General features: G+C 40.1%; 2 protein-coding genes and 1 long non-coding RNA gene across 5 annotated transcripts in view; all 3 read left to right on the top strand.

Annotated features, from left to right (window-relative positions):
- Positions 1-3,808, top strand: part of LRRC14B (leucine rich repeat containing 14B) — a 6,310-nt gene extending 2,502 nt beyond the window's left edge. The window contains exons 2-3 of one of the 2 annotated variants that reach the window (XR_003533053.1): positions 1-1,286; positions 3,575-3,808. The exon at positions 1-1,286 is cut by the window's left edge and continues 115 nt beyond it. Coding sequence is in view for 1 of the 2 variants with exons in the window: in XM_027675973.1 (XP_027531774.1) it covers positions 1-531 (531 nt within the window). In the remaining variant the exon portion in view is untranslated. Of the gene's footprint in view, positions 1,819-3,574 lie in introns of those variants that run through there. The other variant, XM_027675973.1, reaches the window with a different exon arrangement.
- A 10,882-nt stretch (positions 3,809-14,690) lies between these two features.
- LOC113964101 lies at positions 14,691-21,858 on the top strand. The gene is made up of 5 exons (XR_003533051.1): positions 14,691-18,684; positions 19,320-19,432; positions 20,584-20,658; positions 21,492-21,619; positions 21,726-21,858. It is a non-coding gene; the product is annotated as an uncharacterized LOC113964101 (long non-coding RNA).
- A 4,248-nt stretch (positions 21,859-26,106) lies between these two features.
- On the top strand, positions 26,107-68,302 carry RAMP3 (receptor activity modifying protein 3). 2 transcript variants are annotated; one of them, XM_027675967.1, is made up of 5 exons: positions 26,233-26,272; positions 28,071-28,192; positions 44,150-44,179; positions 47,180-47,312; positions 66,914-68,302. In XM_027675967.1, exons 3-5 carry the CDS (start codon positions 44,161-44,163, stop codon positions 67,167-67,169), a joined length of 408 nt encoding a protein of 135 aa, XP_027531768.1. In that variant the 5' UTR covers positions 26,233-26,272; positions 28,071-28,192; positions 44,150-44,160; the 3' UTR covers positions 67,170-68,302. The 2 variants fall into 2 exon arrangements, with proteins under 2 accessions (XP_027531767.1, XP_027531768.1); XM_027675966.1 differs by lacking the exon at positions 28,071-28,192 and having other exon boundaries at positions 26,107-26,272.
- Positions 68,303-71,904: the final 3,602 nt, after the last annotated feature.

Below are 71,904 nucleotides of genomic sequence, written 5' to 3'. Positions count from 1 at the left end.
AGCGGTCATGATATACCTGAACTTTACCCATCAACATTCTTTAAGCTGCTCAGCCATTCCTCTTCAGTGCTCAGGAGTCTTACCCTGGAGGACTGTAACATCCAAGATACTCATGTCAACATGTTGATTTTAGGTTTAAGCCCTTGCCAGAAATTACATGAGTTTAAGTTTGTGGGAAACCCACTGTCATCCCAAGCACTTAAACACCTTTTCACATTTCTCTGTGAATTGCCAATGCTGAAAAATGTGGAGTTCCCAGTTCCAAGGGACTGCTACCCTATTGGCATCACCTACCCCATTGATGATGCCAGTGTTTGCAGATTTGATCACCAAAAATATGAAAGTGTAGCAGAGGAGCTTAACCTCATTTTACTCCAAGCAAATAGGGAGGATGTGAAGGCTTCAACGCCACTCTTTGGAAGTTATGACGCAGCTGTTCAGGAGACGAACAACGAACTGGGAGCTTACTTGATCAAGTCCTTCAAAGAGACTTTAGAAAAGTTCACTACTTCTTTTAACAAAATGAGTTGAAGTTGTAACATAGTGGTGATGATAATACTCTGTCAAATCAGAAGTTAATTTAGTCTTTCCTAGAACTGCACCTTCAATCATCAGTTGTGAATTTTCTTTAATTTTTCAGCTGAATTTATTATTGTTTGAATAGCCTCTGATCACCTGAGGTATTGTAACTCATGATATATTTATTGCATGCACCTTACAAAGCACTACATGCTCACAAGAGGGAAGGACACTTAATAGCTTATTATTTTATACAAAAGAACTTTGTTTCTCAGTATAGCAATAAGTATTTAAGCTTGACTGATTTCTTACACAGGTTCCTCTGGATTTGGCAGTGAGGCTTGCAGCCCTGCAGAAAAGACAGGAATGTCCTTTCTCAAGTCCAGCAGGATGTCCCAGAGGTTGTGCACATATCCTCACCTGTGGCTCCCAAAATTAATTTTTTTTTGCCCTGGGCCTTCTGAATTCACCAATCTGTGTTTTATCCAGTACACTCCCAATAGCGGGGACATGTCCCTGTGCCTCTCTTTCTTGGGCAGAGGCAAGAACAATAAACACAATTTGTCTAATATATTGTGCTGGTAAGGAGTAAAATTCCTTTCCAAGTAGGTAGCAAACCAAGCAGTTGGCTGACAGGAGAGGATCCCACCCCACCTACCCCAGAAATATAAAGCAGCCTATGAGGACTCTCATGGTGCTCTTGCAATGTGTATTTTAGAATGGTAGACCAGGACAGTGCTGCACAGCCACGCTTGTCATGTTAGCTGGTAAGTGCCTCAAGCCACTCCCTTCATGGAATCAGCTTCTTGGCTGGTAGAATGTACCCTGCTGCTTTCAGGTGCTTTAAAGAAAGTCTAGGACAGCGGTAATGCTGAAAAAAGAAGAGTGTTGAAAACATACGTAAAAAAAAAAGAATCTAATGTCAGTTTAAAAAATGTGGAAAAGGGACAAGGCTGGTTGCTCGGTAACTAGAAGTTCATCTGTGTACAACACTGCCTTCTTCTGTCAGGACTGTGTGTTCTGCTACAGACTTGCAACCAGTGTCAGGAAGAATCACATTTATTTGTCAAGCTCCAGTGTATAAGAGTGACAGAGTAAACAGAATCCCATACTTCACATATGCTGTGTTGGAGCATAGGTGAAGGGGTTAACAGGATGTCGGGATACAGCAGTAGGGCCAAAAACACACATCTGAAGAGTACTATAATGGGGGATGAATGGCAAAGAACTGTCATAGTCTACTCAGCTTCTCACCAGTAAAACTAGAGACTTGGTTAGCTTCTAGGTAATCAAAAAAAAGAAAAAAAAAAAGCTCAGGTTAATACCCACTACTCTGCCATTAAATACAATTTACCAGTTCATGAAAACTTGATCAAACAGCACTGAAAGTGAATGTTGTAGCAGTAGTTGAGGTGTCATTGTAGTATTAAAGATCATTATTAAGATAAGAAGGACAATTTATTTGAAATAATACTGGACTTCATCATCTGAGGGTAAGGAAAATTTCTTCATTTAGGCAGTGCTGGTTTGTCAAGCTTTCTGTTTATCCACAATAAGAATATGCAAGCAACCTAATTTACAAAAAAAGAAACCCAAACCAAACCAAAACAAAATAAAAAATTAATGGACTGAGTACCAAGCCAAGCTTGAAGGTTCCAGAGTGCATTTAAATGATTTTTTTGATGTTTTCTTATGTTTGTCCTTCTAACATGTTTTATTGATTAAACATATGATGGTAAAATTGAAAGTGAATGGACATGACCTGTTTATGTTTACAGAGGACTAAAAAAAAAACTAAAATAGTAATCTAAGTTGTCAAGCAGCTGTGATTCAGAAAATGCCAGAGTTGGGTTCCACATGGCCTTGCGTATTTTTGGACAGAATTCCACATGCTCCTTTGTTCTTGCCTCTACACTACCTTTTCCTCCCTCTGACCTTGCCATTCTTTTCATCCTAGAGTTGACCCATGACTTCTCAGCCAGACCTAAGTAATTTGAATTTTGCTATGCAAATGATCTACTCCTTTGGGATGAGTAGTGGCACTTCCTCTTGCTGGGAGAGGACACTCTTTGTATTGTAGCTGCAAATGTGTAGTGATTCCTCCAACTCCACCCTAACAGGTTGTACCTGGAGGTGAAGGTTGGCCATTTTGGAACGTACTGTGTTACAACAGCCATTCCCTGCCTTTTTCAGTATACACAAAACAGACAGCTCTTATTTCAGAATATTTAGATACCTTACAACGTCTGCTGTCTATGCAGCTCTCCCTCTGGTTTCTCCTTGCTTAAGGCCAGTCATTTTATTTTATTTCCTCCTTTTTCTGCACCCCACAAACTCTTGCCCATCTTCCATTTTCCGTCTCCCATCTATATGCAGTGTCCTGGACCAGGAGAAGTATGTAGAGACCATAGCTTTTGTTTTAGTGCCAAGTTAGAGGATCACCACTATATCTATTTCAAATATTCCCTTTGAGCCTGCAGTATGGAGTGCACTGCATTACAGAAGTGGTGTCCATGCAACACTTCATGCAGCGTAGCAGTGAATGACTAACAAGCAGTTGGAGCACATGAATCCACGTGCAGAAAGGTTTTGGATCCTCTTCCTGGGAAATCAGCTGTTCTGCAGAAACATGCACACGTTCAAAGTTTTGTGATCTTCTAAAATGCATTTTGCTGGGATTGAAGCAGAAGTCTTATTGTCTACATTTGCATGTTAGAATTTTATTGCAAGAAATATAGTATATAGAATGTATAACCTATGTACCAGTACTTTGAATACTGTTGAATCCAAAAGGCCAAACTGCAGTGAAACACTGCTAATACATGAGAACTATTTTGTTGACACCAAACTCTATTTCCCTTAGAAATTCTTAAGATAAATGCCACATTTTGGGCAAGGAGGGATTTGTACACTTTTGGAATGGAATCAGGTATTCTTTAAGTCACAAAGTTGCCAACTCTAGAGCTAACTTCAGTGCTTTAGCTCTTAGATATCCCATCTTTGTCTCTTTGGTTTCTTTCTTAATTATGGTTGTAATTGTTGGTTTTAAATGCAGGTCAAACTAGCATTTTGGTGTTGGCTTGACTTCCTCCAACAAGGATTTGTGCCATCTCTCAGAAGAGTTCCTGCATGTCTTTTGCCCTAGCAATTCTGATTATGGTTTGGGCCTACTCTTTCTTCCTTTTTCCAATGTGTAGAACTGTGGGACTTGGAATTCTGCTATTAGAGAAGAAGGACTAATGCTACAATGACCTAAGCATATAAAGTTACCTTCTACTTTGCAAATGCAGACAGATACTGACAGAATCCTGCCTTGCGTCCCCTGTCTTCCTGCATGTGACTACTGTCAGCTTCACTGGGTTCAGAACTGAGTGGATTCAAGTCCATTTGTCCTGTCTGTCCAGAAAACTGTCTAAAGCCTTAACTACATACCACCTTGGGGTAGACAGTCTTCTAGGCTCCAGTTAAGTCTGCCCAGCAGGACAGGAGTTGCCACAACATCAAAACCACACAGATGTCAATGGAGTGGAGATGTCTGTATTGTGAACAAAGGTGTATTCAATACCCTGCTACAACCTCTGCTCATGGTGTTCCTTTAAGTGTCTGAAAATGAATACTTGAAATCCCTTGAGGTTTATTTGCAAAAGACTCAGAAGAGATGCATGTAGAAAAAATACATTAAAAAAACCAGGATAAAACACACACCATTCTCACCATATTCCAGCAAATGTTCTAAACACAAAATGCAATAGTGGGTATCATAAAGAAGCTAAAGGCTGACTTTTATGTTTGAATAAAAAGAACTGCTAAATTTGTATTTATTCACCATACTTAATTTGATCCACATTTTATTCACCAAATTGGTTTTTTTTATTTATTAGCATGTTTTCATTTCCTTAATTGAGACATACATTATTCAGCAGCAGTTGCTTCTAAATCTTTCTCTGTTGCAGGATAAGAATTGCCAGAAGAGCTTTCTGCTGTTGCAATTACTAAGCTCCCCTATTCAGTAACTGTGCCTAGACTGACTTCAGTTAAATACCTAGTACATTGGATATAATTATTCTACTTTGACAAACTTTATGAAACTGAAGAACAGGTAAGAAATCTCTATATACTGCACCAGTTATTTTCTTGATTTGGTCTACCAATTTGTGACCACAGAATTTGAAATTGAAGGACAGACCTTTGCTACTTCTGATCTATTCATAATTTAAGTCATATTATGTTTTGGTCACACAAAGAGCAGTTGAAACATGCAGCGGGAAAAAAAGATGACAGTCAGATTTTTACTGTATGATAATAATTTATAATGGAAATACAAAACCTCTTTCAATGAAAGCGTGGCCAAATGTCCCGATCTGCCTCTGTTTAATCCCAAAAGCCACAATTGTAAGCATTATTTTCTAATTCTTTTTTTTTAATAGTCTTATACCTAGACAAAGCAGCTTTAGTTTTGAAGAAAACAAACACTTCCTATTGAATTAGTCCAGAAAATTTTGCAAAGTGATTATATAGAGCTTTTAATGGATAAAGGTCTAGTTACAAAGGCCTTGGCAGATGTTACTTTTGTCTTTCTGCAGTAGAGGAACATAATCAGTGTTATGGAAATATTTTCCACCCCTGGAGATGGACTTATTAACCTTGAGCAGCTTAACTTTGAACTAACAAAACCTCTGTCAATTTTTATGGGCTACATATGTGCTATGCCTGAGCTTAGCACCTTACTTCTAATATATACTCAATTACACACAGGAAATGAGTCTGAACCTGTAGTATCTCCCCAGAGAAAGCTGTTAGTGGCTGCCACTTTTAATGTAAAATGACAAAGAAAAATAATATTGACGGGTTTTTTAAGTTTTTCAACAATTTCACAGCATTCATTTCAGAAAAAGCCACAGAAATTGTTGCATGAAATGAGCAATAAAAAGCTCAATGCAGGTGGATGCACCATTCCATGCAGATCCGTGACGTTACTGACAAAACCACACCAAATGTTTCGACTCCTTATGGTAACAGAAACAACTTTCAAACACGCTCTAAATGTGAACTCAAGTATTTTTTAATCTTTTGCTGGCTTCCTGTCAGCCACGGGAGTCCTGGTTTGCAGTTCGCAATGCAAACAACAAAAATTGGATCAATTTGCTGCTGGGGAAGGTGAGGAGCACGGGCTGGGGCAGGGGAAAAAGGGGAATAAGAGCTCAAAGGAAAGACATTGAGGAGTTCACAGCAGGAGAAAGCCAGCCCAACAACGTGTCCCACATCATTTTGTGTTTATCTGCAGCCAGCAACATACCGTGACTAAACGTGGGGTTTTTATCCTGCACAGGGAACAGCAAACAGATCTTTCATGCCAAAAACCTCTGTGGGAAACAGGTAACCCAATTTTGCAAGAATTTGCCCAGCTGCAGCTGGAAAGGGAGAAAAAAAGGCCTGCACAAGGGTTCTGCTCACACAGACACACCTGCAGGAGCATTGTGGCTTTGAGGATTTTGGAATATTTCAGCTATGAAACAGCAATACTGAAGATAAATCCATACTGTAACAGAGACCCAAACTGCATCCCAACTCCATGCTACATCCAAAACCCAACAAATTCTGAGTTGTGGTCTCTGCTTCTTTGCTAAAAGCGTAAAACTGGATAGATATGTAAATCCATGAGAAGCCGGGTGTCATCAGCTACTGTCTGCATCATGGTTCCCTCTTCCCATAAAAAGCCTAAAAAGCTAAACCCATAAAAATGTTACATCTTCCTTGTAGGAATGGGGAATATGGAGTAAATTAGAGACAAGGTGATTCTGAGACCAATCAGATCTAACCTGTGTCTGGCAGATGATATCAAGAAAATGCAACGAAATAACCTTCAATAATAATAATAATAATAATAATAATAATAAATGATACAATGCAGACAGCCTGCAGACGCTTAGTGAACCAGGGCATTTGCCTTGACACTGCAGCAGTGTCTCCAAAAAGGGGGTTTTGCATGCGACTCAGTCACTTTGGGCCACAAACAGGTGAAGGGAAAATTTGCTTTACTTAGTTATCAAACGGGTAAAGATGCCATCTCACCCACAGAAAACTGAGGAAAATGGTCCTTGGGCTCTGTATCAGAATAGAAGTGTTAATTCCCTGATTACTCAGGGAAATTAACTTTCTGCAAAAGCAAAGAGGAACCAGGGAAGAGCCATGTTTGAGGGCTGCTCATGCTGGGACAGGTGAGCAGTGCTGGTCTGACAACTCTGGACAACACAGCCCTCCAGTTTTTACCAGTCAGGTACAGAGTGGCCAAAACCAGCAAAATTCTTCCCTGTTTGGCTTCTCTGACAGGCCAGGGTCAGGAGGACCACCTCAAGAGATGAACAACAGCTCAGTCTCCATACCAATTACTCACTCTACCAATAGCACCACCAAGATCACCGATGTGCTGCCACAGGGATGGCTCCAGAGATTGTTGGGCATGTGACATTATTTTGCTCACGAATTTTAGCAGAAAATGTCAAAAACCTCCCCTCTCCTCAAAATCCAAACCCATTTTTAATCCTGCCAAGGATCAACATGGTGTTCCCTCTTCACCTATGCTAACTTTAGCTTTTAATTAATCAACAAGTCATAATAAACTCAGTGAAGGCAACATAATTAGCTAGCCATAGTCTGGCAGCTCATTTCCCTGAAGTTCCTAATTCACCTTCTGCAGGTCCCAGGGAATTCAGAGACAAGTTTTAGTACCTCCATGATGGAAAATGCAAGTGAAATGGGACTGAGGTTAAATGCTAAGCCACTCACAATATTTAAAGCTCTGTGTTTTGATATTAATATATCAATTTCTGATGAGAGAGTGGGAAAAGGAGGCTAAAAGGTAAAAAGTAAAAAGCTGATGCTCAAAGTTCAGTGGTTTGTTGGGAAATATGGAGCTCCATACCAAGATAGCTACAAAAAGTCAAGAGTGCAGTAACACTCTTGCTTGTGCTGCCTATCTGCCCAGTTTTGAAAAAAAACATTCCACTGTACTACTAGATGAAATTTAGCTACTTCTGGGAAAAAAATCCTCATCCAGAGGGTGTATTTTGAGTGTTTCTCCTTCCTATAGAGAATTAATTTAGCATTAAGCCTCTCACATTGTGAAAAACCAAGCATAAAGAAATGCTGAGTCACAAACTGCTTCCTCCAGGCTCTCACTCACACTACACTGGACTTGATTTCTAGCCTTCAGACTCTTACTCAAGAGATACACAGGTGTAAGTTCTAGCTTCCATGATGTTACTCAGGACATACCACACAGTCTGTGCACTTGTGCAGGGTCAGGAAGAGATCAGACAAGCACATTGCTTAAAATGTCACATATTAAGGCTGAAATAAGGAACACTTGACTTCGAGATGGGATGGGATAAGAATTCGTATCTAAATAAAATCAAGAGGCTGCTGTGTGTTAACACCAATTCACTTGATGCCTTAAGCCCCCTAATGTTTTTTATTTTTCTAATTTTGTAAGCCTTATAAGTTTTATAGGTAATAGAAGTAGATTTTAGAAACAAACCCCTTTCTCCCTCCTCCCTGTAACACCCCTTAGTTTATACATTCCTTAATCCTCTCACCCCATTCCATACCCCCCATATCAACCCTATTCCCATATCCAGTAGAAGATGTTTTGTCTCTTGTCAAGGCAAGCCTGTCTTGTTTGGAGAACGCTTATATCTTGGCCTAAACCGCAGGACAGAGTCAAAGAACTGGGTGACTCTGCTCTCTGTACCCCGAAGATGATGAAGAATGATGAAGAGGGGGTCCCAAAAAGCCCCCCGACCCAATTCCAGGAGGCGGGCCAGGGGGTGGACCAGGCCAAAAGTTATAGGGTGGACACACTTGGGATTGGCCAGATATTGTTATAAATGTAACATCCCGGGCACAGCCCAGCGCGCGCGTCGTTTACCATCTATTGCCTTGGCAAAATTAAACCCTTTCTTATCTCACCCCAGCTTACGGCTCCTAGATTTTTTTCATAGCACCAGCTGAGCAGGCATCAACTGCTCTCCCTTCTCACTTCCCTCTAATGCTTTTATAAAAAAGGGAAAAAAAGCAATGACTTAGAGACACCAATTCAGTGCTGTTCCAGTAGCAATGTCAGCCTGTGTTCTAATCAGAAGACTGCAGGAGTTCAGAGATGGATTGTGGTGGATGCTGGGATTTGGATGACAGTAAACTAAATATCAACTGATTATTTACTTAATGTCTTAAAAATTACTTAAAAGTTGATTACTGTGAAATACTATCTGCCTGGGTATTGAGAAGCATCATTCACTTGTTATTCTGAAGTTAAGCACCAAATGGTGTTGGATAACCATCAGGGTAGAAGTATCCTGTCACCTTATCTCTCACTCTAGGACTAATGAGCAGAATAGAAGGTGGAATAACAAACAATAGTAGCAATAATAAATCAAAAAATTAGCACAATTAGTTTAAATACAAAGAATTCATAGCTAAAAAGCAAAATATTTTAGCATTCAGATGTAAACAAAGAGTCACCACAGATGTCAGGGCATGAGGAAACAGCCCCAAAATGCCATGATTACAGCAGTCACCCTGAGCACAAAAGAACTGGTGGGGTGCTCCTCAGCACGGCACCTGAGCATGGCACAGGCAGCTCCCACAGCAATCCTGTTTAAGAGCACGACTTCTGTCACACAGGATGAGTCCACATCAATACTGAGTCCTGTTGCACTGAACCTGGGCGGGGGGGAAATCAAACTCCAGAGGCTCCTGCACCTTAGTTTCCCTTTGGGTCAAATTAACCTTTAACCAGTTCAACTACTGTTCTTCAACAAAATAAAGTTTATGGGGACAAAAAGCATATTCAGACATTTAGATACTGAAATGACACCAAGGCAGATGGGATCAATGGGATTACCACAGCCAATGGAGGGAAAACCACGTCAAAAGGAGAGCTTGTTCACTGGGTTTGAATTACGAAATAACTCCAGAGCCCACAAATACCAAATCCACTGCCCTAAGTCATCAGTGCAAAAAGGCAAAGCTAAAACACGATGTAATTACTAAATACATGTGGAAATTGAGCTGTGAGTGGCAAATGAAAACTAGAAAAGAACTGGAAGAGCAACAAGCTGTAGTTTATTCACCTGATGTATTTTTAATGGACCGAGGAAGCACTCGGTGCTGTCACACATCAAACGGTGGCCATTTGGTACCAAAACCTACCTCAGTTAATTTTACCAGCAGCCGATCCCCCCCCCCCAAGGTCCTCACCCCTCGACAAATGGGTGCCGACGGGGTTAACTCGCTGTAACAGGCTGGAGCGCACGTTTGTGGTTTCACAGAAAGGCGACCGGGGAGAACGAGGTGTTGCCTGAACGGCAGGGCTGCGGGATGGCTCGGGACCAGGCAGTAAGGGCGGCCACGATGCTGCCCGAGGGCGCGGGGGCGGCACCGGGACGGCCCCCACGGAATGCCACAACCCCGCCCCGCTTCTTTACAGACACTACGGCCCCTCCGTGCCTCGGTACTGCTGCCGGCCCGCTCGTTTACAAAGCCCCCGCAGCTCATTTACACACCTCCTCTCAAACCTGGCCTAAAACACCTGTTTCTGTCTCAAATAAATAAAGATTTGAGGGTGAAGGGGAGGGATTCTTGGGGCTGGCAGGGTGACATTGAACTCCCCCAGTGAGAGGTGTCCAACCGGGAAGGCACCTTGGAGTCTGGGGCGGGTCTCACCCTCTCATTAGAGCAACGCCGTATAGGGTTTTCTAGCAACTAGAAGCTGGGTTAAATAGGCAATTAAATGCAATTTTCAGTGATTTTATGCAGAACACCATGATCAAGGCTACAGAAATCCCAATTTCCACTTTTTAAGAGTGATTTTAAAAACAGGCTTTTAAATAAGAACTCTCAGTGCCTTCTGGTGGACAGGAAGGACCAGGCTGTATGAAACTCCAAATCCACGTGCTGAGCGATGAGCTCCGATCCTCGGCAGTCTTCTGCAATGCTGTGAGCTCCGTTTCCCTGAAACAGAGCCACATTACAAAAAAGCCCCGGGCAGCAATTTCCACCTCCAAAATTTCCCACATCTCCCAACCCAGCCCTGGGGCAGCCCTCAAATTATTACAGGGTGGGCGAAAACACTTCAACCCTGTTTCTTAGCTTGATTTTTTTGCCCAACAAGTCTCCATTCCATGTGCAGTCTACTTCCCCATGGAAGCCTCGTTCCCCTGTGCTGCCTCAGTCATGTCCATCTCTGAAGCTTCCTTCTGGGGAGAAACCTTTGTCCGTCTTTGGAGGTTCCTTCCTGTAAGCGGACGCCATTCCCTGTGGGAGCCTCCTTCCCCTTGCAAGGCTCCTTGCGCTGTGGTGCCTGAGTCCCTGTGTGAAGCGTCTGTCGTCTGTGATGCCAGTGTCCCTCAGTGTTGGCAGGGTCCCTGTGTGGAGAATCCTTCTTCTGTGGTGTCAGAGTCCATCTGTGAGCCTCCTTCTCCACTGAAGCCTCCTTGATGTGTTTTGGCTGAGTGCCCATGAATCCTCCTTCCAGTAACGAGCCTTCTTTCCTATAGAAGCTTCTTCTCCTGTGATGCCAGAATCATTTGGCACTGCGTTAGTGGTAGAGGCTGTACTTGTCCAGTGATGCCTGCTTGTCCAGTGAAGCCTCCTTCCCTTGTAAAGATTGCTTCTCTTTGCAAGCCTCTTTCCTCAGGAATGTCAGAGTTCTCTTATTTGCCGGAGTCCTTTTGTGAAACCTCATTCCCTCCTGAAAGCAGAATCAGTCTGGGGAGCCTACTTCCCATCTCGAGCATCTTTGTCCCTCTGTGAAGTCTCATTCCTCAGTCATCCCAGAGTGCCTGTGAGAGTGGCCTTTTCTAGTGAAGCCTCCTTGCACTGTGATGGCAGAGTCTCCATGAAAAGCCTCTTTCCTCTGTTCTCCAGTGTGTTTGTTATGCCAGGTCCATCTGTGATGCTTCCTTGTAGGGAGAAGCCTTTGTCCATCTGTGGAGGTTCCTTCCTGTAAGCGGCCTCCAATGTCTGTGGGAGCCTTGTAGCTCTTGAAAGGCTTTTATCCCTGTGGTGCCTCCATGCCTATGTGAAATGCCCGTCATCTGTGGTGCCAGAGTCCCTCAGTGTTGGCAGGGTCGCTGTGTGGAGAATCCTTCGTCTGTGATGTGCGAGTCCATCTGTGAAGGTTTCTTCATGTGTTTTGGGTAAGTTTGAAGCCTCCCTGCAGTGATGAGCCTTCTTTCCTATAGAACCTATTTCTCCTGTGATACCAGAATCACTTGGCAGTGATTTTCTGGCAGAGGTTCAGTCTTCCTGTGAAGCCTGCTTGTCTAGTGAAGCATTCTTCCCTTGTGAAAATTCATTCCCTTTTGAAGCCTCTTTCCTCAGTGATGCTTGAGTCCTCTTAGTTGCCAGAGTCCCTCTGTGAGGCCTCCTTCCCTTCTGAAATTATAAGTACTCTTTAGTTGTTTGTTTACCCTTGGTTGACACCAAGGACTCACAACTGCCGATCTCTCACTAGCCTCTGCAACTGGACAGAGGAAAAAAATAAAAAACAACGCAGGATGTGTGAGTTGAGATAAGAGCTGGGAGAGATCACTTAATGATCACCATCACGGGTAAAAGAAATTAAAAGTGGGGATATTAATTGAATTTATTACCAACAGGGCTAAGGAGTGAGAAGTAAATAATCTGAAAAACTCCTTCCCCCAACCTCTCTTTCCTTCCACTTTCTCCCTGCTCCCCCTCAGCATTGCAGGGTGATGGGGAATGGAGATTATGGTCAGTTGTTCTTTCTGCCGCTGCTCAGGGAGAGGAGTCCTTTCCTTCTCCCTTGGGGTCCCTCCCACAGGAGACAGTCCTTGATGCACCTGTCCGGCATGAGTCCACCTGTCTCAGTTTAATGAGACTGAAGTGTTTTGCTAAGGAAGATGAGTTATGAGGAAGACCAAACTCCTCCCGCTAAGCAATTGTAAATCAGAAATTAAGAGGCTCCAATTGAGGAAGTATGGAAAAAAGGAAAAAAATAACAGCCCTTTATTAAAGGATATATGTGTATTGACAGAATGACAAAAGAACACAAAAACAACTAAACAATAATCCCGTACCCAAAAAAGTCCCCCTCAAAAAGAGAAACAGTTCAGTACTTTCTGCTTTTTTTGGTGCAATTCTAACCACGGTCAGCAGGGGGCGCTGTTGGATCACTGGAGGAGCAGAGCCTGCAGTTGCTCTGTGGTGGCCGGCAGGGGGCGCTGTTGGCTCTGGCAGTCGCTGCGTGGGGCCCTGGTGTGCGGGAGAAGCCGAAAATGGAGATCTTTCCCCCACACCAAGAAGGGGAAGGGGAAAAGGGGAAAGAAGGCGGGTTCTTCCCACAAAACTCACGCTGTCTGCGGCTGTCTGTGGCTGCGATTTTTCCCCCTTTATCGATGAGCACAAATCGCTGCCAAACACAGGAGTGGGGGAGGGAAAAGGGTGACCTCCTCCCCAAAACGTTCCTCTGCAGATGGGTCAAACCTCTGCAGTGAAGTCTGAGCAGGTCTGGGCTGGGGTCAGAACAGGGTGCAGACAAGCCGGGGCCAGAAAACAGTCAGATGACCAGGCTGAGAACAAAACGACCTCAGGGCCTGTCCAACACACACCTTGCCTGAGTTAAGGCAAAAGTGGAGTGCCTTGCCGTTTTCCCGAGGAGAAAGCAAAAAAACTCCACAGGTCCCCCCCCAGTCTTCTGAGGACTATCAACCTGGAATGTGGGGTGTCAACCAGTTCTTTTATGTGTGTGAATCACCCTAGGCAAATCACCCTCCCCCATTCAACATCTTTCTTTTGCAGTGGGGCAGGGGAAAGAAAAATTCTTGCTTGGTTTTTTAGAACAAGTAAACCTATGACACCACCCCAACAACAGTTCTTCCCAAACTGCTGTCCCGTGTGTCACTTCTCCATGGGATACAGTCCTTCACGAATGAGCTGCTTCAGCATGGGTCCCCCACAGGGGCCAGAAGTCCTGCCTGGGAAAAGTCTGCTCCACTGTGGACTCCTCTCTCCACAGGCTTCAGGTCCTCAGCAGGACCCTGCTCCATCTTGGGCCTCCCACAGGGTCACAGCCTACTTTGGATATCCACCTGCTCCAGCATGGGCTTCTCCATGGGCTGCAGGTGGGTCTCTGCACCCTGATGGTCCTCCATGGGCTGCAGAGGCACAGCTGCTCCACCATGGTCTGCACCATGGGCTGCAGGGGCCACAGCTACGGCGCCTGGAGCACATCCTGCCCCTCCTTCTGCACTGACCTTGGTGTCTGCATTGTTGGTCTTATGTTCTCACTTCGCTCTTCCCTGGCTAGAATTTTCACTGTGCAGTAGCTTTCTGTTCTTAAATATGTTATCCCAGAGGCATTACTATCACTCTTGATTGGCTTGCCCTTGGCCAGAGCCAGGAAGCCCGTCCTGGAGCCAGCTGGCATTGGCTCCAACAGACAGGGGAAGCTTTTAACAGCTTCTAACAGAAGCATCCCCCCTACTAAAACCTAGTCACAGAAACCCACTATATCTGTGGAGCCTACTTACCCTCTTGAGCGTCTTCCTCCACATGTGAAGCCTTATTCCGCAGTCATCCCAGAGTCCCCCCAAAAAGACTCTGTGATCCAGAGTCTCTTTGTGACGCTAGAGTACATCTGCGAAGCCCCCTTCTGGGGAGAAGCCTTTGGAGGTTCCTTCCTGTAAGCAGCCTCCATTCCCTGTGGGAGCCTCCTTCCCCTTTCAAGCCTCCTTCCCCTGTGGTGCCTGAGTCCCTGTGTGAAGCGTCCGTTGTCCGTAATGCCAGATTCACTCTGTGTGGGCAGAGTGCACCTGTTTTGGGTGAGTATCTGTGAAGCCTCCCTCCTGCGATGAGCCTCCTTTCCTGTAGAACCTTGTTACTCTGTGATGCCAGAGTCACTTGTTGAAGCCTGCTTGTCCAGTGAAGGCTCCTTCCCTTGTGAAGATTCCTTCCCTTGTTTTTCCTTAGCCAGCATGACCTTCTCTGTCATTCTTCCAGGTTCTGAAGTTAAAGATAGTTCGCTGTGCTGATATTGCTTAATTTTACCCAAGAAATTTTTACAAAGAAATCCTAAACATAATTTTAATCTCAAGGTAGAATGTGGAAACTTTATGGAACATAGCATCACAAGATTGTAAGTGGAGCAAAGGTGGATTATTTTTCTCTCTGTGAAAGATAAGTGAATCTCCACCTTTTTCCCAACTTGAAAGTATTTTAATTTCCAGAACTGAGAATATTTTTTCGCACATCTAAAAACATATGTCAGCTCTTGGATTTAACAATGAAAGAAGATGGTAGTTTTCTTTTTTTTCTTCCTTTTCAATCTTCCAGTCAGAAGTTTTTTTTCTTCTAATACTTCTGCTGTGAACTGTGGGAAATCATGAACTAAGCCTCTGTCTTTTCCACCCCCTTCTTCACTGGGCTAAAGGTTTCTCTTGAGCCTGATATCCACCATACAGCATTGGTTTTAATTCTTATAGCTTGTTCATTGTAGGAGTTTTTACAGGCTGAAAGACAACCTTGGTTATGCTTCTCATTATTTTCATTTTTATTTTGAGGACTAGGTAATCTGCTCCTAATGAAGCAAAACTATAAGCTTCATTGATGCTTAATAAAAGCTTTATTTTTGTTTGTTTGTTTCTTTTTGTTTTCTGCAGTGGTTTGATATTTTGTACCTCTCTCTTTGTCTGTCTTGCCCACTGCAAGCTTGGAATGGGAGTGAACTCTGCTTTTCCCTTGGCTCCATTTCCCCAGGGATTCTTGCTTGTGCAAAAGAGCCTGTGCTTGGAAGGGCTCCAGACTTGCTGCACCATTCGGAGCTGCTGCTTCCTGGCTCTCCCTTCAGGTGATGCAAGCTCTGGACGGGCACTAGAGCACTTTTCATGCCTCCTTGGCCCAGATACGCAGTGACAGAGTATGTTTTGGAAGGAAAAAGGTGTGCTAGTTGTCAATATGTGTCCTGCTTTGGAAAACATCCCGTGATATCACACACCTCATTCTTCTTTTGTGTGGTCACTACCGATCCTCATTCTTAAAGTTCTCGCTTTCATTCATCAACCATCATAAAGTACTGTTTCCACTTGGAACATTTTGTGTCTTTGAAGGCATTTTTAGAGCTGTTTTCTGCAATAGTTTGATATTTTGGTGTGATGTAAATAAAGGCAGCTGTTCACCAGTGCAACATGTATATTGAAGCACATTGATGTGGCCCCAACACAGTGTGAATGCTGCATGAAGTTCTTTCGGTATTTAGGTCCAGTGGGTCTGACTGAGTTTTAAAAGCAATATGCAGTGAGACATGGATACTTCCTCTACTGTGATGTTGTTCTCTAGGATCATTCAAGATCATGTTCACAATGCCTGATTCCTGGATATCAGTACAGAACAAGCTCAAAACCTAGCTGCTCAACACAAAGGGAAACAAGAAATTAACTTTTAAGTATTTCCTTACATTATTTTTGTGCTAAATCTATTTACTCCTACTTTGTTTTAATTATCAAAACACTAATTTTTTTTAATGTTTGCACGGTAGAGGGAGCTGGAAGTTTAAAATATGTATTCAGTGTGTAACTGTTGCCTGTAAAGACGAGAAATGTCAGTGGAATAACAAATGAGGTTTTACCATTGCAGGAAGATGATGGACATTTATTCCAAGCCATTAAGTTAAATGAGTCAGAGGATTTTAAGTCAGTGGTGTTAATGGTCTTACCTGGGAGCACTACCATGAGACAACAGAGGCTGCTCAACCATATGCTTTGCAGCTGATTTTATTAAACTACAGCTGGCATTGGCACCTTGATGCTGTTTGTGTTCAGAAATACTCATTTAATGGAAAAATTTAAATATATATATTTCAGTTACCTTTTAATTAAATAATATTTCCAGATTCTGTAAGTGTTGAGGTTTTTTTCCTCCATCTTTGTATTTTAGTTGCTGTCAAACTCGTTTCAGTTGAGCCTGAGATTCAGTCCATTGGAGCTGCCAGTATAAAAGCACATGTACTTGCCCTTGAGCCTATTTCTATGAACACAATCTTCTCCCATCTCCATTAGACTAAACTATTTATGGAAAATCCATTTTGATAAAACCAGGCAAGGGAGAGGGTGCATGTTTAGCTGGTCTGTTAGAGTTAGAAGAAAGTGTTATCTCTTGCCGTCCCAGAGCTCCAGGCACCATGCACATCTTAATGAAAAGCCCCTCAGTCAGTGTTTATTTCCAACACACATGGGAATCATCAAGAAACCTTCTGAAAACCAAAAAGCCCTATTTTCCTCACTGTTCTTTGACTGCGTTAGAAAAATTACCTACCTGGCAACTCTACCTGATCCTGCCATTTCAGAGGCATCTCTGACCACATGCAGAGAAATATAGAGCAGCATCCCTACTCTGGTGAGGGTAGAACTTCTTTTAAGCAATTCACCTGGGGCTCAGCTGCTTTCTTAATTGCAGAGAGGGTCCAGCTTAACTTGGTGCTGTTTGGGGCACATCTGCTGCATGGCCTCTGCTGGGTGGGAGTAGCAGAGTATAGCAGAGGAGCTGAGGAGACCTCAACACACAGCTTGGGCACATCATTATACCACATCTGACCAAAGCTGCAATGACGTCTGGGGGTGCGAGTTCTTGTGGCTCTTACAGTTGGAGGAGCGTAATTTTTCCTTCATATCCCTTGTCTGTGAATTAGAGAGATCTAGCGGTAATGTAAGTGTACAAAGGTGTCTACAAAAGGCAGATGAGGAACAGCTTTGAAGGATCTTTAAAGTGAAGACAGTAAATTTAAGCAGTAGGACTTCCTTATTGTGATGAGCTGGTGGGAGTGCCTGACACTGATGGCAAAAGTGTTTATTGTGAATTGAGTTAATAGAGGATGTGACAGAATGAGAGCTCTAGCTGCATGGACAGTCACATCTCAGGGAAGGGGAGAGAAAGGCACAGAAAAGATCAACACTTTGATTTGTGAGCTTAAAGATGAGCTTAAATTTGTAAGTGGCACTTTGGAAACAGAATATAGCACTTTTATATCAGATCTGTGCTGTTGTTACCTGTATTATTAAAAGAGAAGGCTTTATAAGCAATTATTTAATCACAATATATCATTTACTCTGCTGTTTCTTTGCAGGTGACTGCAGGAATGACAGTTTAGGCTGTTACCACAGGGTGTCTCTCCTTGGTAGAGTTTGGCATTCTATCTGCTATGACCCATATAGTTTTCCCCGCTGATAATTACTTTCTCTTATCTGGTCAAGAAAATTCCCTTCAAAGGATTTCTTTGATTGAGGAAATTCATTAATATGATCTTGAGATAATGTTAATGCTTCTTTGCTTGAGTCTTCTCAGTTACTGTTTGAACAGCACATTTTTCCATAGTTTATTAAGGAAGATTAGCATCTTTTGATGTTTACTTTAATGGAAGACCTTCTATCAATTAATTAATATTTTCTAGGTTCCAGAAAAAAAAAGTAGTCGGGAAAAGTAAATCTGTGTATTATTATTGCAGGAAACATCTGTGCCCATCTCTTAACACAGATGTATGTAAACCCTTGGAAGTGTTCACCCAAGGAATGATCTCATGCTCAGGCTTCCTGAGCCCATCTCACAAATTGTCATACTCATAATCAGCAAAACAGGCAAATGAAAGAAATGTTCAGGAAATTAAGGTCCTTTTGGCTCTACGAGGAGCACTTAAAAGGTGTGATTGTTAATAGTTCCCATGAGATGGCTCCCGAGGTACAGAGGTGATGCAGTGCAGAGTGATGCAGATAAGGTTCATGACCAGCAACTCTATCATGTCGTAAAACACTACTGCAAAGAACAACAAAACTGTAACTTTAGCCCAGACTCCACCGAGGATAAACATCACCATAGGGAGCACATACACCAAGAGCGATGTTATATAACGTGCCTGTGAGCACATACGCAAATGAAATAACATGGTGACTAGCAACTACTAAACCGATACAATTGTTGCTTGTAATTAATTTGTTTTAACATGCTCTGATCAGGTCTGTTTTTATCTCAATCCTCTGGGCCCTATGTTGGGCACCAAAAAGGTCTGTCATTGTTCAACTGCAGCCCCAACTAAGTACCACACAGCTGCTACCTCACTACCCTTGCCCCAGTGGAGAGGAGAATTGGAAAGAATAGGTAAGCCTTATGCGTTAAGATAAGTACAGTTGAATAATCAAAACAAAATAAAATATACTATTACTACAACTAATGCTAATGACAACTGTAATGGAAAAAGAGACAGAGAGCAATAAACCCCAAAAGAAACAACTGATGCATAGTACCATTGCTCACCACCTGATGCCCAGCCCTTCCTCCAGGAGCAATCAGCCCCTCCCAGCCAACTCCCCCCAGTTTATATACTGGGCATGATTCTGTATTGTATGGGATATCCCTTTGGCCAGCGGGTCAGCTGTCCTGGACATGCTCTCTCCCAGCTTCCTGTTCACCTGCTAACTGACGGAGCACGGGAAATTGAAAAGTCCGTGGCTCAGGGTAAGCACTGGTGAGCAACAGTTAAACCATCAGTGTCTTACCAACATTAGTCTCACACTGAATCCAAAACACTGCACTGCACCAGCTATGAAGAAGAAAATTAACTCTATCCTAGCCAAAACCAGGCCAGATCTTTTTATTTATTTCTTCCAGAAAGGAAGAAATATTACAAGAAATCTGTTAAAGGAAATTTATGAATTTAAGAGATGGAATTTCTACCTCAACAAATGAATGCAGCTTTTCTCACAAGCTCAGTCATAGGCCTTTACTTTATTTAGAATTAGAATAGCAGTGTTCTGAAGAGTAGAAAAAAAATGAACAGAGTTGGTTCCAATAGAGGAAGAGCTGAGACATATGTGCAGAAGACAGAACAAGTTTAAACTATTTGGAGGTAATACTATCTTTTAAAAGTAGTTGCCTAATTTACAGTGTGAACAGGTTTTTGATTAAATATTTATGGGTTTTTTTCTCCCAACATGTTCTTTAAGCACTTTTGGGTAATTATGTTTTTATTTTGGGCTGTTCTGTTTGGAGTTGTTTTTGAAACTCATATTTATTTGAAGCTTTGATGGATGTGAACTTTAAGTCTTGGTTTTGCTTTTGGGCTGGGGGAGATTTCATATTTTCTGATAGCTCTCACTTCCTCCACTGTACTATGAAGCACTGTACTATGCTTGCTAGAATCAAGCAGTAAATTCCACCTGAAATCATTGAGCTGCAACTAATTAATCAGCCAGCTGATATAGTAGCTGGAAACGTCAAGTATGCACGTGTGCCAGTGGTACACCACCTGCTGTGCCTGTCATCCACTTACTCACATCCTTCCTCTGATTTAGAAATCTCTGGAGGCAAAGGTAAAGATAGCTCACCTTTGGAATATTTTGTATCTGTATCTACCAACAAAATAACTGCCTATCTCAGTTAATCTAGATTATTTAAAGCACTTTTGCTCATGTATGTTAGTTGTTCACTTCCCTTCCATGGAAAAATTTAGTATCCGGTAAATTTAACTTGTTATGGTAACTATTGTTATCTCATTTTGTTGTTTCTGATCTTTTCTAAATTTAAAACAAAAGGAATTGATGGTAAGAGATCCTGCGTAGGATTTCACTGGTAATTCCATGAGATGCAGAACACTTTTACTATTGGAGTCAAAAACAGTGAGAGATTTTTACAGCAATTTGATTAAATATGAAGGGCTGGATATTCCGTTAAAGGTGAATTTATGAAGAATAAAACCTTTCATAAAAGTGAAACATTTTAAAAGATAATATTTCTTTCTGTCTGTATTTTATACTTTCATTGGAGGGTAGATATTATTCCGTGTTAAGTAATGCATAAACACATAGTTTACTTTTCTTAGTAATAGCAGGAATTTCCTTAAAATTTAGGTTAATTCTCAGTGAATCACAGATTGAGCACACCCATCTCAGCTGCATACACTGCTGTTTGATATAGGGCAAAGAGAGTGAGTGCTACCAAGATAAATCTTCAACCCACTGTTCCCACCCATGTCCTGTTCTTATTTTTGTGCTGCTCCAGATGTTTGAGAGACATCATTTTCTCAAATGAGAGTTGTGGTCACTTGGCACACTGAGATATTCTCTGTCATCTGAGGTTAGCAGAACCCTAGCAGATGCTGTCATTTCTGTAAGTGCAATAAACTCAATTAAACCTTCAATTGATGCACTCATAAATGAAAACAGTAGTTTTGTTCCTATGTGGGGGAAATAACTGGTCTCCTTTACTAAAGTCATTTGGAAGGAATCCCATGACTTATGAAAGTATTTGCTTAAAGGGTGAAAAAACCCTTATGAACATTTGAGATCCCTGGACAGATCTATGACAGAGATGGAAAACACAAGCAAAGGTGTGACTCTGACACATCACCTTTCTTTCCTCCCTTCCCCTTTTTCAATGGCAGTGACAATCAGTGATGTGCTTTAGGCACACTGCCAATGAATTTTCTCCAAATGTCTCACTTACTGTGCATTTCGTTTCAGTCAGGGGAAAGGGAGGTAGTACTAGTAAAGTGAATGCATGACACTGGGGAGAGCTCTCTAGGTCTTCTCCTCGAGTAATGGAAGCTGGGGCTCTGTGCCATGGCACTCCAAGGGAAATTGGCCAAGTAAAACACTGGGAGGCAATATTTGTGCCTGCTTTCACAATTTACGTAATTTGTAGCACATGCTGTGAGATGTGTCTGTGAAAGAGGTGTAAGTGGTCTGCGCATGAACTGGGGTTGCCTTGGGGCTGTAAAGATGAACTTAGCCTTAATTAAAATGTTGTGGTTTGTTTTTTTTTTTTTAATTTTTTTTTTCTATTTTACTTTAGAAGGACAACTATACTAGAAATTAGGACTGGATAATTAGAAATTTTATGTATTGCACTCATTTTGTGCCACCAAATAACATTTTATTTACTATGGTAATATTTTCCATCTTATATAGTGCTGCATTTTTCCACGGAATGGAAATTTATGAGATTTCTCATTTAAGAAGTGTCCTAGGACCTGCCTTGCTCAGCCCTAAAGCCAGTCTTTCATGCATCTGGGAAGGACCATTATTCTGTTTTCATGGTAAGGAGATGCTGGTTCATAACTGAACTGATCAGAACCTACATGTGGATTCAGAAGTCCTGGGCTCAGACTCAAGTCAAATAGGCTTTGCTGCTTTCTGTTGTAGGTGGGTTTATGTTGCTGTCTCACCAATCTCTGTGGAGTCAGCTGAATTCCAGTGGTTATAAAATGATCCTTCAGGTGGCTGTAAGACTATTGGTAACACAATCCTATAATATCTCAGACTTCAACTCTGTAGGATTTTGTATGAAAATAACTTAAACAGTGTTATTATTTCTACATGGAAACAAATAAAGATGTCTGTTTCCATCTCTCGTTTTGTACCTTTCTCCCTGACTTTCAAAGCTGAGTTCTTTCTTAGAGACATAACCATGTATGGGAGACAGTCTGTATATTCCTTGCTGGCATTTTCCAAACTGCTCAGCCAGCCTGTCATGAAAAACTAAATTCATTTTGGAATAAAAAGTCAAGGCATCTAGAACATAACTGACAGTGAAATGTTTAAAAACTCATAAATTAGTTTTGGCTTTATTTAGTCTAAAAGGAATAGAGCATTGTGTGCATTTTGCTAATGTTTACATTAAAAATGAAGGCGTGATTTGTTTCCAGTCTCTGGGCCAAATTACAAAGATTTTCTGTTACACCAAAGCTTTGGCTGGTGTGGAAAAAGAATAACTGTGCACAATAGGAAGAGAAGATTATGACATGCATGACATACAGTCACTAGTGGCCTTGGGATACTCCTTTTGGTAAGAGAACAACAGATAGGAATCAGCAAGACATCCCAGTTCCTACAGGTTCTCACTTGGGTCCTGCAACGAGAGCCTTTTGCACTGCTGGCTCTAAAACAAGGGGCAGGTGTCTTGGTGGAGGACCCTTGGCTAGGGTGCTTCCCTCAAGAGAAAGGGAAGATGGTGTTTGCCAATCTGTCTGGTTTCCCTTGATCTGCTTCGTGACACTTGTGGAATAATTTTGATTAGTTGTAGGTATTGGTGTTGATGGTGCAGGACATGGAAGTACCTTGATATTTTTTTTTTTTAATCAAGACAATTTGTTGTACTAGAAACTAGTATGGAAACAAAGTAATTGAATATTCTGCTTCCTTCAAACAAAGCCCATATGCTGTGCTCATGGGAAGGCTGTCATGTCATGCCTAGGTATGTAAAATAAAATGATCTTAGAGGTGATAAATACTTACAGCTTGGCACCTCTGAAATAGAGTGCACTTTGGCACATGTGCACACTGCTTAGATGCTTTGCTCTGAACATGGAAACCCTGCTGAAATCACAGAGCACATTCACACATGGCTTAAAAATTAAATTTTAGAAGGCTGGCTAGATATTCATGAGCTTCCCTATTCCTTGTCTGCTCTTATGTAAAAAAGTCTAAGGTCTTTACATAAAAAAATGTCCTTTTTTCTCTGCCTTCAGTTCAGGTAATACAGGCATAAAGGGTTTCAGCTCATCAAATTTGACTGATTTTACATCAATTTGGCTGTTATGTGCAGTCAATATACCACAGTGTGGCCTTTGAATCACAGGAAGAAGCTATTTTTTAACTATGGTTTTGAGGGTTTTTAGCATGTTTTTACACTTCTTACATTGAAGTGTAAAAAGACAGGAATTACTTTAATGACCTGCAGATCCCCTCATCCCCCCCCTTTTTTTTATGGAGCAGAAAAGACATACTCCTAGGAGCACTAAATGGGAAAGATGACCTATTTTAGTTTAAAACCACAGATGAACTGAACCTACCTTTTCAAACCTAAGTCCAGCAAACAATCCCATTAAAACACCGTCTTAAAACCTTAATGTACCTTTTCTACAAAAGTGCCATACTAGGAAGAGATAAAGAAACTTTCCACCCAACACAGGGCAGTCTCTCCATACAGGCAAGCAGCTGCTGCTCTCTTTGGGCCAACACTTGAGGTGACAAGGAAAGGCAATGTTGTTTCCATAGTGTCATCTTTGTTTTTTTCCTAATTTATTTTATTAATTTTTTATTTTTTAGTTTCTGTTGGATCAGTTTAACCTCTGGAGCAGGAAACTTTATCCCCTTATCTTGCACCACCCTGAACACCATAGTACTCGCACTAATACCTTTCCTGGATGGCTTGACTTCTTCCATCTCTTCTCACCTCACACTCCTCAAGAACTTTTCCATACTGAAACAACTACAAACATGTCTATTGCTATATTTTCTTTTAGTCAGTGGCTAATTAGCAGATTTAAGCATTTCAGAACAATTTCTGAAGCAATGTGATTGCAGCAGTGTCTTCAGGGTACCTGAAAAGGAGTTAGTGTGATCTCTGGAGGTTGTATGTCTGGAAATTACAGCAGACCATGGTTTTGAGGTCACTGTTAGTGTGTGTTTAGGGATGGGATTCAGAGTTTTGTACAGTAAATGGCATTTACAACATCACTTATTTGAAAGTGAATTGGATTTCTACTTCTGGTGTAGATACGTGGTGTTACCAAGGCAGATTTGCAGAACAAAAAGGTTCATGGTCATTCGGAAGTGCATCTATTTGAATTACTTCAATGGTAGGGGGGAGTAGGGGGGAGTGGGCACCAACTCCTGTTGAGTTTTGAACCACCTTGCTGACAGTTCTAATGCTGTGAGAGTTTTGTTCAAATACACCTGTGAATTGGACTGCTCACTGTAGACCACTTTGCTGAAGATATCATCTAGCATAGTTGGCTTGTGATCCAATGCAACATGCTGAATTAGGCCACTTACCTATAAACTTATAGGTAAATTTATAGATAAAATATATAGTTAAGTGGACTAATTTAAAAAGCACCTTCAAACTACATGCTGCAAGCACAAAATGGGAAGTGCTTGTGGAATCTTGAGCTGGAAAAAGTAACATTCCCTTTTAAAATTTGCCAGTTTCTCATCTGAAATAGGTGAAGAAAATGAAAATGAAAGACGTAGAAGAAAACTGTCAACATCATCTCCACGTATGTTACAAAATAATATTGCCTGTATGCTGTATGCTGCATAATATACTGTAAATATTTTAATGTATAATAATGTGTATAAAGCACAATACATGCTAACCCTCCTGAAGATCAGTCTAAATTATAAAAAATACTAATTTTAACTTTAGATTTGCCAGTAACAAAATTTATGACAGAAATCAAAATCTTACTGTTAGGAAGGATGCTGTAGATGGTATAACAAGACCATGGTGTATGTACCTTCATGCTTGTCATTTCCCTGGAGTTCCTTCTGGCAGAGGCAGCTTGCAAACACCCCTTACAAAGCAGAAATGGCAATCCTTCTGCTGAAGGATGATCTCCCTGAGCTATGGTTTATTTATGGTATTTTACAAGATTTGCTTCCAGCTAAGCGGAAAAAGTAGCACACAAATGATAGGAGGTTCATTCTAACTAACACACTTGTAGTTTCCAAAGTTTTCCATTTCCTTCAGCCTAGATAACAGCATAAATCAGACAAAGGTTGTGTATTGAATAGTTTGTTTATGAAGGCACATGCAATACATAATTCTGACCTGGGTGTTTGGAAACACTGTGCTATTCAAGCATACAAAGTCAATGGGAACAACCTGACTGATACATAAAAATACCCTATGTTCTTGTGTATGGCTTGAAAATCTCTTTTGAAATTTGAAGTTTTATGGTACATTTGACCTTTAATAATGGCGGTGATTTAATGTTCTACTGAAAGGCAGTTACTGGTGGAGTGTCCATGTACCTAGAAAAACACTCTTACTCTTTATTACAGAGCAGCACAATTATTTTTAGGTAAGAAAACCCTTCTTTAGCAGCCTCTCAGTCTGGTGTTTCTTGATGGAGATGCTAATTTCCTACAGAGAGAGCTCCAGGAACACAGACTTTAAATATTGATGAAAATCAGGAGCCATACCATTCTCTGAAAAGAGCCATGCAAAGATGAAATGGCAAGATAAAAACACATTAAGCATCTTCTTAGAGCTCCAAGCTGCTCTGGGTCTGTGTGGGGTCAGGCCATCTCGCTGCCCACGTTCAGCTGTAAATATTGAGCATGCTAACATGTCAGTGCCGTGCAAGCCAAACTGAAAGGGCTGCAGGTGGACTGACACAGGTGTCCCTTCAGCCCCTCATGCCTTCACCCCCACCGCCAGGATGTTGTAACAGGAGGGGAGAGGCTGCTGTGGCTCCCACGGCAGGATGAGGAGTCACTGAGCCGCTTGGACACTTAGGACCAGAACCTTTCCCGTGCGGGGTAGGTGCCTACCCCCCGAACACCCACCCAGAGCAGTGGATTGGCAGCGGCATCGTTGCCGTGGCTTTTGGAGGAGCTGGAGGCACGGCCCCCCCTGTCTGCATGCATACGCAAACACAACACTCACACGTGCACACTCCCGCCTATCCAGCCTCCCCCGCCCCGCCCGGCCGCCGGGTCCGCCCCCCCGGCGCTGGGAGCGCCCGGAGGCGGGGGAGTTGCTCCCCTCCGCCCCCGCTCCCCCCCGAGGCTGGACGCCGAGGCATGAAGAGGAGCCTCCCCGGTGGGGGAGTTGAGGTGGGCTTGGTCCCTAGGCGGCTGCGGACCGGCCGCCCCATGCGGGCTCCGTCCCTCGCGGCCCCTCGCCGGGATGGAGGCACAGGGCAGCCGCCGGCGGCAGCTTCCCGTCCTGCTGCTGTGGGGTGAGTGGCTGGGGCGACTGGACGGGGGGAGCTCGCCGCTTCAGCGCCGGGACACCGGCGGCTGCCGCCCCGGGACCGGCCGAGCATCCTCGAGTGTGCGCGGCCTCGGTGGGCGGTGGTTTCTGCCGGGGCGCGGGGCTGAAGTTCGGGAGAGGTGTGAGCGCCCTTACTATTGCTAGAGCATCCCTTTGGGAGGGAGGTTTTCTCCGGGAGTCCCTTACCCGTGGGTCAGGAGGCTGCGAGTACTACTTTCCCTCTAGGGCTCTCCATCCATCCCGAGCAGAGCGGAGGCTTCGCGGCGGGAGCGTTTCGGCAGCGCCGGTCCGGCGGCGGGGCTGGTGAGCGGCGTCAGGGCCCTCGGTCCCCTCCGGCATCGCACTGACGGCAGCCTCCCATCGCCGAGGGAGCCCCCAAACAAGGCACAGGGCGCTCAGGCCCCAGGAAAAATGGTCTCCCAAACTTCTAGCGTTAGTCGGGCTTTCAGATCCCACATGGGTTTTGGGGAGTTGCGTTTGGCCGTTAAGGAAGGTTTTCTGCTGCAGACTGAGGGGCTGATTCCTGTTAGAGTAATTGAGTTACAAGCAGGCAGTTATTAAGCAGATATTATCATTCAGATATCATTCACTTAGGGTAGCTCTGCTCCTAGAAGAACTATGTTATTGTTCCTTGGCACATAGCTTGTTTTAGGGTTCTCAGATTTAAGGTGTTGCAGTCAGGTCAAAAGTTGCAGGGAGAAGTAAGTTCTGATCTTCTTCACTCAACAGAATACCCAGAGATGTGGTTAATTCTCTGTGAGTCACGCTTAAGGGAGAAGAAAGTCAGGTCTGGTACCTTTAGAAGGTGTATCTGAGGACTTTTTGACTTTGTTTGCTACTTTATGCTGCTTCCAAAGTACAAAGGTGGTAAACACTGGACATCTTTCTATGAAAAGATGTCCAAATAAATGAGTAATTGTATCAACAGTAGTCAGTAGCATCATCTTTACCTGGTCTGTCAAAAGGATCACATGTCAAATACATGATTCTCTGTGGCTTAAGGATTGCCTAAATCTTACCTTAGTTCCTCATAGTTTGTTATTTCCCAGCTGTAAAGGAATAAAAAAATGGCCAACATCTGTCTTGACATGGGAAAGATTTATGTGATCTTGAATTTAGGGAACCAAGCAGTAATCTTTTTGTATGGGGACACATCTTGATATTACTGTGAATTTGGAAAACAAAATTGCTCACTGGAGATTTATTTTCAGAGATTGAGTGGAGTGAGGGGCAGTGCCTCTCTGGCTCAGGGCATTTTTCACCAGAGAGGCAAAGGTAAATCAATTGTGTTAGACATTTTTGACTGTGCTAGTTCCTTTCACAAGAAAAAAAAAGATTTTAAGGATATCTGTTAACTGATAATGCATTGCTTTTGCCTGAAATTGGAAAGGGTAGATATAATCAAGAATTAATGAAATGAGATTGATTTCCTAGTAGGAAAAGCCCTCTAAGTTCTGTGATGTGAAATCGAGTTTTTTAATAAGGAAAACCTTAAGTGGTAGAAAACTGAATTTCTTCCTTGAGTAGTACAAACACACTTTTAATATGAGTTATTTTGGAAGAATTTTTACTTTAATTGAATGGCCATTCCTAGAGGCTTCTTTTGACTAACCAGAGATCCGTGACCTCTCTCATTAAGGTAAAACTCTTGCCAGGATTCTTCAGTGTTAGCTTACTGACTGCAGTGGGAAGTCCATCTGAGTGGGGACTGGGACTGTGCTTCTGTAGCCTCAGACCACTGCTTTCTCTGTCTTTCTGCCTAGGACTATTGACACATTATCACTATGTAGAACTATCTGTTATGTTGTCCTTCCTTAGCAAGGATGACAAAAAAGGCAATGTGTTCACTCTGTGATTACAAGAGAAGTTGGATTTGCTGTGTGTGGGGGGTATCTGTGTGGAGGGTAAAGAATGCATCAACTGAGGCACCTGGTACACAGGCACGTGGTCGGTTCTGTTTTCCATATGAAGTGCTGATAACATCCAGAATGGGGGCGAGGTGCAGAGCTGGAAATGCCAGCTGTCAGGTGAAATCCTCTACTTTGCTTAGCAGATTTGTAGATAGACACTTACTAACTGTGGAATCTAAGCACCTCAGAAATAGTGATGTATTTACCATCATACCAGAGTCTCTTATTCTACTTCTATGTATGGGAACTGAGGCAAGGAGCAACTTAAAGGCTTGACCAAGACTTCTAACAGATGAGGTGGGTTTTTTTCACACAAGTCATTGTTTTGGCATCTCTGTCCAAATGTTTGCTCCTTCATTCTTTATGCAATGCCTGCATTTCAGTAGTACTATTTGTATTTGAATTGAAAGATGCTACCAGAGTAAAACTGGGTGTTTTTTAAAATTCCAGATTAATCTTTCTCAGTATGTGTATATAAACCCATATCAAGAGAGATGGTGTGATTCTTATCTGGAGCAGTTTTCCAATGCAGATTTCAAAGACTGACTGTAGGTTTTTCCATTTTATAATCCTGTTTTCACAGTGTTAAACAGGTCAGAGGTGAGCAACTGGACAGTTGGAAACCTGGAAACAGAGCCTGGTCCCAGTTACGTTTTTGCTTTTTATTTTAAAGACTATACCTCATCCTGCAAACAATAATGAAAAAGCTGTGTATTAAAGTCCAGATTCTGAGCTCCCCTTGTATGCAACATAGCATCTGTAACTACTGGAGAGTTTGGATTCCAATGAGGGAAAAAATCAAACCATTTTAGTGGGTTAAAGTTTGAAAACCAAATCAAGGGTTTTTTTTTTCATTATTTTCTTATGAAAATATCATGTTGTTCTGCAGCTGCAAAGGGTGGAACAAAGAAAGGGAATACTGTCATAGGAGTTCTGAATTTAATAGACCCAGGCGAGTGTGCATGTAGAACAAATAAACCTTTGCAAAGAAGTACATCTGATTCTGAGACAGACCACAGAGTTCTAACAAAAACACTTCTCTAAAATATAATGCTTCATTTTCTAAAGACATGATTTTCAACACTAGGCAAGCAGGAGGACAGGCAGCAGACCGCACCAGCATGCATCCTGAAAGCAAAGCATCTAGTGTAAATGCAACCTCTGTTACAACTTGCTGTTGGATCCAGACGTTTTTCCCACCATCCTTCACCCTCTTTGTGTCTCCTGATTCTTTTATTTGGCAAGGTGTTGCCCTTTTCCTGAGGTCTGTACTTACAACTGGAGATAGGTTCATACCACCTGCTCTTGACAGGGTGAACGGCAGGATTTCCTGATTTCAGTTGTCTCTGTGATGGTAAATGAACTGCAAGTGGTAGCACAGAGGATCGAATGGCATCTCCAGCTGTCTTGGTCCGAGCCCTCAGGAGGAATGACACTTCCTGTTTGAAGGCAATTCCAGGTTGAAAGTGTGGAGGAAGAAGAGAGACTTTTTGAACCTGATTTACACCAATGAGATCTAATTCTTGCTCTTAACTTAGTAAGATCTCCCTACTTACATAGTAGTTAAGGTTTTAAATACCTTTGGTGTCTCAGGGCTTTACTTTTAGGTTTATTTTAGTCAAACCTGTGATGCAAATCATCAGAGGCTGTTAAGATAGAAGTCTACATTGAGGTAGACAGGTACTGCTATAGGGGCAGATACACACATACTACATGATTTTAAGTAAATAGTTTTGAGCATGGTTCCCTCAAGGAGAACTATGGCAGATTTTGTCGATTAAATTGTGTTTAAACACTGCAGCACCAGCAGTTTTTGTATGGTTTGTGGTTCAGTTTCCCCCACCTCTGTACTGATAACAGAGATGATTCATGGCTTGAATTGGAGACAAATGAGTCAAATTTCAGTTTTCCTTACCAAGGAAAAAAATGCAGTGAGTGGTGTCTTACAAAACACCACTTGCTACCATCTGTTTTGGCTATTGAAATTAGTGCTTGAGAAACACATATGAAGAAAGCAAACTGTGCTCTCCTAGGGCTCGTGGGGAGGTTAATTTTCACAAACATAATGAAACGTGTTTTAATTCACACCTTTTTAGTTTAGTGAAAGCTGTCGCATGAACCATTTTATTTCAGAATAAAATTGTAGAAGTGTATAATTTTGTGTTTTATGAAAACAACCTGTGCTTTTTTCTAAAATAAGAGTCTCTTCACAGCCAGTCTTGCATTGAGATAAACTGGAAAACATAAACAGAAAAAAAGACATTTTTTTAATGTGACTGTGTATGTAGAACAATCTAAAAGCTGCTTGAAGAACGCTTGGGTCATGTGTGGGAATGATATGTGGGTATGAGGAAAGAAAGGAGTAGCAAAGTGGAATAGGAGAAAGCTGCCTATTCAGAAGTTTTTAGGCCTGATTTCCCATCATATGTTGGCTTTCCTGAAACCAGTCTGAAAAGAGGAGACAGCTTCGTTCCTTGCTAAAAACCTTAAAAAAAAAATACAATTGCACTGTTAGATGGTTTGAAGGTTAGAGAGAGTCCCAGCCTTTGTCTTTGGAGCAGCTTGACATGATCTACCGTATTGTCTTGAACAAGTGGCATATCCGCATAACAGCTGGTGGCCTCAGTTTATCTCCTGGAATACAGAGCTTTGCCTGTATGTAGCCAGATTGATGGCCTTCTATAGGTGAGGTGTCACTTGTTCTACCTATGCTCTGAGCCAGGGAGACTCTCATCTGAAGAGGACAATGTGATAGACGTTGCTGGGGCCCTAGCCCAGCTCCAGGTTGCAAAAGCACGTCTTCTTTGCGTTTAACTAGATTAAGCTGAGTAAGCAAAGGACTGTGCAGAAGCATCAGGCCTGCCATAAAGCATCTGTCTTACTTTCACACCCTAATAAATGTGACTAATTTGCTCTTATTTTGTAGAGCATTATCTGGAAAAAAAATTTCTGTGAGAATAGATACTATAATTCATGTTGGCCAGTAATGACTGTCACTTCCTGCAGGAATTTAATTTTGTTTCCAAATGTCACAAGTGACAGATTTCTTTTGCATCCCTTTGTGTGCAGAGAGATTGATCCTAGAGAGTCTAATCATTATCAAATATTATTGCATTGTTGTTGTCTCAAAATACACAGTTTAAGATTTGACAGGATGTGAAGCCTTTGATCTATGTGGCCCTCCTGCCTTTAGCAAAAGGGAAAAGAGGTTTCACACCCACAGGGTATTGGGAAGAGATGGGGGGATACTGGGACAGTAAATGGCACCTTATAGAAGTTCAAGTGCTCATCAATGGGACACAAAGCCCATGTTTCTTCTGAGTCTTAAGCACTTGAACTTTAGCTTCGGTCTGTACTCTTCTCTTTTGCTCACCCTCTGTGCACTGGAGACTGCCGTCAGGGCTGTGAGGAAGATGTCCTCTTGATGTGGAGGTGTGAAGGCCATGCAGGTACTTGCAGTTGGTCTCATCACCTGAAGAGACTTGGCTGTCTCTGTGATACCCAGACACATATTCTGTAGCTTTGGAGTGGAGGTGGCCCTTTGCTATCTCAGCCTTCACATCAGGGCTTTGCTGTCTGGTAGCCACATGGGGCTGTGGAACAGATTTCCTCTTCATGTTTGTTTTTGACAAGTGGCTGCAAATGTAATGCTGTCCTTTAACATCTCTTTGAGTTCTTGAGCTGTTCCAGTTTTACCCCTCAAGGGTCTTCCTGTACCAAGAACATGTCCAATTTAATAGTAAAAGAGGTTTCTTTAAATTTGATTAGCAATGGGTGTTGTAATCTTTCAATGATAGAGCATTAAGCTTATGTGTCCAAGTGAAATGGGGAAAAATAAATTTGTTCTGGCTTTCAATGAGATGCTCAAAGTGTGTATTTCCACAGAGTCATCAATTGTCATTCAGTATGTGGGGAATCTCCTCTATTTCTATTTTATTTTTAGAAAAACAGATAAATATGTAGTTTTTTACAAGCTAAATAACTCAAAATCAGAACTTACTGTATCATATTAAAAAATATTGTAAATCTCTTATTTTTGACCTAGAGCTAGACTAGATTTGCATTCAGGGAAGCTAACCTTTGCCATTAGTAAATGTGGATGCTGAACATATTTCCAGGGGTATGTTCAGGGTTGAATTTCCTGCCATGGAACACTTAGTGATGCACAATGAAGTAATGTTAGTGTTGCTGGAATAACCATCCGTCCAGTTTCTGTTTAACTGGCTCCACTGTAGACTAGAAGCAGCAAAAAAGACAGATGCAAAGGAAAGGTCAAAGGAAAATTAAGCTCCTCAAAATATTTGTGTTTTCTTTCTGCATTTTAAGGTTTTTGGAAAGAAATGTTAGTGCTTTTTTCTGGTATTTAATTATTTTAAAAAATGGGGAGGGGAATCTCTGTGTAGTAAAGTGACATTTTATACCTGCTATTTGCTGTGAGTTTTAGTTAAAGTAGTTTCTAACTCCTCTTTGTCTTATCTTTCTGGTGGAGCGGTGCAGAACAGGTGGAATGTGCGTTGCAACACCATAAGGATCCTTGATCCTATACTGCTCATGCTGTTGCATGCTGAGTATGCCTGAGCAGTATTTAGGTTTTTTCCTCCCAGCTGCTTCATATTTTATCATGCAATTAATTATATATATATAAAAAAAACTTATCAAAGAAATAAAAAGTAGGAAACAATCTCACATAAACGCATCCTATAAGAAATGGGGGATTCTTCATCCCTTGCAATCCCCAAATCTGTACTGGAAATGTTTATGAAGAATATCTGTCTTTTGAGTAGACATTATTGGCTTGGTATAGAAATTATTGGAAGACCTTTACCTTGTGCTACAAAAGATCTGGATGATGTGAGGGATTCCTTCTGGCCTCAGAGTATACCACTCCACAGCTGTATAAATAAATCAAGCTGTTTATAAGTTCATGAGTAAAAGAATTGTTGACACATTTGCAAAACTACAGGGAGGGGAATACTCATTCTTATCTACTACTCCCCTTTCTACTTACTTCTTGTATGACTCCAGAATCCTGAGCAGGATTTTACTCAGGCCTTAGGAGGAAAAGTTCGCCCCAATATGAGAGCAAAGTCATGGAAAATTTCAGCCCAAGAATGTTTCTGAGACTATGAAAGCAGGGAGATTTAGGTAAACTGTTTTACAGTTTCACTGATAGTGTTAGAGCTAAACAAACCCCAATGTTCTATAGATCAACAGAGACTAACCAATATTGTTCAGTCGAACCCCCCACTGGCCAAGTCCAAGCCTGTCAAGTGATGGTGGTAGCACCTCTGGGATTGCACAGTTAAGATGGGGGAAAACTTGCTGCACAGCAGCCAGTGTAAGAGAGGAGGAACATGTGAGAGAAGCAACTCTGGTTAGTGAAGAAGGAGGGAAAGGTGGTGCTTCAGGTGCTGGAGCTGAGATTCCTGTTCAGCCCATGGTGAAGACCATGGTGAGGCAGCTGTGACCCTGCAGCCCATAGGGGGTCCCACACCAAAACATATGGATGCCCAAAGGAAATTGTGACCCCATGGGAAGTTCACACTGAAGCAGGCTCTTGGCAGGACTTAAAACCTTGTGGAAGGACACAATTGGAGCAGTTTGTGAAGAACTGCAGCCTGTGGGAAGGACTCATTTTGGAGAAGTTTGTGGAGAACTCTCTCATGGGAGGGACTCCATGCTGAGGAGTTGCAGGAGTGTGAGAAGTCCTCCCCCAAGGAGAGAGAGCCAACATGTGATGAGCTGACTGCAGCCCCCATTCCCCATCCTCCTGCACTGCTTGGGGAGGAGGGAGATAGAAAAATTGGGAGTGAAGTTGAGCGTGGGAAGAAGCGAGAGATAAGGGGAAGGTGTTCCAAGATTCGGTTTTATTCTTCATTACCCTACTCTGATTTTAATGGGTAGTAAATTAAATTAATTTTGCCAAGTTGAGTCTGTTTTGCCCGTGGTGGCAGTTATTAAGTGATTTCTCCCTGTCCTTATCTTGCCCCATGAGCCTTTTGCCATATTCTCTCTCCCCCTGTCTAGCTGAAGAGGGGAGTGATAGAGCTACTTGATGGGCACCTTGATGGTCAGCCATTCCAGAGCTCAAAAATGTGCAGATCTGAAGATCTTAGGAGCCTGCTCTTCAGGGTTGATCATCTTCACTGTTTCAGCCTGGTGGCGCAAATAGTGATAAATGATTTCTTCACACCCTAGCAATTCTCTTAGCTTAGGAAGAAATAAAGGGTAGCATTTTTCTGCACAATGTTAGTTGTTTCTGATTTTCCATACTTGTTAGCTGGCATATTCCTAGCACATCTTAAGTTTTGCATGTATGTGTAAGCACTACTCAACTGCTGTTGCTGAAATGTCTTTTGGTCTTGGGCTGGTTAAGAAAACATCATACTTTTTAAATTTTTCTTAGTATAATACTGAAATGAAAAAAAAACCAGGATAGAAATTAGTAATGATTATAAAGAAAACTTGGAATTTAAAAGTTTTACTGCCTTGTTACAGTAATGATAGTATACATAAAGTAAGTTTTTTATGGAGCCATTGCAACTAATACTTTGTTTCCATTACACAGGAGTAGTTGCAATCAACTTTCAGTACAGTGTTAACGCATGAAGGTAGTAGATGGGGGAGAGAAGAAAGAGAAGTTTAAATCTTTCACTATCATAACATCTTACTCCTTTAGTGACACATGCCGTTTGAAAAACAAATCAAAAGAACTCTGTTAAAACACATGAAATGAAAGCAAATACAAAAAGTACAAACTGAGGAGCACTGGGTTGTTCATGAGCAGCCAGATGTGCCCTGCCTTGCTGGCTGGGTGGTGTGCCTTGGAGGCAGATACCTGGGAATTTGTGCTTCTCTGATGTTCGGTTCTGGTCCTCAGATCAGCTGAGAGGAATGATTTACTGCAGTAGCTTGACCTAAGTAATTTCCTGTACCAGAATCTGCTGCTTAGCAGTTTCCTATGTGGATATACATCCAGAAGAAATTGTGGTGTGCAGGGATCATGGTGCCATGCTGTGCTGGCAAGGATCTGTTTCAATGTTTATTCATTGGAGGAAGGATGCTATTGTGAAGAGCTGCTCACATCTGCTCTGAGCAGGTACATACATAGAAGTATAGGTAGACATGCAAAGCTCTGAAGTTTTGTCAGTGTTTTATTGCTCTTGTTCTTCATGGCAACATGTCATTTAAAATAATCTGTGATCATGTAGGTGAGTAACCAGAGCTCTGGAGCCCTGATAGTCATGCTGGGCTACTGAAGAAAAACAACCCAGATATGAATGGTCAAGCCAACTTTTTACTTCATGGTAGGCATAGAATTCACAGAAAACATGACTTCACTGGAATTATGTTGATGTGATGCTTTGACATAATATTGTAACAGGATTAGGAGTCTGCGAGAGCACTACATGCATCAGCAAAAGAAGATGGATGTTCAGGGTGGGGATTTTTGTTGTCTGGTCAGAAAAAGAAAAAAAGGCATTTTCCCAGGCCTTCTATAATGGTAGTGTCTTGATTTAAATGTTCTGCTTGTCAAGGGAAGAAGGGGCTTTTAATGTCTTCAAGTATCCCATGGTTTTAAAGACTTCCTCAGGAGGGAGTGTGCAGTGACCCTTGTCTGTGAAACATTTATAGGTCATTTCCCCTTCTCAAGGTTATTAAAAAAAAAATTGCTTGACTTCGTTTTCAGACTACTCCACAGAAGCAAACTGGAGTCCTTACTGACCTTGAGAGACTAGTGTTTTACACGCTTTCACAGGTGGTTAGGTATGGAATAAAGTCAGTATTGTGCTGACCTTATGTTTCCTTATTATAGGAAAACCTTATGTCACATCACTTTTTTTTTTTGGTGGTTTTTCCTGCCTTTTCGGCAGTTGAGTTACAATAATAAGCAGCCATTAGATCAAATATGTGCTTCCAGGTGATCAGTGGTACAGTGTCAGTCTGAGGTCCTGGATGCAGGTGGCCAACTTCAAGGGCTGTCACACTTCTGATGTGATCTGGGGTGTGTGTGTCTCTCAACAGTAATTGCAGGCTCTCTCACCTTTGGGGGGGAATGAATCTGAACTATGCTGCCTCATTAGTTGATGTACCTTTCCCATAAATTGCACAGCTGACACATTTCACAATTATCTTCTGGGCAGAGAGATCATGTTCTTCAGTTGCTTTGGTAACGTTTTCTGAGAGAAGGAGGTAGTGGTGAAACAGAGGTCATGGCACCAGACTGCTGCTGGCTCACACTGTAGATAAGAGTGATACTGGTTCCTGCTTGTGACCTTAGACAGATTTCCTACTAGTTCTGTCATTGTTTCCGTGGTTCATGTAAAATGGAGACCTCAGTAGTGATACCTCACAAGGCTATAATAAATCTGAAGAAGTACAGATGTTTCGGGAGTGAAAAAAAGGAACTTTCAGTTGCTAGGTTTATTTATCTGTAATCATAAATTATGAAGAGCTGTGATATGGTTGTTTTAGACATTATACATTTATGTGGCAACTACAGTACACCAAGACTCGGAAGATCAGGTCTTGCAGGCAGAAGTTAGATGAAAACAAGGAGTACAAAGCCTTTGGAAGGCCTGTACATTGTAAATAACAGTCTTTGCCTTATATTCTGGGTAACACACACACAAGTGAATTCAGTGAATTTGAGTTTGTTAGGAAAGCTGTTGTGCTTTGTCTCTGCTGACTGTAGCCATCTTCCAATGCACGTAGTCCTCTGGAACTCTCTTTCAGACACCTTAAATCATAGAATTGTAGACTATCCTGAGTTGGAAGGCACCCACAAGGATCTTTGAAGTCCAGCTCCTGGCTCTGCACAGGACATCCCAGAGAATCACACCGTGTGGCTGAGGGTGTTGTCCAAATGCTTCTTGAACTCAGACAGGCTTGGTGCAGTGACGGCTTCCCTGAGGAGCCTGTTGCAGTGCCCAGCCACCCTGTGGGTGAAGAACCTTTTTCTAATATCCAACCTAAACCTCCCCTGACACAGCTTCATGCCATTCCCTCGGGTCCTGTCACTGGCCACCAGACACAAGAGGTTAGTTCCTGCCCCTGCACTTCCCCGCATGAAGAAGTTGTAGACCACACTGTGGTCTCCCCTCAGTCTTCTCCAGGCTGAAAAAGCCAAGTGGTCTCAGCAGCTCATCATATGGCTTTCCCTCTACACCCTACACTGTCTGGACTTCAGCAAAACCTTTGACGCTGTTTCCCATGGCATTCTCCTGGAAAAGCTGGCAACCCACAGCTTGGACGGATGCACTCTTTGCTGGTTTAAGAACTTGCTGGATGGCTGGGCCCAGAGAGTGGTGGTGAGTGGTGCTGCATCCAGTTGGTATCTGGTCAGTAGTGGTGTCCCCCAGGGATTAGTATTGGGTCCAGTCGTATTCAATATCTTTATTAACGATCTGGATAAGGGGATTGCGTCTGGACTCAGTAAGTTTGCAGATGACACCAAGTTGGGTGCAAGTGTCAGTCTGTGGTAGGGCAAGAGGGCTCTGCAGAAGGACCTGGACAGACTGGACCAGTGGGCCAAGTCCAACGGTTTGAGGTTCAACAAGGCCAAGTGCCGGATCCTGTACTTTGGCTACAACAACCCCATGCAGCACTATAGGCTTGGGACAGAGTGGTTGGAGAAGGACCTGGGGGTGCTGGTTGACAGCTGCTGAAGATGATCCAGCAGTGTGCCCAAGTGGCCAAGAAGGCCAATGGCATCCTGGCTTGAATTAGAAATAGTGTGACCAGCAGGACCAGGGAAACGATTCTCCCCCTGTACTTGGCACTGGTTAGGCTGCACCTCAAGTGCTGTGTCCAGTTCTGGGCCCCATCACTTCAAGAAAGACATTGAGGTGCTGGAGCATGTCCAGAGAAGGACAATGTTGCTGATAAAGTGTTTAGAGAGTAAGTCATATGAGGAGTGGCTGAGGGAGCTGGGGCTGTTTAGCCTGGAGAAGAGGAGGCTCAGGGATGACCTTATCCCTACTTGAAATAAGGTTGTAACCAGGTGGGGGTCTGCCTCTTTTCCCTGGCAAGTAGGGACAGGATGGGGGGATATAGTCTTAAGCTGTGCCAGAGGAGGTTCAGGATGGACATTAGGAAGAGTTTCTTCACAGAAAGGGTGGTTAGACATTGGAATGAACTGCCCAGGGAGATGGTGGAGTCACCATCCCTGGAGGTGTTTAAGGAAAGACTGGAGTGGCACTTAGTACCATGGTCTAGTTGACAAGGTGGTGTTTGGTTGTAGGTTTGACTCGATGTTTTCAGAGGTCTTTTCTTCTAATCTAATTGATTCTGTGATCTTTGTAGCCCTCCTATGGATGCTCTCTAAGAGCTTTGTTTTTCTTATGTTGTGCCACTCAAAACTGCACATAGTTGTGAGGTGAGGCCACACCAGCACAGAGCAGGGCAGGACAATCACCTTCCTCGACTGGCTGGTGATGCTGTGCTTGTTGCTGAATGTCATCTTTAAACAGTTTCTAATGCTGTGGATTTCTTTCTAGTCTAGAAACAAATGTACTCCTCTTACTCCTCTTCAGTTTTACTCCCTGGAAGGATGAATCTCTAGTCTAGGATCACATTTGTGTATACCACTTTTGTAAAAGTGTGAAGAGAGTTTACTTAAAGCTATTAATTCTGCTGTTGGAATATTTAGTTGATCCACTGTCTAAAAGTCAGTGGCTGTATTTTATATTTCAGCTACATAGTGCTTCATCACAAACATAGCAGGACAGAAAAGAGTTGAAGAAAACATTGTTACAATTCAGTCTGAGTCACACAACTTCTAGTACAATACAGGTCTTGGTGCACAGCTAAGTAATCCCCTCCACAAGTCTGTTGTTGAACTGGTATAGTTAATTTGATTATTTATTTAATAAATTAATATCTCTTAATAGATAAATTAATATTTATTAATAGATAAATATTTTATTAAAAACAGTTGTCATATGTTTATTTAAATAAGACATACTTGTTTCAAACAAAGTAGCAGAAAACCTATCCAACACTTCTTGAAGTAGACATAGACTGTTCAGAAATTGGGGAGCAATATTAATATGCTGCCAGCAGTTATTTAAGAACTTCAGAAAGCAATATAATGGACAATAATTTGTATTACTGCTCTGAAAAATTCGCTGTTGAAGCACAAGTTCGGAGTAATGGTCACATTTCTTTGCAATCACTGGAAACCTGGAGAACTCTGAACCAACATGGATCTGAACAGTTGATGCCCTCAGTAATTCCCTGTTGATTTGCACCAATGGAATGAAAAAGGTTAAGTTGCTTTCTTTCATGCTTTTCTTGCTGTGCAGGAAGAAGACTCTAGTGTCCCAAATGGTTAACTGTCTGAAATTACCTCAACAATTCAAAAGCAAAAATGTCGTACCTCAAACTGCGATAAAATTCAGCATTGAACTACACTTTTAGTTTTGGATGTTACATTTCTGTGGCTATATATGCACGTTCTGTGCAGTTGACACAAGGGGATAAAAAGAATATTAAAAGGGATTCAGCATCAAAGAAGGAGGTAATGCAAAGCCGAGTTCTGTGTTATGCTAGCTCTCTAGCTAACTTCTTGGATGTAGGAACAGATCAATGCACCCTGCCAGCAGGATTACCTTGCTCCTGCCACTCCATGTGGTGAGGCATGTTTTTTCCTGGGTGAATTTTGAACGCAAGTGTAACACTTTTCTCAAGTACTGTATTTATTGCAAGCTTCTGTTTATTCCCAGCATCCTTCCTTTGTGTTGAGTTCCTGTCATTGCCTGTCTCTGTGAACTTCAGTTGCCTCATTTCCTTGGCTGCTTTCACACCGTGATGATGTTCTTCCATTCTGTCCCTGTCCCACTCCTCTTATGAAGTGTCAAAAGGACAGGCAATAGCTGAGAACAAAAGATGACCTTCTGAGCCATATGTATTGTAGAGAGAGTTATTTAAAGGCTGGCAGGTGGGACTTTAGTTTTTGTACCAATAGCATTATTTTTCCTTTCTGTACTTTTATAGTAGCCTCTAAACAGAGACCTTTCTGGGCTTTCCCATCAACTTTCAGGATTTCTTAGCCTATTCAGAGTCTGTGGTGTCTGGGCCACATACATTTGACTTGACCCCAACAGAGGACTTTTAGAGAAGGCTTTGAAAGGCAACCACGCAATGCTTGTGTTAGCTCATCTTTTCCTTCTGTATTCAGACAGACCCTACTGAAATGAGGCTCTTGACCTTGTACACGCTCAGAAAACAGATAATAAAGAAACCCTACCGCAATTGTAACCAGTGTTTTTTTTATGCAGTAGGATGCCTCTTGACACGGTGTGAGAGCATAGGAGAAGTGATTTCCATGGGAATTCCTTGTGCATTAGATACCCTGAAGTGTCTATGCATTCCTGCCAGAACACCTGTAATGGAATAACTTCGGGTTTACATAAAAGATTGATGAGTTTAACATGATCTTTAATAGCACCTCTGCAACAGGTAACTTTATTTAACATTTAAATACCTGGAGAAGCATTATGCTTCTGTAAAATTGACTTGCTCAGTATTTAAAATCAGGTGTATTAAAAAAAAGCTATTGATCAGTATGAGAAAAATGATTCAATAGAGTATTAATCTCTCACCTGTTTTTCCAATATATCATAGGTGCATGATGGTAGAGCAGCAGTTGCCTTTTCAAACTGTGGTTTTAGCTGCTTTCATGAACTGTATGTCATGACAGTTCTTGCATAGCTATGTGCTGCTATAATTGAAACTTCAGGTTCTGCAGAGAGACAGCTGTTTGTTTAGTACATAACTTCCAATAGAGATCTGATGTCCTGATGTAGTTAAAGATTAGATGATGGTAATTGGCAGGATTGTCCTTAAAAAGAGGTATAGAAGTAGCTTCTTGCCATGAGGTTTAACTTCAGATCATTATGTGTTCTTTTTTTTCTTATGAAAATTATAATTGAAAGAAAAGAGGTTTTGAATCAGACTTCACAAATTTCAAAGAATATACGTAAGATTATACAGCTGTAATTGCTGGTGCAAAACTGTGTACAGGAGTTTTGTCTGGTAAAATGAGAATTATTCTGAGAAAGTATAAGAGCCACTCAAAAATCTTACTGTCAGTAATAGCAGCATCTTGAAGAAACATTCAGGCAAGGGAAAATTATAACATTTCCCTCTTATATAGTTACACAAGATTTTCAGAATTATTCTTAAAATGTGCTTAGAGAAATGTGCAGTAGGAAGAACACACAGCAATTCATATGCTGCTCCAGATTTATAAAGGGGTTGCACGACAGACATTCAGTGCTACTTTTAAGCCTCTGGGAAAAATACCTGTGAATAATAACGGTATAGGAGAAAAATAAACATTGAGAAATATTTTTCCATTTCACAGAAAAAGTTTATATAGTTGAGAAAATTACAGGGCAGTTACCCTGTCATGTATCTCAATAGTGAATTTACATGTTTCTGTGAATCTCATTCTTAACTCCCTTTTTAGTGTCAGAAGAAGGTCTTTTTACAAAAGGAGAGTAGAGAGTAAATAATAGGAGGCTGTAGTGAAGGTCTAGGAACAGATTTTCTATTTTTTCAGATACAAGATTTTGAAGCAGGTTGTTAATGGAAAACTGGTGGATTTTTTTCTCAGTTTTCTTATTTTCTATTACTCTCTTCCATTTTGATTATCTTTTGTTTTTCTTTCCAAAAGCCCTTCAAACCTACTTTTTCTCGTCTTTTGTTTGATGATACTTTCCTTCATCTCTTGCTCTGGCTCCAACCTGGTTGGTCTCTTTGCATCTGATTTGGCTAATACTAGGGGCGATCATACATGCCACTATAGTGTATGGAGAAAAAAAAAAAGACCGTTGGTGTGGTCCCTTATTGACATGATTTAGCTGGAGGCAGCTTGTACAGTTAAACTGAACCTACTATTCTTTCCCTAAATGTGGGTTCAGGTAGGAGTGCGTGGCAACTGTTTTATTTTGGGATCATGGCAACACCTTCCAATACTGTGACCCATTTTGCTTCCTCTGTGTATCTTCTAATGAGATGTGGTGGCATCAGCCTTTCAAGAAATAAGAGCTGCTGCAAAGGTCATACTTTTTGTGTAAACTATCATGGCATGCTATGGTCTCCTGATTAAATCTCTGTTATGAGTTGAATATCTCAGAACAAAGAAAATAGAGGGGTGGCACATGGTGGTCTGAATTGTTTTTTTACCCTTCTCTGAAGGTATCTGGAGTCTTCTGATTGAGCATGGGTGCAAAACACCCTGTGTTCCTTTGTTATGGCCAAAAAAATGCAAAAAACACATCTTCCTGTGTGCAGGAGGATTTGTGAGCACTAACTTGTGAGCCTTTATTCAGTATTAGTTTTGTCACAGGTTCCCTTGCTGACACTTGGGGAAATCTGGTTCTTTCTAGTTGTAAACCCTGTTTTATTTGTCTTGCTGTGGTCTCGTGAAGATTACTGCAGCAATAATTATGAAAAATCTAGAGCACAGTGATAGGAATTGATACTATAAGAATTGGAGGTGCAGTCTGTGCTTTTCAAAGAGAGCAACTAGGATAACTGTATACGCCTAGACTGTTTCCTGAGAATGGATGGGCTAGGCTTCATCACAGAGTGTGTGCTTTTAATTTGATCTTCAGTCTTCTGCGGTTAAGGCACATTTTCAAGGGAGGATTCAAGAAAAACCTACCCAGGGAATCAAGTATATTTATAACAGCTAATAGCATGGGAAAAAAAAGTGCTCTATTTGTGAAGGAGATACCGCTGTCAGAGTGTATAATGGAGTTTCATCTCTCTAAGTGTTTGGATGCAACACAATTTTCTGATGTGTGGATTCCTGCTCTTCACAGTAATTTCTGGCTCATTAGTAACTAAGACAGAGATTAATGCTTCTCTGGATTAAAAATATGCTCCTTAGAAGACTCTAAATTCTTCTTCCATGCATGTACCCAATAATTTGCACTTAACATAGCTGACAGCCTGGCACATCCCAGTGGGGTCCCTCATGGTCTAGGTCAGCGTGATTGGTACTGATATTCTGCTACATATATCCTGCTTCATTTTACTGGGGTGACATGTGTTGTATAAACAAGGTGCAGGAGGCACCCATCTGTGTGAAATCAGTCATTTAATTTCTGATGCAAGGCTAACACTATAAAATTTGTCAGCAATTTTTTTTTTCAGTGGGACATCAAAAAGAATTGAAGCCACATCCCTCTTAGCTATATTTACAAAATCGTAAGTGTGGCTGGAACTGTGCAAACACAGTGGGCTTCTGTTGATTTAATCCATCTGGATATACTGCAAATAGCTAATCAGAAGCCTTCCCCTGTTGGGATAGTCTGTGTTTCCATTTGGATGCTCTTCTGACATACCTATGCTAGTGTGACATCTGTATGAGAAGCTTATAGGTTTTGAATGTAATGTTTGTCAAAATGTGTGACTTTACTGTGCAAAAAGGTGGAGACTGTGAAACACATTTCTAAATGAAGAGAGCACACATTTATTATTGTTTGCTTAATTTTAATAGCAAAAGGATTTTTTTTCCTCTACACATTAGAATGTGTTTACCTATGTTTTGAGCGTGTTATCTTCTCCAACTTTTTCACCCTCAAGAAGCTTAAAGTACAATTTCCCTATCCCTAATCGTTAATGTTGGAAACTACAGGAAGGAGTGCTGTGGACCCATTACAAGTCTGACTGACTCAGCCATTTAAAGGATAGATTAAAAAGAATTTAAAAACATAATGTTCTCTAAATGTTCATTATTCTGTTCAGACACACTCTTTAATACAACTGAAACTAATGTTTGAATGAGCATTTTGAATATTATGTTGAAATCTAAATTATGCTCAAGTTTGCTTGTATCTGCATTAATTCTTTTATATAATAGTGTGGAGGTATCTAATTCATCTCTCTTTTTTTTTTCTTTTTTTTCCCCTCCATAGTTAATGGTCTAATGACGCTTGGATTCGCAGGTGAGCTTTACTTCAAAAATTCAACTTCTGTTTCTGTTTTGTTAATGGCCACCACTGGATAAGCGCTTCCATCCTATCTCATCTCAATTAGTCAGCTGTCATGCATTTTTTGCAACTGGTCTTGCCCATTGGCTATATGAAGAGAGAGTGTTGTAGTGTTTTGTGAAGGTCATTTTCAATAGTGATGGTTAAACTGTAGAATTATTCATGACTTTGAACCCCATTGGTCAGGGATTTAGACAGAAACTCTTATGACATCAGTTTGCTGTCAAATGACTCAGGTTTTTTTCTATAACCTTGCAAAATACTGAAGTTTTATTAAAGAGAGACAACCTAAAATACCAAGGCCATGGGAAATCCATTTAAAACCCTGCTGGGAAGGGATTGGAGCAAATTGTCAGCATACATGGCATAGAGGAGGAGAAACTCGTATTCTGTTGGATTTATAGGGTTATAAATCAAATGATTTAGAATACTCTGGCTGTTTAGAATACTCTGCCAGAAAAGGCAACTTTGCTTAACTTTTCTGAAAGCATCAGTGCAGGATTTAAGTTGCCAGCTGTGCAGTTTTTGTATCTGGTTTTGAATTTTGCACAGCTTTAGTGCTCATCTGCAGATCTAACTGTGGAAAGTATAACTTGTAACTGGTGCAGCTGCCAAATGAATTGGCGGGAATGCTTAAATAGGCAGGATCCATGCTATCATGTTAACTTCCTAAGGACAAAGTTATGCAGCATGTTTGGTAATTTTCACCATTTCTATCACTGGTGATTAATTATAGTTCTGACTTTTTGCTGACATGGATGAAAACTTCACATTAGCTTTAAGAGCACTGACAATCAGACGTGATGAGGGAGGTAAGATTAGGTCTAGTGAGTTAGCCATACACCTGGAGAGATCTGTGTAGACTTAGGTTCTCAGGTGCAGCACAGGCTGTCCTGTTGTGGGCCTGCTGCTCTTGGAAAGTATGTGAAAGCATCACAGAGACAGTGACTGCCCCAGCTAAGGAGTTAGCTGTGATAGCTGGAGTTAAATTGCAAGGTGCTCCTGCCCAGGCTCAAAAGCAGCAGTCTCCTTCATGGGTGAAACGATGTGCACTCAAGCCTGTTTTACAGTCACATGCCCCATTTTGAATGAAGATGTTCAAAAGTTTCTGATTGATGACTGGGTTATGATGTGAAGCCTGAAACATCATCTTGCCTTGGATTTACTTTTTTTTTTCTAAATAAAGGAATAGTGCCATGAGGACTGCTCCTTCCTTTTAATCAAGCAAAGTCTTGCATGGTTTTGATCACAGTTCATCTGGCAGTGTGTTTGGCTGTTACTACACAAAATTAGAACCACTAGCTCTTTTCAGCAATGATGGAATCCTGCTTTCAAAGTAACTAATACAAGGAAAATACTTCCTCTCCCTGGTGTAAATAGGTTCTCAGTGAAAACGTAGGTTCAGAGGAAAAAGGTGCAAGACCTGATTCCACTTAGACTTCTTTTTTCTTAGGATTAAGTGAGCTGTTCTCCTTGGCTTTATTGTTGAAAAAAGCCATTCCTCCGGAGTTCTCAGGAGGATTGCCATATACAGAGGTTTTGTTAGGGTTGCAGTTTTGTTCAGGTAAATCCATTTCTCAGATTTATGCTGCTGTGAGAAGAAGAAATTACACTGGCTTTTTTCATGACTAATTTAATTTAGACATTTGTATTAAATATGTTTATATACATATTTAGTTAATTTTTAATATTCTACAAAATATATGCTTTTTTAATACAGAACAGTGAAAGTAGTAACATCTGTAAAAGTAAAGCAAGACATACTTAATGATTTAATCAAAACAAAATGTTTCAGCCTTATCAAAATCAAATACATTAATCTGAATAATTTTCTTTTCAGAATTTCAATTTTATAAGAAATATAAAAATACTGGTTTTGTATTCCAATGCAGTCATGGGCTGGGTGAGAAAAACCTTTGACCTTGACTCTTAATGTTGTGGAGTTGCCATTACTGGTTGAAAAAGTTACAGGCTTGCTCAAGTCAAGGTTAACTCTTTCTTTGCAAGTAGCTGTATGCTGTAATTTCAACTGATAATTGTAGATAATTCATGAAGTCATAGAATCTATGATCACTGAGTCCAACCATTAACCTAACACTGCCAAATTCACCACTAAAGCATGTCCCTTAGTGCTGCATCTACATGTCTTTGAGATACCTCCAGGGATTGTGACTCAACCACCTCCCTGGGTAGCCTGTTCCTGTCCTTTTGGTGAAGAAATTTTTCCTACTATCCAGTCTAAACCTCACGTGGCACAACTTGACGCACTTTCCTCTTTTCTGCCACTTGTTACATGGGAGAAGAGATCAACCCGCACTTGTCTACGACCTCATTTCAGGAAGTTGTAAGAGAGTGATGAGGTCTCCCCTGAGTCTCCTTTTCTCCGGGCTAAACAAGCCCAGCTCCCTCAGCTGCTCCTCATAAGACTTGATCTCTAGACAATTGTTTTAGTGATATGCTAAAGAAAAAGTTGTGATTGTGAAAATTCAAGCCCTTTAGCTGGTAAGATGTACAAAAGTTTCTGATGTTAGAGTAATTTCACAGTAATATAATTGGTTGAATAGGATGCATTTGTGTAAGCTTGAGAAGTGCTTTCTATACTGAAGTGTGTGATCAGGAGATCCAGTTACTTTTTAAGTGAAAATGCAAATGGGCGGTAGTAAATTAGTATGAGTAGAAGCTAAGTAAGATCAGAAACGTGACTAGATAGGTTCCTCTATGCTAGATCTAAAAAGCAATACTATATGTGGTAACTTTTCGTATTTTATACTAAGTCATGTTTTCAGTAAGTTTATGTAAAGATATACTTTATCTGTTTTCTAAAATTGCTCAGAATATTGAATACTAAGTTTACAACAATGTAAGTGGCAAGCAGAACTGTGTGAGGAGTTTGAGTGATGTATTCCTGCTTCTATTTAAGTGTTTTTGGTTTAAGGTGCTTCTGATTTTACTTAGGTGCACGTCAACGGACTGATCTCTGCAATGAATCTCTCATGTTAGAGAAGTTGCCTGCATGTGGAAAATCCTTTGAAGAGATGATGAAGAAAGTGGACTCTAAAAAGTGGTGCAACCTGACAGAATTTATCATGTAAGAGTTAGTTTTGGTTTCAGTAGTTCTCACCTTATAATAGTGTTTGTCCTTTAAAAAAAGAATAACTTCAAATGCCAGAACACTGTAATACCAACATCCTAATATATCCATAATATGTGTAAAATGTTTGTGTTCCAGATAGATTGAAAACCTCCAGTATTTGGTTGCCAGTTGCAGAGGGCTGAGCTGCAGGTCTTAAGTCCCTGCGCTGGAGCCTCATGCATGCAGAGACACCCAGCTATTAACTCCGAGAGTACACAAAGTAGACCACTTTATTGAAAACTAACCAATGGAACAATCAATACTATCTGCTATTGTTTTTACCTCAAACAGTCGTGTTTACATTTAATCTGTATTTCTGTGCATTTTAGGCAATTGTTACCCAAGTAATTTTTTTTCTGTGAAACCACTAAAGCAATAATGCTTTTAGAATCATGCTGTTCTGTTTTCTCTGGCAGCAATACAATTCCCTCCTCTGATTTCCTTTTTTTTTCAGTAAGATGACATTGTTTCAGAAATCCACCTTGTGTGAATTGCCCTATTCAAATGTAAAGTGATTTGTCCTATTGAACCTGCTGTAGTTTGTTTTCTTGCCTGACAGATAGCATGGAGAGAGTGAGCTTTACCTAGTCTATTTGGATGTTTAAAATACTCCAAGACTGACAGTAGTGAGGGTGGCATTATTATTTTCTGTCTCTATTCCTGTTAACTGTTATCTCTATTCCTGTAGTTGGCTGGAGGTATTTAAATATCCCTCTATAAAGCTGCACACTTCAAACTCTGCTTTGGAGGAAAATCAGAGGGTTTGTGTAATTGGTGGCATTTTTGGCTTTGTAGAGCATCTGCTCCTTAAGACCATGTTTGCTTATGCGTAATGCTTGGTCTTTGGAAGCACTGAGTACTCTCTACACCAGCTGAAATCAGGGGAAATTGCAGGTGTTCAGCACTTCAGAAAATGAGACTCAAGTGAGCTAGAGCTGGTGTGGTAAAAGCCACCCTGAAGCAGAGCATCTTCCTGGATGTGAAACTGTGCTGGTGGTGTTTTTGGAGGCTGCTTCTGAGGCAGGGTAGCCACAAGCCATCTGTTGCCACACCTTTTACATTTAACCCTAGGTATATTCTTGTCTTGTATGATCATTGGTCTTGTCTCCTATTTAGTATCACATTGTGTTATGCAAGATTTTAACTAGCTGATGACTGTTGTAGGGTATCTGTCGATAGGTCTTGATCCGTGGGGGAAGAAAGACACACGACACACAATAGGGTGATGAGACACAAAGGGTGATGAGACAGAGATGTCTGCCTGCTCAGCGTAGCAGGCAGCTTTTATTGAGATCTCTCCCTTCAACTTTCTCACGCATACAATATAAACATATTCTTGCAAAAACATTTAGGCATGCAGCACCTGCACTCAGCCAAACAGCTTTAACCTTGTACTCTTTATAACTCAAGGCTGTGTCTATGGAAACTATCTAATTAGCTCCACTGTTCTCATGGAACACGGCCTAACACTTTGCAATACCTCAAACCTCTCAAGCTTCAATTGTGGGGCTGCGACTTCACCCCACAGATGACCAACAGACATGATAGATAATGAAATGTTGGACTGCAGTGCTATGTTGCAGCAGCTCCCCAGGAGTCTCTTATCACTGACACCTGTGTTGAAATGGTCCCATCTGCTGATAATGTTTCATAATCTGACAGCATATTAACAACTTAGATGCTATTCCTTCTTAGCACATTTATTTGCACATTTATTTACAACCTTGAAATCTTTTAAAGGGTACATTTTTAAAACTCACGGCACTGGAGTAAAAGATGCAGTCATGCAGCTCTCTCCAGCTGAGGGGAAGGGCAGGAGGAGGCAAACCAGCTTGCAGAAATTGCATTCAAATCTGGCAGAGAAATATGCATATAAAGAAAAAGAAATCCTTGCAGTGCTGGTACTGATAAATTTCTTTAATAAATAACAGTATGTTATGGAGCAATAATTTCAATTTTGCAGCTCACCTAGGTACAAGATGTTTTATTTATTTTGATGGAAGCACTGTAATTTTGCTCCATTTTATGTTCTTTACAGTTGTATAATAGTCACAGACTGAGTTCTTTGCTGATATCTTGTTCATATTGATGTGTCCTTATCTAATGGTACTACTTGCAGCAGAGAAAAGTACCTATAGGAGTCAAAATATTAGACTGTGCCTTTGTTAATGCAGGTAAATAAACAGACAACTTTCTTCAAGACTTGTGCTAAAATTTCTTCAATAGCTTAATGATTTTGGTGCAAGAATTTTTCAAGGTTTGGAGGTGACTGAAGTCTGAGTTCTCCTGGCTTTCAGCTAAATTTAGGAATCCACCTAGTTTCTATCCTTTCCAATTGCACTTGCCCTTTGGTGTTGTTTTTATTGCCTGTACAAGAAAATTCCTGCCTTTCTATGGAGATGGTTTTTCTGAAGTTGGTCAGTCTGAGGCTTTGCACATTTTTCCTCAAAAGCAGCACCAGAAGAATTCAAGCCTCTTACAGAAGAAAAACCTTTTACGTTTTTACGTAGTATTCATTTTTTGAAAACTTCTTTCTATCTCCTATGTTTCAAGTTCTACTTTAAAAGAGAGTAGCAGGAGGAATTTGTTTCGGAATTTATCTTCTGAATCAAGGATTAATCAAGCATCATAAGTCTGATTACAATTTATAATAAGAGTTCATTGGACTGAAGAAACAGCAGACGTGCATCTACCTTTATGAATTTTACTCTTCTGAGAATAAACATTGTTATTTGATGTCATGTTTATATAAGAAGCATATAGAATCATAGAATGGCCTGGGTTGGAAGGAACCATAAAGATCATCTAGTTCCAACCCCCCAGCCTGGGCAGGGACATATGTAGGCTAATTTATTCCAGCTCATTGGAGGAGCCCTGACAGATGAGACAGGAGTAATCTGACAAAGTAATGAAAAACTAGTTTATCTAGCCATGGGCACTTAAAATTCACATCTGGAAGCCTGGTAGTATTAGTTTACACTGATTTTACATATAGCCTCCAGCAGTAACAATTAATCAACCTGGATCAAATAGAGGGTTAAAACTGTGGGGTTTGTATAATAAACCCTGTTTCTTCATACAGTTATTTCTGCATGGCACTTTTCATTTAGAAAGATTTTTCAAAATCTTTGTATCTTATATCAAAATGTAACAGTTCATGGAAATCTGCTTCTTTTCTAAATTCTTTGTTTCATGGAGGAGTTTTAACTCTACAGTGTAGATGGCTGTCCTCGATTATGAGACTGTAAATAGCAATTATCTGCAGTGCTTCACTATTTGGCCAAACATTTGTGAGAGAGATATTACAGTGACTTCAATTTGTCGTAACTTAATTATACTGTAAGATTTTCTGACAGCTCTGACATTCTTAAAAACCCTGTGTTCTTTAAAAAGCAGCGTCTTGACTGATTTTAAACAGACGAGGCTCCTATGTGGCAGCTGGTACTGCAAACCAGTCTGAGTTTTAGCCTCCACAGCTGATATTGATCTTGCTGGGAAAGTATAATGACCGCATATAAGTGGTAAAGTATGAGGTAAAGCTTTACTAAAGCACTGTCAAAAGAAAGTTTTCCTATTGTTTTTGCATTTTTCTATGAGGATTCACAGAGAAGTTAGGATACGAGTACTCTGGGTCAGATTATCCAAAGGTACTCGAAAGCTTAAATATGATGAGGGATCAAAGTAGGGTTTTAAAATATTTTAAGTAATTTAGATGTGATGTATTTCAGTGGTTCTTGCTTGGACATTGGAATATGAAGGCCAACCACAAACACCTTACAAGAAAGGTAAAACACAGCTGGAGATATTCATTGACAGAGAAGAGGGGTTTGCCTAGTCACAGTTTTGGTGATGCCTATGAGTTATTCATAGGGAGCTCTGAAGATGAAAATACAACTTGATTTAACAGACAGGAAATTATGGTACATGGCAAGTGAACTGAAGTATGGGTGAAAGCTGTATGGGGAATTAACAAAAGAAAATATACTTCTCGTTTACCAGAAGATTGGAAATTACAGAAAGGTTTTTATTTTTAATGTTTAATGTTTTTGATATTTTATATCTGTTTATAATAACATGCATGTTATAAGTTCTACATTACATATAATAACAGAAGTATTATATTTCTGTATTACCTTCTTAATATTTAGCAACTGCATCTGAATATATAAAATCTGCTACTGTCCACAAACCAAAGTCCATTATTAACTGTCAGATTTTTTTCACTGTGCTATGTTAAATCCTGGTGTGGTTGCAATGGGACTACAGTTGAGAGGCCAGGTATGACTAATTACTGAAGCAAGTGGCCAGATGAAGATGGGAGCACCCAGAGCTGTCTTACATGAACCTGAAAAAATGCTGCTTATTGTAATGGCTTAGATTACTTTCTATTCTTAGCTCATGAAACGGTTTCCCAAATACTTCTAACTGGATCCTGGAAACAATTTAGCTAGAACAAGCAGTTTCTAAACAAAATTCTGTGTGTATCTTAGGCCTAACCCCTGTGGAAATGTGGGATCACAATGTGCTAATACTGATTATCAGTGGCTTGTTAAGCTTTTGGCCTGCTCCCAGGCACCAGTCTTCTCCTCTCTTCTGCATCCCCATTTTCCAAATCTTTATGAGCATAGTTACTAGCATTTCAGTAATTTTGAGGCCAGAAAGATGGCCATCTGGTCTGCACTGTTGAATAATACAGGCCACGCAATCTACCCAGTAGTCACTATTTAAAACCCTGTAAGAATGAGTGTATATTATGGGAATGCATAAATTCTTATTTAAAAGATTAGTATTGATTCATTACATCTATATATATATAGATTGTTCCAAAGGGTTTGCTGTTCACAGCCAGAGGAAGATGTGTCTTATTTCTCATCAGTTTGACTCCAGTTCCCAGCGTTCACACCTTATTACATATTTCACAGATACAGTAAAATTCCTTCTTTTGTCAGAAATCCTTTTTTCACAACTAAATACAAACAAGCCACTTTTAAGTCACGTTTCAATCACTTTTCTTTTATTAAATTAATATCAAAGTTTTACAGCCTGTCATGATAATGCAGGTATTTCAGACTTCTTGAACTCTTGCAAGTTTTCACAAGTTTTCTTTTGGAATTTCAGTGGATTCTGGTCTAGAATTGAATATTTTGCCTAGCAGTAGTTTGTATAGTGTTATGTACTTACTCCCTATTTTTTCATCTAGTCCTGTGTGTATTCAGCACTTTTCTTCTGCCAAAATATTTAGATATTGCATTAATCCTCCGAGCTACCAAATAATTCTAGGAGGACATGGTTTACAAGCTGTAAATGATTTAAAGTCCTTCTCAGAGTGACTTGCAAGTGTGACATACATTATTTCTGGATCTATCATCTTGCATTCACTGGTTTTAAAATGCATATTGCTTACGTAAATCTGTATTTTTAAGTCATCCAAATCAGTCTTTGTAACTGCACCTACATTTTCTACTCCTTCACCATTTAACATGTTATTTGCATACTTAAACAAAAAGTATGCGTTTGCCTTACTAGGTTGATTAAGATGTTGGGCCAAAACTTTTGCAGCTGCGCTCCATTAATGACAATTATTTTTTTATAGTTAGTTTTCAAGTTCCATATATTTTTAATTCAAGAGCTACCTTTGATTTTTAATGTTTTGGGGGATTTTCCCCATGTTTTAAACAAAGTTTGGTAAAACCTTCAGTGATAATAAGTGATTATAAGGAAGTATGTGGTATCTGCTCACAAAATTTCCAAAAGATTAATTTGAAAAATCTGTAAGACCGTGTTTTAGACTCCATATATGTTTTTCGAGTTGATTAACTGCTCTGAGAGCAAATGCTACATAGATAAGAAATACAGATCTTTATGGCATGTCAATGCAAAAAGCTTTAGTAACAATGTATAACAAAAAAGAGACATACACTTTCATTAGGAAGTTTTACTTAGTTAATCTAACAAGACTTGATAATTTATGTTTTAATCTTCACTATTGGGTATTCTTTTGTTACATTCCCTACAGACAGAGTTACACTAGTTTTTTTTCACACAGTCATCCAGTAATTCGGTACAAAGATGGCACTTAAAGTGTGTCCAACTACACTGTAGCACAAGCCAGTCAGCATTCCTGATTTTATTGCATGTATATATGTATGTATATATATGTATATATGTAGAAATAAAGTATTTTCAGTGGTAGCAATAGGACTAAAGGCATTGCTGTCTGATAGTCACATACTTTTTTTGGTTGACATACTATCACACACCTCTTCTGTTTAGAAGCATGTGGACCTTGTTATCACTGATTTAGGCTTCCAGCTTTTCTGCAATAAAAATTATTAGGCTTTAAGAATACGGAGGAATAATTAAAGGGTCACTACTGGAATAGCAAAGATGACAATAACATAGATATTTGGTCATAGGCTTCCTCCTTTCTTCAATTGAAATGTTAAGAGTTGATGCTTGATGATGATCTGTCAGAAGAAACCTGTTTTGGCCAGATGCACATTGTGCGTTTGGGGCCCTGGCAGGAGACACCAATAATGAACATGAACCTATTGCCATGCCTCAGGAAAACGTATCAAAAGGAAATCAAAATGAGGACAGGATGCTGCATCATTCATTACAGAGAAAGAAATAGTGAAGACAGTATCTTTCTGTCTCTGCCTAGAGTTGATTAGTCTCTCTCTGATGTTATTATGGATAGTGATTGCAAAGGGGGCCAGAATGTGATCTTCCTTCAAAGACCTTCCTTTCACCAAAGAGAAATGCATGCCTACATATTTTTTACTTGTCTCTTGTTGCACACTTAACTCAGTTATAACACTATGCATCTTGTCACTCCAACAGTCCTGCACTTAAACTGAGTCTCCACATAGGAATGCCATCTTGGAGTTGTCTAAGTGCATTGCCAAACTAATTTCTCACAGATCCAAAGCAAACTGTGGAGTGCTTTTCTTTATTTGAATCAATAAATGAAGTAACAGACGTTAACTTAATATCCATATGATAGTGCTCTTACGTAATTTTCAGTGTTTCTAGTCCTCTAAACATTTCCTGAGGGGGCACATCAGCCTCAATAGCTGTTTGCTATTGGACTGAAATGTAGGATTTGATTGTTCTCGTTGATCTACATAAGTGTCGTCTATTAGACTGGAGGCATTATGTTATTTCAAGCCAACATTGTTGTTGCAGCAGTCAGCTCAAGTGTGTAAGGTTGCATATCTGCTAACCCTGAGTGCTCAGAGTCAGTCATTCTGTGTTTTCCAGCCAAGGAATAGCTGTGGATTTAGAGTCCAAGAGTCCAAGGGTTAAATAGCAATTTGTGTTTTGGAAGAGAGTTCTAGTAAAGTAGTGCATGTAACACATGTTAGATCTGGCTTTTCTGTTTCAGAAAGAGAATTGGTTGTAACAAACTTTTTCCTATTATCCCTACATTTCTTTTTACTTCATCAAGCCTATTTTCGCAGATCTAAGAGTCCCTTTTTTTGCTGTGAGACAGTGGCTGTGTGACACAGCTTTATGGCACATGTAAGATGTTAAAATTCTTATTTTTCCAAAGTTTTAAATTTCAGTTCTTAGCAGAATAGGGGAGGGCAAAATTTTTCTTTAATTATATATCTGAAGCAGATTCATTGAAAGTATCTGTGTGCCTGATAGAATTCCCTGCTTTGCTGTGATCATGGTCCAAGGTTTGTGCTAACACTGAACAATTATTTTTTTTTCTATACAGCTTCAGCGTAGTTTCCCCACAAAGCTTTACATGAAAAATGAATTCTATAAAGAGAGACAATAGTTTTCAGTCCCATTGAAGATGACAAAGGAGTCCAGCCATGTTCTGTACAGATGTCAAGGATTTGAAAAAGGAATTAAGGAAAAAAAACTGTATGACTAAAGCCAAATTTCATGTAATGTTCTGGAAAAGTAATCTTAAAGCTGTTGCTCGATTTTAAAGTCAATGGGAGTTTTGCCTGTTACAATTTGGCCCAACAAAACTAATCATAAAAGTGCCTGTTTTTCAAAGAAACTTAATAAAATGTTACATAAAAGAAAGCCAGATGACATTAAGATCGATGGGAAAGCAAACTCTGGAAGAAACATATGCAGTCCAAGATGAAATTATATGCCCCCATTTCTTAAAGCTTGGAGCTAATAACCTCTGCTGGCTGAGTGTGTATGTAAGAACCCTCCAAACTCATTTTCTTGGGCAGTTATCTTAAAGTTTTTCATCTTCCCCATTGACTGCTGCAGGAAGCCTGATCTAGATGTTGATCAGGGATTGCATCCAGCTGCTAATGTCAAAACTTCTACAGAAGAGGAATGTACTGGGAAAACCACAGAATCACAGGATGATTTGGGTTGGAAGAGGCCTTAAAGATCATTTGTTTCCAAGCTGTAGGCAGGGACACCTTCCACTAGAGCAGGTTGCTCAAAGCCTCATCCAGCCTGGTCTTGAACACTTCCAGGTATGGGGCATCCACAGCTTCTCTGGGCAACCTGTTCCAGATAGTAAAGAATTTCTTCCTTATATCTGATCTAAACCTACTGTCTTTCAGCTCCAAACCATACCCTGTTGTCCTTTCACTAGGTGCCCTTGTAAATGATCCCTCTCCTGCCCTCTTGTAGGTGCTCTTTAGGTACTGGAAGGCTGCTATAAGGTCTTCCTAAAGCCTTCTCCTCTCTAGGGTGAACAACTCACCACTGGTCTCCACTTGGGCATTGAACCACTGACTGCACCTCTTTGAGTGTGACCATCCAGCCAATTCCTTATCCACCGAGTGGTCCATCTGTCAAAACAATGTCTCTCCAGTTTAGAGATAAGGCTGTTGTGTGGGTCAGTGTCAAATGCTTTGCACAAGTGCAGGTACGTGATGTCAGTTCTTCTCTTATCCACCAATGCTGTAACCCCTTTGTAGAGAAGGCCACCAAATTTTCCAGCCACAATTTGCCCTCAGTGAAGCCATGTTGGCTGTCGCCAATCACCTTCTTTTTTCCATGTGACTTAGCATAGTGTCCAGGAAGATTTGGTCCATGATCTTGCTGGTCACCAGGGTGAGACTGACTGGCCTGTAGTTTCTTGGGTCTTTGTTATTTCCTTTCTTAAAAATGGGGGCTATATTTCCTCTTTCAGTGGGAACTTCACCAAACTGCTGTGGCTTCTCCAATGTGACATATAGTGGCCAGACTGCTTCCTCTGCCAGTTCTTTCAGGACCTGTGGATGCATCTCATCGGGTCCCGTGGACCTTCAGGTGCCTTAAATGGTTTTGAACCTGGTCTTCTCCTACTATGGGTACTTCTTTGTTCTCCAAGTCCCTTCTTTGCCTTCTATGAGTTGAGCAGTGTGACTGGAGATATTGCCAGTGAAGGCCAAGTCAAAAAAATAATTGAGTACCTCAGCCTTCTCATTTCCTAGGTAATCACCTCTTTTGTTTCCTTCCAGATAGGGTCCACATATTCCCTAGTATTAAATCTCAGTAAAAATCACTAGTAAAAAATCTCAGACAAACCACTGGGCCTGTTTTGCAGCTAAGGTGAGGCACTGATTCATGTGAGCTAATATGCTCCCACAGTAATGGTCTCATAGTTAGAAAGCAGACACCTTTGATGCATTCTTTTCAGCATTGTCAGAAAAGTATCAATTTTGGATTTTTGTGTGTGATTTTCTCACATAAAAGACAACCCGGGGCTGCCTGAAACTGGACCTTTGAGTGACCACCACATGTGATTTTAGGTCCAGAACAGTACTGATTAAAGGACATCCCACTTTTCCTCAGTTGTGTCATGTAGGAGGGACATGTCTACATTTGTGTTAGGGTTTGTATCCCTGTAGACAGACTAGTACATTGGTTATGCTTTACCTTGGGCCAAGTCAGGATAAAAATGCTGCAAATCACAAATATGCTTGTATGACAAAAGGTCATTGTATTGTTGCCTGTTCTGCTGGTTATTTTCTGCAGTGTTTTTGCCTAAAGTTCTGTATGTGTCTGAAGATTTGCTGAGAAGGGGAACCAAAATTCCTTATTTAGCTTGCTGTAAGCCCTTGCAGTTTTGTCAGTTCAAATTTTGTAGAATAAAATATTCTTTGTCAGCTTAGTGTCTCTGTGAAGGAAGGTTGAACAAACCTGCACTTTGCGTGGCCTCATGTCAGTGTAGCTTATTTACCATTAAGTGTTGTGGGATGTAGAAAAAGGACTGGTGTGGTAGATGCTAGCATTTGGTCTTCTTTGGTAGGATCGTCTTTCTTTGAACTTTTTATATAGCTACAGTTGTTGCATTTTTTTAAGCTCTCAGCAAAATGCAGATAATACTGATATTTAATCTTTCTAACTACCTTTCTTTCACCTTTCTACATATAAAAACATACAGTAATTTTGTATTAAAAAGCCTTCTAAAATCTCCTAGTGGTAATGGCAGCAGTGGCAAAATCAGGCTGATTACCCCCAAGAACCTATTATTTTCCTTCTGTGACTCATGACTTTCTTTTCAAAAGCAAAGTAAAGCATCTTATAAATCAGTTAAGTGTGAACAAGTAAAACAATGGAAAAGAATGCCGTATTTGAGCGGTTGTGTTGCCATCATTCTGATAGCTGACAATAGCAATTTTTCATTGCAGAAATGGTGATGTGTGCCATCTATTATTTGAAAAATTGGGAATGAAAGAAGACTAAAGTTCATCAAGTCTCACCAAATTGCCTGGTACAGAGCTATGCTGAGAATGTGTACATTCATGTGCTGTTTGGGATCAGCTGTTCTAGACACAAGTTGCTGTGAAGTTAATGCAAAGTCACAGCTTGCCCTTGAATGAGGCTATAGTAGAATATCTTTAAGAGGAACTGTATTTCAGGTCAATCTCCATTATTTTCATATGAATATATGAGCTTTGGTTTATATTATGTAGATAAGAATATGTCCTAATGCATATGAATAAAGTGGTTAGTTTGAATTCAGACACCAGGATTCAACACGAGGCAAGAATACTTCATTCCCCTATAACTGCTTTCCTCCTGAAAGATGAAGAGGCTGAAATATGGTTTCTTAGTGCAGTTATGATCTTCGCCTTTACTACTAGGAGAGGCAAATTTTATACAATCCATGGCTGTGAAAATAAAATGTATATTTCATAACTCCAGGTTAGGCACTGAATAGGCTTATGGCTTTGGATACTCATTTCTAATATTTTTTCTCTCTGTAGTGCAGTTACAGCAATGCATTCCTAAGTCTGTGTCTGCTGTGGCCAGGTTACGTGATGCAGAAGAGTGGTGAAAAAACATTCCTAAATGTTGAATTTTTAATGAATCATTCTGACTTCTGAATTTTAATGCTGTATTAAGAAAACTGCCATTTATGAATTCTGTGTCGACCTCCAGACCACTGTGCTTACAAATGCAAAGTGATCACTTTGTTCTGCAGCATATTGTAGACATAGCTATGCTACAAACTAGCAAAGCCTTATCAGCTTTTCAGCTGATGAGATTTCTTGGGTTTTCATTTTAGACACTGAAAAATCTTGCTTTTTGCAAATTAAACCTTGCTTTGAAGAGCTCTTTTGAAACCAGTATATGGGTTTAATGTAGAGGATAAGGAGAAAACTGACCATCTTTTGGGAGGCTGCTGAATTAATTGCACAAACTACCAAGAGCTCAGATTTGGTGAACTAAAGCTATGTATTTGTTATTTATACAACAATATGTGTTGTAATCGCAGTCTACAAAAGCCACAGTTCAGGGATACCAGTGGTGAGGAATGGGGAGAAGAGAAAATGATTGGAGTTTGTTCTTCATCAAATATAACTGTTTCTTTCTTGTTAAACAACAGGAGATATTGGGTCTTCCATTGAAAAAACAATGATGACCATAATCATTCCAGAATAGCGTGCTTTTTCAGCCCATTCTCCATCCCTTCAAGGTTTTTAAGAACTCAAACCTTTCTGTTCTTAAGTTTACAAAGCATTTTGCAAATCTTTATGAAGTTTTGTCAGCGTGAAAAAAGAGGAGGATCTTCTGAGCCTGCTGCTATTATGTAGGAAAAAACCTACCTTTTCATTACCAATAGCTGAAAACTTTTTAGTTTTTAATATCAGATTTCAGTTGTTCAAGTGCTTTTTTCAGCAAGTTTTAACATGTTATATTTATTTCTCATGAGTCTTTGTTTTCAAAAAGTGAGTGAAATCTGGCATTTGCCAAGAGGTCACCGATGTAAACATCAATTTTTTCTTCTTGAAGTTCTAAAAGAGTTTTCAACATTGGTGACATTAAGGCCCCCAAAAGTTACAAGGGTGCTGTGAACCAAATTGATGTGTACTGCAGTAGATCCTCAGACTAATGGCTGGTAGCTTGCACTCACAACGTGGCATCAGTATGTCAGTGCTTACATTACCAGGTCAATTAACAAAGAGTTAGAGATATGAGAATATAATAATCCTAATGAGTAAAGTCCCTTGCAAAAAATAATGTAAGCAATTTAGAGGTGATGTTAGAAAGCACTCTGCTGTTAAATCTCAGGACTGTCAGCTGATATGCCCTTTCAACACCTTTCCTGACCTTTTTGAAATTTACTATGGTAAGATCAGTAATAGAAAACAGTCTTCATGGAGCTTATTATTAAAGGCTTTATTTCAAAATAAGCAATGCATAAGATTTCTGTCTGAAGTTGCTTAGTGGTAAAATAATATGGCGTAACTTGATAGGCTGGTATGAATTATGCAATGCATATATAATGGACAGTATATTTTTAGATGCAGTGAAAATGGAAAGATAAATGTGTTATGAAAATGAAAACTTAATACAAACTTTTCTGGTTCTTCTGTTCTGGTTTGTAAAACAGTTTCTAAACTGTTTCTAAATTTGTTTTCTAAAGGGATCAACCATGGACATAAAATAACAGATTAGCTCAGCAGAGATAAAAAAAGATTTTCTTGCTCCAGACTACCTGTGGTATTAGTCACGTGGTTAACTGTTGGACCCAATAAGAAGTTGAATAAACTCAGCAGATCCAGGAGCTGAGAACCAGCTACTCCTCTCAGGTGACAGTCTCAAGATGCTGGGCCCCTCTGCTCCTAATCTGCAGACAGTCTTACTGAACATCATTCAAAATCTCCTGACATAATATTTTTTTGCACCTGCTTAGGAGGCTGCTGGCTTGCCGTTAAGCATCTCCAGGGAGTATTGCAATGCTCAAATATTTCATAAACAGTTGTGTATAAGGAGTAGAGCCCTTTGGGTCCACCGTTGGCTTCTATTGTGTGTATGACATGTTGGAACAGTCTCAGGAAGCCACAAAGCACAAGACGAAGTTAGTAAGGAGAGGGCATATGTCTTTAGCATCACAAGTAAGAGGGGAAGACGTAAGAAAGGAAAAAATCCAATGGTGTACATGCTGTGCTGTCAAAGTCATGTTAAAACATGATCATGTACTTCAATAATAGTTAAGCAGAACTTTTCTATATTAGGCTCTTCCTCTATGCTATACCATAAATTAATTTTTAATGTTGTTCTGTTCCTCTGATTCTATGGTTAATTTTTCATCAGTTTTGGTCTTGTTTGAGAACTGTCCATGCATAGATTGCAATTTTAAAGAATATGTTTACCACGCAAAACTACAAAAATAATTTATTCTTTAACTGAAGCTTAAGACCTGTAATTAATGGCCTGATTTTTGATTCCCATTATTTGTGCTCCGCTTGGAAAAGAACACTCTCCTCCCAGAGCAAGGGGCTTTTGTAATTGCAGGAATTTTATCAGTGTATGTAAAACTCATTTTCCATAAGTAATCAGAAAACATGAACATTCTTTACATGGTCATAAAAATAATGTATTCATAAACTAGGGATATGGAAATTATGATGAAAAGTTCAACTTTAGAAGTAAATTAATTGTTTGGGGTTGCAGTTTTTTTTACCTTTTCAATCTGTGGAGATGCTGCAGTGGGTGTTTCTAAAGTGTAGACATGATTGAGCCTTGATTTCTATTTCACAGCTGGATATCACCAGGTAATTCTCTCCTCTCTTTCCACTTTAAGTACTGTGGTGTTATAAAAGGCTTGTGCTACTTTGGACTAAGTGAAATCTACTAACAGCTTCCACTCAGTAGGCGACACTTGCATATCCTTTAATATCCTCTTAGAAATGGAAAAAAGCAGTTATTTGTAGATGTAAGCTGCAATGAGGGAGAAGGGATCTTCTGTTATTTCTTTTCCTGTGAGTTTTTGTCTGTTGGTCAGAAAAATTACTATCTTCACAGGTGATTGTTTTGAATGGCTCTCTGGAGGCACAGCTGTGTAGCACTGATCTGGATTAGAGCCACATTTTCCCTGTTTGCCTGCCAGCTTGGTTTATCTAGATGGAAAGGAAAGCTGCATTTTAGGGTTTTCAGTTAGATTTATTCAATGATTTTTCATTTTCCAGACAGTTGTTGAAGCTAAGGGTGGAGATCTGTAATTATTTCAAAGGGCACCAGAATGTATTTATTATTTTCAGCCCAAGTGAGTAAATTTGTCACGATGTCCATTATTTAGTGGCATAAGAGTAAACTATACTTTATAATGTTGTCATTATTTTTTTACCTTTCCCCCATACATTAATTTCTTTCCTTATGTTTTGTAGTGTATTATTTTCTTCAGGCTGAACTCTATATTGGAGCTGCACAAAAGTAGATCTGATCTGATTAGGGAGGTAAAAATATGTCTGTGAGAATACTCATCTTGGCAGAAGATATGTTATTACAGCAGTGGGGAGATACAGCCACAAATCTGTTTGGAGAGATGTTGAATGAGAAAACCTCATAAATATTCCACTATATTTGTAGGCTCATAGCTGATTATAAAACTAAGGCTTTCCTTTTAATATGATGATGAAACCTCAGGAGATAATTATATTATGGTTTGGATCCTTATTTGAACTTCATCCAGACTGTTACACCCTGAAATTCTATACGATCTTGATGTATCTCATACAAGAGTAGGCTTCTTTTTTTTTTCTGAGGTTGTTTGGTACTTCCTGCCTCCACAAATGCTGTGAGAAACGCCTTCCTCATCATATTATATTTGTTTTTATTATTTCAGCATTTCTTATTCCAGACTGGGCTGAGGTTATGAGGATGATAATTCAATTTAATATATGACTATGTATAAAGAAATTTTTGGTTGAACCGTCTGGAGGAAAACAAATAGTTTTGAAACATCTTTAACATCTTTATTAAAATACACCACATGACTTGTAGTGTGCAGGAAGAGTGCCTCTAGATTTCTGTCCAGGATATAGAGTAACAGAGGGAGTGAGTGTCCCTGGTGTATCTATTATCTGATTTGCATCAGGACTCATTTATGCTAGAAAGAATTTTCCCTGTATTCTCTGAATACTTAGTGGACTCAAAATAACAAAAATTACTCATAATGTGTTGTATATCCTGCAATACCCTTCCATATTTACATCACTAATAATGAAGTTGATTTATGTAAAGTGGAAAAGTGAAAGTGTGGTAATTGTTTTGCTTTTAAATTCTTGACCTACATCATTAAGCAATGGCAAAACATCCCTGACTGCATGTGTGCTGAGGGTCTCTGGGGTGGTCTGTCCACGAGTGCTGGAGAGGTGGAAAAAGTCTCCTATTGGAACTGACAGTGAGTCTACTGGCTGCAGCCAGAAAATACCTTCAAAGGTCTGTCTTAAGTAGCATATATACGGTATTCAGCTTTTTGAGAATTGTTTGGGGATTTTTGAAAAAACAATTTTGCTTTGGAAAATGCTTAGTTGTTGAAACTCTTAGTTAAGCAATCTATTTGTTTTCTTAGTCTCATGAAAATTTGGAGGAGGGAGTTTTATTTTTTGTGTTTTTGCAAAGTGGTCATCTCTGCAGTTTTCTTGCACAGGTATGTTGAGGAAGAAGGAGCAAGAATTCACCACATTCCTCCCTGGTGCTGTGGGAAACCACAGATGAGATTCAAGCCCCCACTTAGACTGAGAAGTGCCCTAGGTAGTAGGCTTGTGTACCCTGAGACAGATAAGATATAATACATCCAGCTGTCTATTTAAATAGTTTGAGTGGGCACTCTGTGAAAGACTGTCCGATTAAGGCAAATGTGTGCACTAGCATTCCTCATAATAACTGCCTCTTGCCCAGGTTCCTGGCTATAGGTAAACATATAAAAATGTGCTTTCTCATGGGTAAAATACTCACAAAATAAAATTTTCCACAGTTTTTATAAAAAAACCTAACCACACAGTTGTTATTATCTGTTTTACTGGAAACATAAAGTACAGGAGAAAAGTGTTTGTTCTCTGAAAATGAAGTATTTTTCTAGAATATTGAAAATTGTCTTTCATGACAAATGTGTTACAGCTCTGAGATTACTCCAAAAGGAATTATTTTTCATGTTCTCTGAAAGTGAATATTTTCAGTAATGTGCAGAGTTGGTTCTCCAATAAGAACTACAGTTGTCCTGAGCATATCAGGGGTATGCACATCTTTATATGAATTTTGCTGCTCAGAATATACTTAGATTTTGGTTTTTTGGTATTGAACTACTTAGCTCAGTTGAAACACACAATAATTTTTCAGCCCATTCACCACAAAGCTTGTGACCTGGCTCACAGTGTAATACCTTATCTGAGTACTAACTAGAGTCCTTGTAGCTAGCCTGAAAGAGAGGAAAATGTGACTCAGCACAAAGAATAACAACCTTCCCACATCACCTTATAATCTGAGAGGCGAAGGAGCTTGAGCTCCAATGTGCTCTCCAATTACTGGTTCTGGGAATAAGTAAAAACTGTAATTTCTTGTTCTTTCCTTTCACAAATTGTGTAACTTAGGCATTTCTGTTGAAATATCTCCATTCAAAAACCAGGGTGTTTTTGTGATAGCCTTTTTATTATACAGAATGAAAAGGTTTGCAACTTCAACCTTTACCATTCAAATAAAGAGAATTACATAAGGCATAAAAGAATTAAGGATAGGAGATTCAAATTGGAATTAAATATCCATTAACCCCCACCTCCCTCTTAAAAAAGCCCAATAACTTGCAAACCAGTTGATCAGCTACAAAACACCCATGTTGGAGTAATGAGGATGCAGTTGCTCCCTTCTGAGGCAGCTCTTTCACAGTATCATGCAGAATATGTATATATATTTTTTTACATGAAGTTTCTGTTGCAGTGCATAAACTCTAAGTTACTAAATTACATAAATATTTAAGTGAACTCAGCTTTACTGGCAGACATGCAATTCTCAAATAAATGAGATTTTCCCTTATCTACATTCTCACAATCGTGTGAACAGTTATAGAGCAGGTAGCTTTTTTTTTGCACCCCCCCCCCCCCTTTTTTTTTTGGCAGATGGGGATTTAAGGGAAAATGGTAAGGAATTCAAACTATCAAGATAACATTTTTATTCTATTTTGGCTCTTGGGGGTTTAGTCTTCCAAATACAGGGTTTTTTTATCTGCCTTTTTCAGCATTTAACCAGGTTTTTCTAGCTATGTTGTACTTGAAATGAAAAATCAGTGGGAAATATTTTTGTTTACACCATCTAACATTTATGAAAAAACTCTTCACTATTCTTCCAAGAATTCTGTATTTTCTCTAGAATTTTACACACAGAGGAAAAATAGTAACAAAAGCAAGATTTTATATCATTAAATCTTTCAGTTCAGAGTACTTTTATGCTCAGATCACCAGGATTTATTGTCATTTTTTTATTGAGGTGGCTGTGGCGACCTGAAACAGCCACTGTCATCATAAGTGTGTCCTTGAGATCTTGGCCCCGAGCAGGGCTGGAGCAGAGTCTAGCACTCCCTGGATCCTGTGCTAGACAGAACACTGACCTGTCTGGGCAACTGGATGCTCCTTTATCTCTGCATTGTAGTCTGTTGAACCTTGTAGGCTTGCCTTTAGATGTATTATTCTTCAGGTCCTCTGGGACTGTCTCTCCCACATTCCACTAGACATCTTCAGTTTCTAATTTAGTCCAAGGGCATAAAGAATGGATGCTACCCGGTCACATAGAAGAATGACGCTATTAAAATACCAAACAGCTAATATTTGTATTTTATTTTTAGCTTATTTCCTGATGTTTTCCAGTGGCTGCTGATGTCACAAAAACTTCCTTTCTAGTTGCTTTGCTTAAAATATACATACATCATATATATATGCATCTTTATGCCAGAGTCTGGGCTCGTTAGATCGTCCAATGTATTTGCTTATGAATGAAGTGGCATCAGCTCAAACTCCTTGAGAATGACAACTGCAAGGATCTTGCAGAAGGACCTTTCTGTGAGGCTTTTTCTTCTGTGAACACAGCCCTGAGAATTTAGATGCTTGACAGCCTGTATTCTCAACCTATGTGTTCGTAGCAAGGCCAGGCAGATATTTCACCTGACATACAGGCAGTAGACAGTAGACTTCAGTCTTGACCCAGACACTGAATGTCTCTCCTCCACTACTTTACAGCAAAGGATTGAGTCAACATTAATCCCATGTAGGACTTAATGTCATAATGAGTCATTCGTCAGGGGTTACCATATTTATATGTACTGTAAAGGAGGGTAGGGTCTGTCCCTTGAGATGTCATGTGGTTTCTTGCCCTCTCTATTTTTAATTTTCCTTTTAAGTGAGTTTATGGAGTCACGCAGGACTAAAAGAAATGCAACAGACAATAATTAAGCTTCCTTATTTCTTGCCCTATTCATGTGCTGACCAGACAGTCTTAGTTTTCTTTGTTTTCTGATCCCCTCCCCCATATCCATTCACTTCCTGAATTTTTTTGACTTATAATAACACCACAAAACCCATGTGATTACTCATTTAGGCTTATCGTTTCCTATTTTTTTCCTGATGGGTGGCCAGTTCTCATAAATATGTTATTGCAGGACAGGTAAATTTCAGCATATGCTGTGTTGAAATCGAGTGTTAGGTCCCAGTCTTTCATAAGCAATACAAACATATAATTAGAAATAATTTATTTATTTTTTTCGCTGCTGGGCATTTGCTGCAGTTGGGAATAAGAGAAAGTTTGTGAAAAGCTAACTTTCTGTGTGTTTATTTTCCCATTATCTTCTTACTGCCTCAGGGTGAAACAGAACCAACATTTTTACACAGAGTGAATGTTGTAGCTTGGTCCTAGTGTCACATCACAACTTTCAGCACAGCATCACGTCCAAGAGCAGTTGAGGATTGAATTATGCATATTTTGTTCAAAATGTCCTGTTCTTGGCACATTTGTGTGTATGTTTTTTAAAGAATCTGTAGATGTCTCTAGTGAGGTAGTTCTGCTTCTACCTAAGTGGCATTAGGAGGCTCTGGCTGTAGTAACAGCACACAGAAGAAAAGGTTTTGACCATTGTCCATCCAGGATCTCAGAATTTCACATGTTTTATTAGTACATGTGAGTCAGTTCTTCTGTCTCACTGTATAGTATTTGGTACTTACAGCTGCCACTGAAGGTCTTTCAGTAGAGTATCTAAATGACAGATGCGTTCTTAGAGATTTTGTATGGCACACTCTGAACCTTTCTCTAAGCGTAATATGCATATACATTCTATTTAAACTTCTCTTATTTTCTTCTTCTTCCAGGTATTATGACAACTTTACCCAGTGCACAGAACGTGAAGCCAACAACGCAAGTTGCTTTTGGCCAAACCCCCTTGCAGAAGGCTTTATCACTGGGATTCATAAACAATTCTTTTCAAACTGTACTTCAGAAAAGGTTCACTGGGAAGATCCACCGGATGAAATTCTCATAACTCTGATTTTGATCCCAGTCATGTTGACATGTGCCATGATAACGCTGGTAGTATGGTGCAGCAAGAGAAGTGATATCCTGGTGTAAGTTCTTCCTCTGGGCTTTCTTTTTCCCCATTTACTTCTTCCAAATACACTAAGAAAGGAGGAAAAAGAGAGACACTGAAAGATTTCAGATCTGCTAAAATGGAACCTGTGAGATACTGAGTCAGAGACAATGCTCCTGTGAACAAAGAACTGCCTGCTGCTGCTGCTGGTCACTGCTTCTAGCTTGGTCATGGGTGTTGCTGGTGCAAAATTCTACTTCAGTTGGGCCTTATCATCATGGAATTCGCAGGCAGCTCCCAGAAACAGGAGAGTCCCCAGACAAATAGACCCCTTATCTGCAAAAAGGGTAGTTTCCTATGGGTAAAGGTGGCTGGTAAACTAATTTTTGCAAAACTGTATGTAATTGTATGTACTCACAGTGTGATATTGACTGCTGAGGAGATGATATCTCTTGAGGTTTTGTGCAGAACACTCGAGATTTTCATCTATGAACCCTGTGACTTGGATAGATCGTTGGCAAAGGAACTGAACATGGATGTAACCAAGTGGCAGCTTTTCCTGAAAGCTGGTCAAAATCATCCTTATCAAGAACTGGAAGTATTGTCCTGACAAAGAAACAGTTTTTGTGTCCAGTGACCATCTACACAGGGAAATTATCATGCCACAGTATAAAATAGTTTATAAAATTCCTTTAAACATGGCTATTTGGAATTGTATGTCTTACAAGCAAACTCTGGGAAGATAAACAGGTCTTGTTTTACAGAGCTGAAAAATGTGAGAGGAAATTGGTTGATTATAAATATACTAAGAAGTAATGAAGAAACTTTCATATGCCAGACTCTTTATTTTTCCTCTTTTATAATTATTATTCTTGATGACTTGTGTTCACTGTATACTCCCCGCTCTCACTTCAATTTGTGCAAGTGATATCCTATGAATATATATAAAGGTGTCATGTTGATTGAGGTGCCTTTCAGAGTATTGTACATAAATATTTCTATGTCCCGTGTAGAGTGTGGGAACTAAAGTATGAACATCAAAGCTTGGAACAGACATAGGAGGAAAGAAAAAATTCAACTCAGAAATCTTATTCTATAAAGTTATTTCTATGTAACAGTTTAAATAAAGATCATATGCTCAAAAATAAAACAACTTCTATGTTTGTGTTGCAAACCTTCCTCTTCTGTCCCTTCACAAAGTGCCGTTCAATTGAATGCTATTTTAAGTGTGCAGTATCTATTACAAGTGACTCTACATTTTTCTATACCTTATGCACACAAATAAAATACTGTTGATTGGCCAAGTAACAGTGTTCCATATCTCTTCTAGTTAGATTTTCTCCTTTAAGATTCTGATTTAGTGTTTGAGACTTAGGCCTGTGTGTATGAAAAGCATTTCCAGGCTTGAATTGAATTTGAGGTGCTCCCTTTACTAGAATTGTTTGTATGTAGATAGGTAAGTAAACTAGTTTGTTTTCACATCCTTTCAAAAGGGTTCAAAAGGGTTGAGTGTTTTTTCAAAGACTCTTTCTCATTGTCTAGATGCTAGCAGACATTGCTCTTTGTAAAAAAGAAGAATGACATAATTTACTTTTGTTTTTCTGCATTAAAATGCTTTGACCACCAAAATGAGTGTCCAAGTAAAAATCCCAACCCATTCATTTTACGCAAAAGATTGTTTGGTTAAGCATTTTGTGGGGCCAAACCCATATAATTTTATATTCTGCATGGAGTTTCATTTTAATCCTCATTTTATTTTAAATTTCAACAAGCTTCAAAGCAAGTTTCAAAGCTTTAGTTTGGAAACCGCATAGCAAAAATGTTGACTTTTTAAAAGGACATGTTCATTTTAACCTAATTGCCATGTTTGATGCAAATTCTTGACCAGTTCTGGCTCATCTGAAACTGTGTTCACCTGTTCAACAGGTCACCTGAGAGATACCAGTCATCTTAATTCAATATAAAAGAGATAGGCCTGGGTACTAAGTGAAGAAGAAACCTTGATGACTTCACACAAGTAGATGTGTATTGTGGTATTTAAAAGAATGTCAGGTTTAAATGGTTGAAAAGAATTACTGTTTAATTTGAAAATAAAATCTAGTGTCAACTTTTCAAAGAGTCTTAAAAAATGTAAGATCCAAAGAAGAAAAAATAGTAGATTTTCCTTCCAGTGCCATGAAGTAAGAGGAAAGATTCTGTCACTGCTCTGTACTTTGGAGGTGAAAATTTAAACTTTTTTGTTTGTCTTCCCTATACAAAGTGTCATCTTCCATTATTTTTTTATATACTTGAAGAAGGGCAGAGAAATTGAAACAGTGCATGGAAAATCACACTGGTTATTTAATGTAGTCTCCCTGATTAAATCTGAGAAATATTTATAGTGTTTTAAGGGAAAAAGCAACCAGAGACTTCAGATTTTAAAATTTGTGTACATTAATAGGGACCCAGAATGGTAACTGTTGGATCTTTTGACATAGCTTGTGCTATGTATTAGTGAGAGTTAGTGGTTATTTTCTGCTTCATGGACCTTGCTACTTCTCCCACAAAATCTGTTTCCATTGCCAAGGAAATCACATCTAGTACCAAGAAGCTGGCTCATTTTGTAATTGCAAATTAATTCTATGTTACAACAGTGTCTCAGGAAAATAGAGGCATTCAAACAGAAAGAAAAATAACTGGTTCAAAATCTTTCCTAGAACTGAAACAGTGGTTGATCCCAACCAACGTGTAGGCCAGAAGAAAAGTGACAGCTAGATGACATTTCTAATTGCTGTGAGTTGTGGGATTTTTTTGCATTCAGGAACAACTGGGGAAGTATGTATCTCCATGGGGTATAAGAGCTTCAGCAAAGAGTTGACTGAAGAAGATGATGACTAGCAGGAATAAGACAAAGGTAGAGAGGGTGCCATCTCTTTCAAGAAAGGTATCAGGGGTGGAGGCCAAAGGAGGAAAGAGTTCCTGAAGGACAAGGAAGAAGATGGTCAAGAACACAAAAGAATTCAGGACTTCCATCCAAGTGGATAACCTCACTTTAAGCAGGTTAAAATGTCCCTTGGTGCATTGGTTGGGAATGCTAAGGATATTCTGCACACTCTCTGCCTCTGTCCTAAGTTCATGCTGGGGGAATCAAACTCCCCTTTCATTTCTGGCATCTCCACAAGTAAATGAATGTATATGGTGTAAACACCCTTCTACACAATCTGGGCATCCAGATGAATTTACAGGAATGCCTAGCAGATGTGCCCCTATTTTGGCTGGTGTAGGTGGTGTCCTCCTGTCGAAATGTCATGTGTGAATCCTGGCATCAGGTGTCTACCTACTCCAATACATTGTTTGGATCTTTTGGAACCTGATGCAAAGTATGAATTTTGTGAGGCAACAAGATAATGTGTAGGTAATGCTACAGTTCTGGACATTATTTTGCTTAAGCTTCAATCATCAAAGGCCTGAGGGTACTTCATTCCTAGAAATGAAAATGAAAGACCTTGACCTGTGCTTGCAAAGTCTGACGTTCAAAGGAAAAAAGCAAAACATTGGTTTTTTACCTCATGGGTGTCTTGGGACAATTAGTGACTGTTGTTGTTTCTGAATACAAGAAGAATGAAGGCCTGTATGTGGTTTGACAGAAATACTTAAAAGCATGCAGTGGAATCTTAATCCTGAGAAGTACTTCAGGGCATAGCAGATGCTATTTAATTTCAGTTAAAGAATCTATGTTTCTGCTACTCTAGCAGAACTTTGAAATAACGAGCTGAGACCCCCAATTTTGAATTCGATAAGAAAAGCAATTTTTCTGCATTGAGGCTACTACCTTGTCTTTAGCTAAACTCTCAGCAGAACATTTCAAAAGGAGACAAATATTAATGGTGCATGATGGGCATTATCTGTCAACATCAACTTGCCAAGACTGTCAGGGAATGGAGGCAGAACCAGATGGTCATAGGCAGTATAAAGGCACCAATCTGCTTAGAGCTCGCTGTGAAAGCTACCTCTGCTCAGAAGTGTCTGGAGACACATTAATGTGGTACTGTACTTGTCTTTGAGAGTTGTACCTTATGCTGAGAACATCACTGATGCAATGGCCTGACTGCTGGGCTGGAGACAGCTTGAAACATGGGGTCGTAAAATGTGTGTCTTTTTAGAGGTTCCTGAGAGTATGCATATACAGACAAGACTACCAGGCACATTACTGGCTTTTTCTTTGGAACCTGAGGGGCTGGCAGCAGCATAGCTGGAATTACTCCTTAAGATTTGTCATTCAGAGGTACTTGAATTCTGTCTAAATCCTTCAGGGTGGGATTTTTTTTCTTTGTAAGTTTTTATATCTAGGGTGTTGGTCTCTACATGAGAATAGGCTCTTTTATCTCATTTTCATCACATTCTAAGGGAGACACTTGGTTTTGGTCAGATTAATGTCAGAAATGCTCTCTAGGAACCATCAAATAGATCCTAGTGACAGTTCCACTGTAGCCTCAGCAATAAAGTAGACATCTAAATTATATAGTATGGCAATCATACTATATAGCACCTTAGTCCTCTATTCTTCAGTGCCCTATCTGAATAGGGAATAATCTCAGAGGGGTGCTATGAGGATAAGAAAGTGAATGATCACAAGTAACTTAAAGAATATTGAGTTGTAGAACATATTTACAACAATCTAATGATTCGAAATAACAGCAATTAAAAAATCAATTGGAATTCTATGCAGGGAGAATTTTCATGATTCAGTCCATTTGGCTAATTGTTTTTCTTTGCTATTTTTTTTATTTGCAGTTA

Source organism: Neopelma chrysocephalum, unplaced genomic scaffold (genome assembly GCF_003984885.1).
Source record: "Neopelma chrysocephalum unplaced genomic scaffold, ASM398488v2 Primary Assembly neopelma1_26, whole genome shotgun sequence".
Lineage (NCBI taxonomy): Eukaryota > Metazoa > Chordata > Aves > Passeriformes > Pipridae > Neopelma > Neopelma chrysocephalum.
This window is presented reverse-complemented; position numbering and strand designations above follow the sequence as displayed.

What these genes read in the sequence shown, in the direction of transcription:
- RAMP3 (XM_027675966.1), top strand. Translation starts at nt 26,221, where the DNA reads ATGGAGGCACAGGGCAGCCGCCGGCGGCAGCTTCCCGTCCTGCTGCTG. An exon ending in AATGACGCTTGGATTCGCAG is followed by an intron (nt 44,180 to 47,179) that starts GTGAGCTTTACT and finishes GATTTTACTTAG; the next exon opens with GTGCACGTCAACGGACTGAT. An exon ending in AACCTGACAGAATTTATCAT is followed by an intron (nt 47,313 to 66,913) that starts GTAAGAGTTAGT and finishes TTCTTCTTCCAG; the next exon opens with GTATTATGACAACTTTACCC.